This window comes from Chlorocebus sabaeus, chromosome 8, assembly GCF_047675955.1.
Source record: "Chlorocebus sabaeus isolate Y175 chromosome 8, mChlSab1.0.hap1, whole genome shotgun sequence".
NCBI lineage: Eukaryota > Metazoa > Chordata > Mammalia > Primates > Cercopithecidae > Chlorocebus > Chlorocebus sabaeus.
In genome coordinates this window covers 106406793-106478457 of record NC_132911.1, presented here as the reverse complement: position 1 = coordinate 106478457, position 71665 = coordinate 106406793, and the positions used below count along the sequence as shown (strand labels likewise).

At 46.0% G+C, this 71665-nt stretch overlaps 1 protein-coding gene and 1 long non-coding RNA gene across 2 annotated transcripts; one reads left to right on the top strand and one right to left on the bottom strand.

The window, feature by feature from the left end:
* Nucleotides 1–16954: 16954 nt before the first annotated feature.
* On the bottom strand, nt 16955–43721 carry LOC103237241 (uncharacterized). The gene is made up of 6 exons (XR_012093858.1): nt 43185–43721; nt 36889–37025; nt 32887–33015; nt 19696–19870; nt 17620–17737; nt 16955–17275 (listed from the first exon to the last, which is right to left on the bottom strand). It is a non-coding gene; the product is annotated as an uncharacterized lncRNA (long non-coding RNA).
* Nucleotides 43722–44243: 522 nt separating this feature from the next.
* On the top strand, nt 44244–51211 carry KLF10 (KLF transcription factor 10). Its single transcript, XM_008001264.3, has 4 exons — nt 44244–44403; nt 47598–47831; nt 47935–48847; nt 49612–51211. Exons 1-4 carry the CDS (start codon nt 44368–44370, stop codon nt 49869–49871), a joined length of 1443 nt encoding a protein of 480 aa, XP_007999455.1. The 5' UTR covers nt 44244–44367; the 3' UTR covers nt 49872–51211.
* The last annotated feature ends 20454 nt before the right edge of the window (nt 51212–71665 follow it).

Here is a 71665-nt window from a genome sequence, read left to right as displayed (position 1 = left end):
AAACCAACAAGCAATTAAATAGAATTGTTTTGGGGGGCAGAGAAGGCCAGAGGAAACAAAAAACAGCGGAGAAAAATGTGGACAATGATTGAAGCTGAATGTTGGGGTCCATGGGGCTTCATGACCCTTCTCTCTATATTTGTGTATGTTTAAAATGTTCGAAAACAGTCAAATGAATAAAACTAATTTTTAAAATTTGAGAGCTGAACTGCAGAGTTTTCCCAGTTCAGATCAGATGGAAAACAGGTACCTGGTGAGATGCTAAGAGGGTTTCTGGTGCAGCCCTGGGGAGCCCTGATCAGCACTGCAGCCTCTGCAGACAGCTCAGGATGTCTGGTATTCACAAACACGGATCATGAAGGCGCCCGCACGGCGACTGTAAAACTGTCTATTTGACATGCTGCACTGGCTTTGATAACGTCTAACTATCTATGGGGCTAATTAAATTATTAGACTCAAAGCTGTGAGATGGTCCCGTTTACACGTGAAGAGTCCCTCTTCCAAAGCTGCAGCGACTCAGCGAATTCCCTTTGAAGTCATAATTACTCATCTGGAGTTGTTCCCAATCAAGTTGTTCCTCTGATAGTGATTTCCCAATTTACTCCTAACCCTTCCTGAGTGGTGAGATTGTTTATTTGGTTTCAGCACAAACAGATAAAGCTGGGGGCAGATCAGCAGAGAGCCACCCCATGTGGCCTGGAAGGGCTTGTTTGAATCAAGGTGCCTGGTTAGAGGGGCCTCTACTGACCAACAGGACTGAGTTCACTCCTCTGGAAAGGCTCAGATGAGGCCGGTTGACTGTGGCCCAGAAACACCAGTCTCTGAGATGGGGAAACTGTGTTCCCTTGACCCTCTCTGTCAGCACCCAGCAAGGTCAGAAAACGGGGCTCAATGCCCAAGCAGGGGACGGATTCAACCCCTTGAAGAGAAGTGACAAAGATCAACAGCATGGTGGGTGGAGAAGCTACTAAGCAGAGAACCGAAGACCTGGGCTCCAGGCAAGGCCCAAACTCAGCCAGTCTCAGCATCCTCATCTGTGGTATGGGGGCTGAACAAAGTGGTTTCAAAGACTGTAGCTAGAAAATGAACTCATTTCTGGTTTAAGTGGCTTGAGCTTTTCTGGCAAAAGGAACAAAATCTCAAAATGAAATGTTTACAATTTCCATCCTCACCAGAGAGGCAGTATAGCTTAGTGGTCAAGAAAGTATTCTGAAGCCAGATTGCTTGGGTTCAAGCGCTGCTCTGGCACTCCCCAGCACGGTGGCCTAAAGAATGTCATGCATCCTCTTGAGCCTCAGTTTCCCCCTCTATAAAATGAGGATAACAGCAGTACCTTCCTCATCGGTTTTCATGAAGACTAAGGAAACTAATACATGTGGAATATGCAGAACTTAAAGGATAAGTACTATACAAGTGTTGCTATTATTTTTATCCAGAAAAGTAACACTTTACATACCTTTACAGCTCTAGGAATCAAGTATGATGCTGTTGAGGTTTTGTAGATTAATAAGACCACTCTCCATTAATTTTAGAGTTTAGAAGATAGACGTTTCTATTAAAACCCTGGCCTCAACAGTGATAACTATTATGATACTGAGTAGCATTTAGTGCACACCTCATTTTCTGACCTTGTTTTTAAGTCAGAAGGTTGGAAGGACATAGGGCTGGGAAGGGCCCCTAGGATTTTCCAGCTGGAGCCTCAATCACAAGTTCCAGTCCCATCCCTGCCGAGTGACCTTCCATTTTCTGCTTGCATTCCTCCAGAGACGTGGGACCCACTTCCCTCCAACAGAGCTGCTGTTTGAAAACTTCCCCAGCAGAAAATGTCAGAAGAACTGAAGACTTTTAAACTAGAAAACAGAGTTTCATGGCAACATCACAGACATCAGATATTTGCAGAACTGTGATTATAATTATTGTTAACCTTAATAAGATTAACTAGGGATCATCTCTATTTTTTTGTTATTATGGTGATCGTGCATTGATCTCACACTATAAGCCAGACATTGTACAAAATGCTTCACACGCCTTCTCATTTAATCCTTCAATGACCTCATAAGACGGTATTATTATTCTGATTTTACAGTTGAGGAAACTGGAAAACAGTTATGGAAAACTCTGCCCAAGGATAGAGAGTTAATGAGGGGCAGAAATAGGATTCAAACCTAGATTGGTCTGATTTTGGAAGGTAGAATTAAAACAGCTTTGTGGAAGTTATCAGGACTCCAAAACACAGACTGCCTGGGAAGTGGGTTTTGGGTCAACGTGATGAAAACTTTCAAACGAGGCTGGACTCATTTCAGGCAATGGGGTGTTGACAGGGCTTTTAACACACACACACATACACACACACACACACACACACACACACCCTGCCCAGCCTGAAGGGGCAGTGGGTAGATAGGCAGGGGCTGGGTCCCGGGAGGCTGGGAGGAGGAGCCCGGCTGGTAGAATGGGGCATCCATGGTAGTCTCATTGCTGGAGAAAATGCCCAGGCAAGATACCCGGAGCTGCCACCAACATACGGTTTCTAGTAGCAACTGCTTGCTCAGTCCCGTAGACCCCGCCCCAATTCCCTGGGCAATTCACCCTTTCCCTGGCCCAGTCCGTTCAGTGACTGAGCACGCTTCCTACTTCACGGAGAAGAGAGCTTACCAGGCATGAATTGCCTCAACTGTCATCCTCCAGGCCGATGCACAAAGCTGCACCGTGGGCTCTGCATTCCATCCCATTCCATATGGTCTGCTCCAGGTCTTTGCTCTATCGTTGTCCACTCTCTTTCCTGCACCCTTCTCCCCTGGCCTGTCCTGGCTTCTTTCCATCAGGCTGCACCCATGCTAAGACTGGGTTTAAAAAAAAAAAAAAAAAAACAGACAAGGAAAAATAACTCTTTGATTCTGCATCCAACTCCCAGTAAGTGTTGTATGTTTCCTTTTCCAAGCTGACCTTCTCAAAGAGCAGGTGGCACTAGCTCTCTCCTTCCTTCTCCTGGCATTTCCCTTCATACCCCCACCTGGTTTCCTACCACACCATTGCAGGGAAACAGCTCCCACCACAGACGCCACTGACCATACCGTTACTGACATCTGATAAACCCCTGTAGGTCTCTTCTTACATGATCTGATCTGTTATTCACTCTCTCTTTATGAAACTCCCATTTCTCTCGGTTGCTGTATAACACTCTTTCCCAGGTTTTTCCCTTTCAGCTTTCCAGCTCTTTCTGGATCCCCTTTCACTTGGGGCCTCTTATTTGTTTGCCAGGGTTCATCTGAGGCTCTGTTCTCAGTCTGGACCCATCCAGGACCATCCACCCACACAGGGCCTGCCCCACCACCTCCATGCTAACCACTCTCCCAGTCTAGAGGTCCAGCTCCTCTCACGATCTAGGCTTCTGCATGCAGCTGCCACCTGGGTGGTGCTTTGGTTTGAATATGTCACATCCACAACTCAGATGTTGAAACTTAATGGCCAATGTGATGGTATTAAGAGGCGGGGTCTTTAAGAGGTGATTAGGTCATGAGGGCTCCACTCCTCACGAATGGGATTAAAGTCCTTATAAAAGAGGCTTCACACTGCACAGTGTTCAGCTTCCTTTGCTTGCCCTTCCTCCTTCTGCAGGGACACTGCTTTTCCCCTTCCAGAGGGTGCAACAACAAAGGACCATCTCAGAAGCAGAGGGCGGCCCTTACCAGTGAGGAAAATGCTGCTACTTTGACCTTGGACTTCCCAGCTTCCAGAACTGTGAGAAGTAAATTTCTGTTCTTCATAAAGTACTCAGTCTTGGGTATTTTGTTATAGCAGCACAAATGGACTAACATGGTGGTTCTGTACCCTTATCCTAGAAAAACCACAAATTTCCAATACACACAAATCTTCCAACAACTTTTGGGAATTCCTGAAAGATGCTTTAACGCTCCCCAAACATCCTATGTGATCTGTAGTTTTACAGCTTAGAAGGCCCCAGGCTAATGCAAAACTTCCAGGATCCTCTGGCCGGGCTCCCTCAGTGCTTCCTCCTCATCTCAGGAGCATGTTCCAAGGCCTGCTGGTTTTGACTTCGCCTCATCCCACCAAGGCTGCATTGCAGACACATTGTCTTTCTTCCACCGTTTGCTTCACTTTTGTCCCTTCTCTCAACCCCCGATTTTCACACTTTTTCAATAGCTACGTTCCCACACATTGTTTTTTATTATAACCCTCTCCCTTTTCTTCTTCTACACTATTTATAGAACCCAAACCAATTATTGCATATCCGTTATCTTTTCAGCTCACTGAAAGTTCTGGGGAGAAGAGAAATGGCTCACAAAAAGACAATGAAATGTGATAGATCAAGGCCATGAATGAAGATGACACATGGGTGCTCCTCTGCCCTCATCCAGGGGCTGCAGTGGGCCCCAAAGCACAGGCCAGCTGAAGAAGAAAGAAGTGGTCTTTCCCAGCCAGGACTCCCAGGGGATCCAAAGCATCCAGGAACTCATAAAAACAGCACGGAGCCTCATGACAATGCTGAGGGTGGATGAGAGGAGGAGCGAGAGGAGGAACATGCCGGCTGGGAAGGGCTGTGAATATTCTGCTATGAGTCAGCTTTCCAAAGGCAAAAACAGGCTTAATCCCCAAGCCACCCTTTCTGCACCCCTGTGCTCTTTGGCTGCATCTTCCTTCTCCAGGACCAGTGTTTGCCGTGTCAGGAGCAGCTCTTACCCTGTGGATCTCCTTTCTCCTCTTTCTTCTTTGGAGGCCAGAATTCCTGCATGCCCCACCCTACCCTCTCCACCCTTGCCTGTTCAATGTGCCCATGTCAGCCTCCAGCAATGGCCCCTGCACCAGGCTGTCCTGGGTGTGCCCTTTCCATCTAAGGGGACTCAAGACTGTGCCTCCCCCAGGAAGCCCAGGATGCTTTTCATAAGGGATGTTCAATGCCCCTCATGGATTCTCAGAGACACAAGAACAAGCTGTAGAACATAAAGTGATTGCCAACCTTCAAGCTATGCTGGGCCCTTCTCCTGCTTTTTGATAATCAGACACTTAGCTCAGGATGGGGGATAAAAGATCTCCTTACACTGCACTGAAGATTCTTATCGAATCTGTGAACAATAATTTTGTCTAGATACACAGCAATCTTTACCTTAGCTTGGTCCACTCTTAAATTATCAATAGATACAAATAGCCAATGAAGAATGTTAAAAACAAACAAACAAAAACCCAGGAATCCTTTTTTTTTTTTTTTTGAGACAGAGTTTTGCTCTTTTTGCCCAGGCTGGAGTGCAATGGCGCGATCTCGGCTCACTGCAACCTCCGCCTCCTGGATTCAAGTGATTCTCTTGCCTTAGCCTCCCAGGTAGCTGGGATTACAGGAGCCTGCCACCACGCCCCGCTAATTTTTTGTATTTTTAGTAGAGACAGGGTTTCACCATGTTGGCCAGGCTGGTCTTGCTCTCTTGACCTTGTGATCCGCCTGCCTCGGCCTCCCAAAGTGCTGGGATTACAGGCGTGAGCCACTGCGCCCAGCCAAAACCCAGGAATTCTTAATTGAGAATACACAATAAGTTATTTAAAAGAAAGATCACCAGAAAAATATACTAGATATTTCAGTTAGACAACTCACACCCAAAAAGTTCATACTATAAAATTTACGTAGGTCAGATATCTGTTCTACATTGCCTAGATCTCAAAAGCCCAGATCACAAAAATCAGTTAAAACCTATTTTTCCTGAAATAAGAATTTACCAAATGCAACTGCAGTTTAGAGGCTAGGGAAGTGATAAACTCTGTGAACCTGAACTTTGGCACAATAATACCCCTGCCACCGTTCATGGCACTCTCCCTCCCCACCAGGCAGTGTGCTGGGTGCTTCACACGCATGACCTCATTTGGTCCCCGCCGTGGCACTAGGAAGCAGGCGTCATCCCATTTTGCAGGCCTTAGAAAGTTTACTCAGTGTCCAGGGTTTCAACCATGAAATTATTTCAAACTCCAAAGTCTTTATGTTTAACCTCTGCATTCTTTTGCCTCGTGCTATATTTCAAGTCCTTTGCAAACCTATTACAATTCATTCTCATAATCCTTAGCAAAAAAACAAAAAATAAAAATCAGAATTCTTCCCAAATGAAGCAAGGGCAGAAAATAAAACTTAGGGTGTGCTCATCCATTAACATTTTATTATTTATTTATTTTTGAGACAAAGTCTCACTCTGTTGCCCAGGTTGGAGTGCAGTGGCGAGATCTCAGCTCACTGTAACCTCCACCTTTCAGGTTCAAAAGATTCTCGTGCCTCAGCCTCTGGAGTAGCTGGGATTACAGGCAGCCACCACCATGCCCAGCTAATTTTTTTGTATTTTTGGTACAGATGGGCTCTCAACATGTTACCCAGGCTGGTCTTGAACTGTTGGCCTCCAGTGATCCAACTGCCTTGGCCTCCCAAAGTGCTGGGATTATAGGCATGAGCCACTGTGCCTGGCTCCATTAGCATTTTACTTTATTTTAATTAATTAATTAATTAATGTGGAGATTCAGTCTCCCTCTGTCACCCAGGCTGGAGTGCAGTGGCGCAATCTCGGCTCACTGCAACCTCCGCCTCCCAGGTTCAAGCAATTATCCTGCCTCAGCCTCCCGAGTAGCTGGGATTACAGGCGAACGCAACCACACCCAGCTAATTTTTGTATTTTTAGTAGAAACAGGGTTTTACCATGTTGGCCAGGCTGGTCTTAAACTCCTGAACTCAGGTGATCCGCCTGCCTCGGGCTCTCAAAGTGCTGGGATTACAGGCGTGAGCCACCGCACCTGGCCGCCATTAACATTTTAAATGAAATTCCACTCCAGTCTAGATCAGGGTGTCTCAATCTTGACACTACTGATGTTTTGGATGGGATGATTCTTGGTTGTGGGGGTGTCCTGTGCACTGTAGGAAGTTTAGCAGTATCCTTGGCCTTTGCCCGCTAGATGCCAGCAACACCCCTCTCCCACCCCAAGTTGTAATAACCATAAATTTCTCCCGACATTGCCAAATATTCACTCAGTGGGTGGCTGCCTCTAGTGGAGAACCAATCTAGACATCCAGACAATTTGCAGGGACTCTATCTCATTCCAGCTTTACTTTCTATGCCTTGCACACTCCCATCTTAAAGCAACAGATCTGGTCACAGATCACAATAGGCAGGAAGAGCATGGCCATGAAGAATTCAGGAACAGGTGATGACTTAAAAATCAGGTCGGCTGGTAGATGGCATCAGGTTTAGGACTTTTCATTCACATTAGTATTTTATTGACAAAAATGTCAGCTTTGCCCTCCCCATGCCAAGTCTGCTCATTTTACACAAAGTGCATTCGTGTCGTGTTGCTATTAATGGTCATGGTTGTGAAGACCATGAGCAGCATAAAAATGCTCACGCCAACAGGAAAAAAGCAGGTTAAACAATGGCACAAACACTGTGATGGCAACTGAAGTGACAAGAATGATGGAATTATGGTCGTGGGATTATGGCTGACATTTTTCTTCTCTTTCTAAATTCCTGTCATGTGACTTCCATAATGCCTTCATAATTCAGAAAGTACATTTTCAGATGATGCCCTCAGACACTGCCCCACTGTCCCCCAACCTTCAGGTAGTGTCACCAGAGCAGTACCCTCATACGTTACCACCTGTACTCTCCAGATAATCCCCTAGACCCATAGGTGAACCCTCAAAAATGTCATCTGGGTGGTCTGTGTTTTATCCAATGGCACTTAATACATTTATGTAATGACCCTGACTAAAACTCCGAAGTGATTACATTTATTTTTAATAAAAAATTAAGAGTTATTCTCTTATTGCCTCATCCCATTCTGGAATCTTGCAGAAACCCACTGTGTCTCAGACTGCTCTGGGGGTGTCACCCAGGTCCAGCAATTCCCATCTTCTGGAAGCAGCTCCAAGGCATGCGGTGCCTAGCAGCCATGTTGGTCCTTTAGGTCCTGTCCCTCAACACAGCTGGGCCCATCAGTTTCTCTCCATCATCTCTGTTCCTTCTGAAATTTAGTGGATAGACTCATCCTGGGATCCTCCCCCAAATATTATTTTTTTTAAATTTTTTTTCTCTTTTTACGTAAGCTGGCTCCAATTGATTTTTGCTTCTTGCAACCAACAGAATCTTAACTCATAGGGGTCATATCTGAGATCTCCTTGTTATTCACATAAATATTAGGCTGTAAGTATTATTAGGTCGATTCCAACTTCTGGCTCTGCCTCTTTGCCTGAGTTTCCTTACGTAGGCGAGAAGACCTTTAGCCAGGTTTAAATGAGCAGCGTATACAGGGCATGGAGCACAGGATGTTTCTGCACATATCACCCCCTTCCCCTTACATTCTCCCTCAAGCCAGGGGAGATTTGCTCTTCCTCATTAACTCATGATCCAAAAAATCAAATCCTAGTTTGCAATAAAGTCTACATTTCTCTTCAAGCACTTCTCACCACTCCTTTCTCTCCCCTAATCCCAGTGCTTGACTTGAAGCCTGTCCTGAAGGCCTGCAGTCTCCTATCCAGGCTTTCCTGGGCCCTGGAGATGCTTGTCAGGTTTCTTCTGATGTAGCCTTTGGTCCTCACACAAGTGCCTGAACATAAGTAGTAGTTAATGGGCTCGAGGCATCCAGGAATGATAACAATTACTGTTACAATGTGCTCTACTTGAGTTATCTCATTTAATCCTCATGCAGCTCCAGAAGGGGCAGGTAGCATTATTACTCTTGTTTTACAAAAGTGGAAACTAAGGCTCAGAGTGGTTAAGTAGCCTGCCCAATGTCACAGAACAAGTAACTGGGAGAGCTGAGTCCAGAGTCTGTGTGCCTAATGGCTAAAGATGCTAAATTTACCAGCTTTAGTCACCCGTGAATAACCTCCTGGCCTGCCCTCAATGCGTGATGAGCCAAGCACCATGAGACAGCCCTTTATCCTGGACCCTGGACCAAGAGTCCTTCTTGACAGCATCTGGGAGCACAATCCGCAGCTCTTCCCCTAGCAAGTCCCACTTCGTGCTGCCTAGCTCTGTTATTTAGAGTCTGCTCCTTCTTTTCTGTGTCTCATTCACCTACAGACCATCTACATCCTCAGCTTCTTGAACTTTTGTTTATTGAGCACTTACTCTGTGCTGCGTAAGTGTTCAGAATATCCTTCACAATAAACATTAGCTCTTGTTTTCATCATTGAGTCTCTCTCTCACACACACACACACACACACACACACACAGGCCCACATGGCCCTGTGTGGTCTAGCCCTGCCCACTCCCTCACAGGTTCAGCCACAATGGTCTCCTTGCTGTCCCTGGAACACTGTCAGGCATGCTGCTGCCTTGGAGACTTTGCACTCCCCATTCCTTCTGCCTGGCTTGTTCACATACTTCCTTCAGTTCTCTACTCAAATACTCCTTAAAAATTGTCCTAGGAAGCCAGGGGTGGTGGCCTGTAATCCCAGCACTTCAGGAGGCCAGGGCGGGCGGATCACTTGAGGACAGGAGTTCAAGACCAGTCTGGCCAACATAGTAAAACCCCATGCCTACTAAAGAGACAAAAATTAGCAGGGTGTGGTGGTTCACGCCTGTAATCCCAGCTACTCGGGAGGCTGAGGCAAAGAATTGCTTGAACTGGGGAGGCGGAGGTTGCAGCCAAGGTTGCGCCACTGCACTCCAGCCTGGGTGACACAGTGAGACTGTCTCAAAAAACAAACAACAACAACAACAACAAAAACATTGTCCTAGGCCCTTTGTTTTCCTCTCTCTCTCTCTATTTAGAGACAGGCTCTCTTGGCCAGGCACGGTGGCTCACACCTGTAATCTCAGCACTTTGAGAGGCCGAGGTGGGTGGATCATGAGGTCAGGAGATCAAGACCATCCTTGCTAACACGGTGAGACCCCCGTCTCTACTAAAAATACAAAACATTAGCTGGGTGTGGTCGCGGGTGCCTGTAGTCCCAGCTACTTTGGAGGCTAAGACACGAGAATGGTGTGAACCTTGGAGGTGGAGCTTACAGTGAGCCGAGATGGTGCCACTGCACTCCAGCCTGGGCAACAGAGCTAGACTCCGTCTCAAAAAAAAAAAGAGAGACAGGACCTCTCTATGTTACGCAGGCTAGCCTAGAATTCCTGGGCTCAAGCAATCCTCCCACCTCAGCCTCCTGAGTAGCTGGGACTACAGATGCGTGCCACCACTCCTAGCCTGCTATGCCCTTTTTAATAAATGATCTTTCATTCTCAGCAACTGTATGAGGTAGGTACCAACTTATCAGGTTGTACCCGTATGAAGTTGAAAATATTTGGTAATAATTTGAAAATAATTACATAAAAGCCATTTCCTATGGTTCAACCTCATAGTATCGCTAGCTTACAGATGAAAGAATTGAGGCTTAAATAATTTGGCAAAGATCACAGCATTTTAAAGTGGCAGAGCCAGGATTTAGTCTTAGATCTCTTTTATCCTAAAGTCCAGATTCTTAATGTCTACACTGCACTATTTTGATTCTCAGATCTTCACTGTTTCCTTCTTGGATTTTTGTCCTTCCATTTTGTCCACACTCTCTACTAAGCTAGGGTGCAGAGATACTGAAACACGGATACTCCCCACTTGAAAAGTCTGGAGCCCTTCAGTCACGAAGGTCTGCTACCTGGATATCCTGCATCTCTGCCTCCGTGCAGCTCCAAAGGCCCGGTGAGGGAGCTCTGCCAGCAGAAGGCTGTGCCCTAAGACTGGATTTGAAAAGTCTAGTCACTTCCTGAAGAGTGAAGAGGAATTACAAGCTATGAAGTGTTGGGCACCTTGCCTAACAACAGAGAAATGACTCAGAAACCATGGAAGGGAAAAGAAAGCCAGAGAGTTAAAAAACATTTAGAAGATAAAGACTCTGTAATTCTCTCTAATGTAACTCTCTCACCTGTTTAGAAGAAACCTCCTTAAGTGGTAGGCATAGAGCCAAGGGTTTAGGGAAATCTCTGAGAGTCAGTATCAAGAGTGCAATGGTAATAAACACAAACTTGGAGTTTAGGGAACACCAACCATCATCCACATTTCTCCCCTAACCTACTTGCAGTCTAGAGGCTAGATCTGGTCTAGGCTTCACTTTGTTGATGTCATTTTGAATACCACTCCCAGACAATACTGTGCATTACAGAGTTCACCAGTTATGGCAAATCTCCTCAGGAAAAAAAGTGGCTCCCATCCTCTGTTTACCTTTCTGGCTTCCCAGTTTTACTTGGATTTGAACCTATCAGACAACTCTTTATTATCCTGCCAAGTCATTGATACCTTTAAGATTCTGAGTATGTATTGTACAATGGAGGGTTTGTCTGAAGCCTACCCCATCATATTATTGAAAATGGAAGTCCATTAAATGTTTGAAAGCAGAGAAGTCACATAGTATCAGACCTTTTGTTTTGTTTTGTTTTGTTTTGTTTAAAAGATGACTGACAGTTGTATAGAGAATGGGCTGATTAAAGGACAAAATTTAAAAAAGGAAGGTCATTTAAGAGGTCATTCCAGTACTTCGCATGTGGTGGGTGTTTGCTTGACTTGGCCTGGAGAGGTGGCAGTGAGGGAGACAGAAAATAGCCAATTCAATGTGAATTCTTGAGTCATCTGTACAGATGACTGCCGGCAACCTGCCTCTGTGCAGTGCAGGTGCTGCTGTTAGCGAAACACCAGGTGTTTGGTCTAGGTCCTGATGCTTGCTGCACAGAAAGCCAATCACAGAGATAACAATTATTGCCAAGGAAGGTTTTAATCAGGTGCTACAGGTGAGGAGATGGGAGATCAGTCTCAAATCCAACTCCTTGATCCACTAAAACTAGGGTTTTATACAGCAGGAAAGAAATGTAACAAGATATGGGAAAACAGGTACTCAGTAGGAGTAAGGAAGCAATCATGATGAATGAGGGGCCTGGCGTCTCGTTGATGATCTTGTGAGTTTCAGTTCTGCCATATTTTTTGAGAGGCCTGGGGGTCCTTTGCTGAGTGAAGGAACTCAGATAAAACCAATGTAAGCATCAAGCTTTAAGACCAGAAGGGTTAATTTCTATATTTATCAAAAAACAAAAAAACAAAAACAAAAAAAACAAAAACAAACTGTCTACGGGACCACTGGGTCAGTTTCATTGCAAGAAGCCCATCCTATTGCCTCCACTCTGTAACTAGTTGGACCAAATGACCTCTAAGATGCTTCCCAACGTGGTTATTCTCAGATTTGATATGGAATAGCAATTTAATAGTTATGACACATTTCCACCTACATGGTCTTGTTAGATCCTCATTACAGCTCTGGGAGATAATATTATTTTCTCTATTTTATAAATTGAGAAACGCAGACTCAGAGAGTTGGAATGATTAATTCAAATACTAGTTCAAATTAATTCAAATACTAGTTCAAATCCAGGTCTTCTAACTCCAGAACCCATCTGTTTCCTCTGTGATGAGAACTGATCACTTCTGAGCAACAGAGCCAAGGGGACCATAAAGCTGAGGTGCACAAAATCAATGGTGTTATTTTTAAATAAATAAACATTCCATATTATTAAATTGATACAAGTAGAATTATAACAGCCCCTATATGAGTGTTTACTTATATATGATCACATTTCGTCTTCATGAGAACCCAGAAAGGTAGGTACTATTGTCATCTCCATTTTACATATGGAGACCTACAGCACAGAGGCTAAGTATATTGCCCATGTTCACACAGCTAGTCAGCCATGGAGGTGGGATCAACACCCAGGGCATTCTGACATCTAAGTCCACATTTTAATCTTTGGGGCTACGTGGCCTCCCAAGAGAGAACATATACACATACCCTATTACAGCCACAGAAACTCTGGAAACTCCCTTTAGGGAGGAAGACTAGAAGCCAGAGTTGGGGGAGGGATGCCAGCTCTCTGTCCAATCTGTCATATCACTTGAATTTTTACTATAGGGACCACAACTGCTAGTTGGCCACCAATATCCACTCTCTCTTTCTTCCTTTAATTATAGAAATCCTGGGTTTTAGCTGGGCCTGGGGGAGCCAGACTAAAGATTATGTTTCCCAGCTTCCCTTGTACTAGGCCATGTAATTAAGTTCTAGACAGTAGAATGAGAGCAGAAAGGATATGTGTAATCTCTGGGCCATGCCTTTCAAAGGTATAGATAAAGTTTGCCTTTGTCATTTTCCCCTTCTGGATCACTGGGATGCAGACATGATGGTGGGAGCTGGAGCAGCCACCTTAGACCCACAGACAGAAGCAATATATTGAGGAAAATCAAGTTGCCTTCATGATTCTGGGAAGTCTAACTTGGGACCTTTACCTGGGAGAAAAAGAAACTTCTATTTTATTTAAACCACTATATTTTTAGGTCCCTTTTAAACAAAAGTTTATACTGTACTCTATCCAACACACATGTTGCATGTATGGCTTTTTCTATTTAAAAACTAGTTATGTTTTATTTTTATTTTTTCATTTTTTTGAGATGGAGTCTTACTCTGTCACCCAGGCTGGAGGGCAGTGGCGCAATCTCGGCTCACTGAAACCTCCACCTCCCAGATTCAAGCGATTCTCCTGTCTCAGCCTCCGAGTAGCTGGGATTACAGGTGCGCACCACCATGTCCGGCTAATTTTTGGAATTTTTAGTAGAGACAGGGTTTCACCATGTTGGCCAGGCTGGTCCCAAACTCTTGACCTCAAGTGATCTGCCCGCCTTGGCCTCCCAAAGTGCTGGGATTACAGGCATGAACCACCACGACCAGTCACTAGTTAGTTTTCTTTTTCTTTTTCTTTTTTTTGAGACAGAGTCTCACTCTGTTGCCCAGGCTGGAGTGCAGTGGCGCTATCTCGGCTCACTGCAAGCTCCATCCCCCCCGGGTTCACACCATTCTCCTGCCTCAGCCTCCTGAGTAGCTGGGACTACAGGTGCCTGCTACCACGTCCGGCTAATTTTTTTTTTGTATTTTTAGTAGAGACGGGGTTTCACCATGTTAGCCAGGATGGTCTTGATCTCCTGTCCTCGTGATCCACCCACCTCGGCCTCCCAAAGTGCTGGGATAACAGGCATGAGCCACCGAGCCCGGTAGCCACTAGTTAGTTTTTAAAAACATATCATGACATAGGGTACATAACCTACTATTATATGATATTTGAGACAATTGTTTGGCGGACTGGCAGCAAATGTTTAAAAACCAGCATCTCCAGGAAAAAAAAAAAAAAATCCTGATTTGTGGCATTTGCAATTTCTTTGGTGTAAATACTCCACTGGGGCTGATCTCAAACTGTCCATACCTGGTCTCTGGGCGCAGACTCGGGAAGAGAGGCACATGTTGACTCTGGGGAGTTGGTATGAACCACCTCCAGGAAGCTGCTGCAAAGATCCCTGTGACCTTTGGAGAAAAAGCTTTAAATACTAATTGCAACACACTATGGGCTTGATCATATAGGAGTCCCAGTGGCTTCTAGTATAGATGAATTAGATTTTTTTTTAAGTGTTTCTTAGAGAGCTTGCCAACCTTCAGATTGGACCACCACGACCCCTCCCCTCTCCAGCAGCCACCGTCTGCTTGCTGGGCCTGCTCTGCCAGGGTGTCTGAGGCCATGGCCAGTCCTGATATGTGGATGAGCCCCCGATGACAGCTGCCTGCGTTCCTCTGCTCATGGGTCTGAAGAACCCGTGCTGCCTTGGGTGCACTACTAGAAGCTGGATGCTTACCAATATCAGAATGATTCAGAATTAGAACAACACGAAAGGAGAGAAACTACTCCGGGATGGACATAACAACCATGTGCAAAGATAAACTATCAAGTTATGAAGAAAAGATTAAGATGTTTTATGAGGGGTATTTGCACTTGGATGATGAGTTCCGCTACATTAGTTTTTTCTTCCCCACCCACCCCCGCCGCCCTTGCCTTTTTTTTCATTTTTAGAGACAAGGCCTCACTATGTTGCTCAAGCTGGTCTGTAACTCCTGGCCTCAAGGGATCACCTTAGTCTCTCAGGTAGCTGGAATTACAAGGTGAGCCGAGCCACCACACCTCCTGCAGCAGGCACTTTGATGTGAGAGATAAAAGAGTACAAATGGATGGGGATCTTTCTGGAGTAAGGAGACATCATAACTCTCCCCACAGGAATGTATCACTTCTTCTGGAGGAAAAGATCTACATGAAGGCCATGTGGCTGTTTGTGGGAGACCCAGTGTGGACTGTGTACAACCGGCCAGGTGACCTTTTTGACGCCTGGGGAGAATACAGGAAATTTCTGGCACAAACAGCATAGCAGTATTCCCTGGGAATTAACATGTGCCATGTAAAAGTCCTAAACATGATAACTGAGCAGAAAATCAATCATTGTCTCTTTGCTTTTATATGATAGACTTGAGGCTAGGTTATCTTCCCTTTGCAAGATTATTTGACCAGAATATTTTCTAACAAAAGGAGATATAAAACTTATTTTTACAATGGAAGCAACTTGGAAATATAAACATGTTACCTTCATTTTTTCTAACTCAGTCAAGACTAGTGGTTCTATAGCCCCATGTGAGTCTATGCATTCATCTCAAACCAGAATGAAAGTTTCATCTCCCAATGAGCAGTTAGATGCTCATTCTAGAGATGATGTGGTGCTTACTTTATAAGAAAGTGCACTGGGCTCAGTGGCTCACGCCTGTAATCCCAGTACTTTGGAAGGGTGAGGCAGGCAGATCACCTGAGGTCAGGAGTTCGAGACCAGCCTGGTCAACATGGTAAAGCCCTGTCTCTACTAAAAATACAAAAATGAGCCGGGTGTGGTGGCAGGTGCCTGTAATCCCAGCTACTTGGGAGGCTGAGGCAGGAAAATTGCTTAAACCCAGAAGGCGGAGGTTGCAGTGAGCCAAGATCGCACCATTGCACTCCAGCCTGGGTGACAAGAGCTTGACTTTGTCTCAAAAAATTAAAAAAAAATAGAAGGTGCAACAGTAGATAACTAACCAGATAGAAGACAGCTATTTCTCCCAAAATTATTATGCCACTTCCTTGTTCAAAATAAAGTAATTGCCTTAATTTTGTGTTGTTTCTTTACCTGTGAGACATTGCTCAGGCTGGAAAACCTTACAAAAAATGAAGGGTATTTGATTTCATTTTTCCAACTATGGGTTTAGACTCTTTATAACTTATATAATTATTGTTATGATAGTAGTAACATATGATGAAGGCTAGAAATGATGCTGGAAAACTCAGTCATTCAACAAACATCATAGTCTCTAGAATCTCTTGAAACATTGGTGGCTTTAACATACAGTATCTGGAAATGAAGCTCCACTTATGAGCTGGTAAGATTTATGATGGTTATACCAAAAAATATTTCTTTCCCTCCAAAAATACAAATAAAACAAAGTCTTCCTTATTAGCGATTTAACACAATTTTACAAAAATAAAACCCCCAATAAGAAATAATGCCAAACTCTGCCAAGAGCATGCTCCATAGGACAAACTGGAAGGTGGATACCTTGGGGAAGGGATGACCACAGAAAAAAGTTGCAGACTTACAGCATTTTAGAATGGAAAGGATAGTGAGATTATAATAACACATGCTGGAAATCCACATGGCTTCATGAGTTCAGTAACCTTGAGTAACCTTTTCCCTAGGGAAATGGTGGAAGCCGTATTGCCTCACCAAGTCTCACAGATAGATCCCAAAGAATCTGAGTGCACAAACATCAGCTGCTCAGATTTCCACAAACCTTTTCCCAGTGGACCCATATTAAAGCAAAAAAGCATGTCTATGCAAAACAGCTAAAGGAATGTTATGCCCATGGTCTGAATTTTCTTTTACGTATAACAGTCCTCAAAAAGGCCAGGCACTGTGGCTCACACCTGTAATCCCAGCACTTTGGGAGGCTGAGGCGGGCGGATGACTTGAAGCCAAGAGTTGGAGACCAGCCTGGCCAACATGGTGAAACCCCGCCTCTGTTAATAATACAAAAATTAGCAGGTGTGGTGGCGTGCACCTATAATCCCAGCTACTCAGGAGGCTGAGGCAGGAGAATTGCTTGAATCTGGGAGGCGGAGGCTGCAGTAAGCTGAGATCACACCATTACATTCCAGCCTGGGCAACAGAGCAAGACTCTATCTCAAAAAAAAAGCCTTTGACACTGAGAGCTTGCTTTATTTAGGCCAGAACTGAGTATTTTAGTCCATGGCTCTGACAGCAATGTCCAGGTAGGACAACTTTCCAACACCAACTGTGATCCATGTGAACAAATGTTCTTAATGTCATTGCTGCATTTGGAAGGATGGGAGCTAGCTCCACTCTCTAGGAGACCTGTAGAAAGGAAAGGAGAAGCATACTGGATTGCAGGCTTTCTTGCTACTGGTGTCCAGTGTCATGGCAGGGGTCACCAGTGGCCTGGAGCTAGTCCAGCTGGCAGATGTTTGGATAACCTGCAGGGTTCCCCTGGGCTTATCTCCTGCTTGGCTGCAAGCCCCTAGCTCTAGCTCCTGCCCAGGCTTGCATCAGGAGCCGTGGGGCGGTGTCCGAACTGCCGAATTCCACCCACAAGCAGAGGCTGTATGCCACTGGTAACATCCAGCCATCAGCAATGAGCTTCTGGGCAATTCTTTCAAGAGACTAGATTGACACCTGGAGCCAGACTTTATCAGACTTACCAAAGTTTGACCTTAATAAACAGTTCAGTTTTCCAGAGTTTTCTGGCTGCACATAGTTGAAAGCAGGACTCTGCCAAGTTCTGAGTCCAGCTCTGAGCTGTTTATCTTCCACCACCTGCTGCAGAACACAAGGTGAGTAAGTGGCCAAGGCTCATGGCCTGGTGTGCATGGGGCTGCCTGACACCGCCAGGGGCAGCTGACCTCCCAGATGGCCACCAGCTATGCCCTGGACCTTTAGCTCCTGACAGTTTCCACGATGGTTCCCCTGACAGGCTGTGGCTTTGGGTGGTATTAGGGGACTGTGTTTTCTTGTACCTGTTGCCACTAGGAAAACACTACAAATTTTCTGCCTGTGTAACACTGTTCTTCAGAGTTTCTGGGGGTAAAAGTGCAGTCACAATAATAAAAACCAACTTGCAGTACCAATAGTTACCTGAACCCTACTCAACAAAAAAATTACTAAGGCCTTATAAATGCAAGACACTCTCCCAGGAAGTGTGATGTTGGGGAAGAAAATACATGGTCTTGTGTTCAGGGAAGGACCATGCAGTGGAGAAGTCAAGACTGGAAACATTTCCTGTGTCTCCTCTGTGAAGTCTGATTGTCACCTTCAACCCAGTCCAAAGCATGTAGGTTAAACCACATTTTGGGGTGAACCATACAAAATTGCTGTTTTTTCCAGTTAAAAAGGTAGCATGTCAGCAACTTACTTTGGTTCAACCTAATCATCAGGTCTCCCAGAGCACTCTGCCTATCCTCTATTAGGGCCCTGTTTCAACCTGTCTTGTGAATAACTGGGTGTTGACGTGAACTTTTCCTCCATTTGACTGCCAAGCTTCCTGAGAGCAGGAACCTTAGTTCTGTGCATCTCCAGCTAAGTACTGCACTTTACACTGAATAGAGGAATGAATGAATGAAAAAAACAACACAGGCCAGCACAGTGGTTCATGTCGGTAATCTCAGCATATTGGGAGGCCCAGGTGGGTGGATCACTTGAAGCCAGGAGTTCCAGGCCAGCCTAGGCAACATAGTGAGACCCAATCTCTACAAAAAATTTAAAAAACTGGCCGGGCACAGTGGCGCTTGCCTGAAGTCCCAGCTACTCGGAAGGGCTGAGGTGGGAAGATTGCTTGAACCAGGGATGTCAAGGCTGCAGTGAGCCCCGTGATCGTGCCACTGCACTCCAGCTTGGGTGACAGAGCGAGACCTTGTCTCAAAAGAAAAAAAAAAAAGGCCAAGTACAGTGGCTGAAGCCTGTAATCCCAGCATTTTTAGAAGTTGAGGCAGGCAGATTACTTGAGTCCAGGAGTTTGAGACCAGCCTCGGTAACATGACAAAAACCTGTCTCTACAAAAAATACAGAAATTAGCCAGGTGTGGTGGTGCATGCCTGTAGGAGGCTAAAGATAGGAGGATCATGTGAGCCTGGGGAGGTGGAGGTTGTGGTGAGCTATGATCACAACAGTGCACACCAGCCAGGGTGATAGAGTAAGATCCTGTCTCAAAAAAAACCCCACCCAATATCGATATACATAGTTTATATATACATATTCACACGTGTATCTGTGTGTGTGGTTAATAGCAGTGTACTGGGTGCTGGGGACAAAAGGCTGAATCAACCTTGGGTCTTCCCAGGTTGATATGGGTCCTTACTGAGACGCAAAGAGATAACTTCATACCGTCAAGCAGGGCTTCTCAACAGTAGTGCTAATGACATTTTGGATCAGACAGTTTATTGTGGGGATGGCTGTGCTGTGCACTGTAGGATGTTTAGCACCATCCCTGGCCTCTACCCACTAGATGCCAGTGGTACACATTCCATCCCCACCCCCAGTCATGACAATCAAAATTGTCTCCAGACATTGCTAGATGTCCCCAGTGAAACAAGGTCACCCACCCCCAATGGAGATCCACTGCCATAGACATGCCAAGGTGTGCAATGCTTTTTAATCCAGTGAGGTGGTTCAGAGAAACCTCCCGGAAAGGATGATGCCTGGGATAGGTCTTGAAGGATGAGTAAGACTCGCAAGGAGAAGCGAGGCAGAGGCCACTGCACAAGCAAAGAACCACGGCTTACGTGAACCCCATGCTGACTCGGCACAGGAGGGACCACATATAAGTAAAAGACAGTGAATTCAAGCCAAAAGATAAGCGTGCATGTTCCCTTTTAAAAAGCAGATCTTGGTTCCTGGTATAACCTTCTCTCCATGAATTCTTCCACCTTTCAGCAATGTTTGGCCCGAACATAGAACCTTTGTGAATTAAGTGAGATCACTTAGAACTGTTTTAATGGCAGAGCAAAAGCTGTACTCACACTAATAATAGCTTCCTTTGGGAAGGCACTTCACAGGGGTTTTTCTGTCTACTTGTTTGTTTGTTCATTAATTTTTTAAAAAAGCTTTCATTATACATTGAATACATACAAAAAATATTCAACACACAAACACAGAGAGGAACTAGAAAGCATGTAGCATGTAGCCCCCTTCAGTCTCATAATACAATATCTCCTCCACCTGTGAGGCCCCCCTGTGTGCACCTTCCTCACCTCACTTCCCCTTCCACTCCCAGGGGAGCAAGATTTTTGTGTTCACATTTGTTCATTCAACAAACCTTTTACTGAACACCCCACTGTACTATGGGCCAGGCTGTGTGCTATAAAGTAGCAAACAAAACAAAAACTTTCCCCTTTCTTACTTAAAGCACTTTCACATTAGCCTTTTCAGTGTTATATGATATTATCAATATCCCAACGAGATACATACATACAGGCAACTAATAACTACTGCCTCGACTTCCTTTAACAGGTGAGGAAGTGGAAGCTCCCAAATGTTGACTTATCACAGGTAACATGGTTTGTAAGTGGCAGAACTGGGGCGAGAAGCCAAGTGGTTGCCTCCTGTCCCCTCCTTCCATTGTACCACAGTGCTGGCCTCTCCTCTCCTCACCTGACACTCCGGGGGTTCGAGACATTGCTACCGGATGCCAAACTCTGCAGGTAAAGCAAGGCAACTGCAGCGCAGGGAGACAGATGGGATTTGGAGACTCCTACCGGACCTGCATGTGGGGCTGCGGAGGGGGAGAGGAGGTTTCTTTGTAGTAAAGGAGTCCCCAGTGGGGGCAGTCTTGTCCCCAGACATTTGAGTCCATACCAAACTCCCATTTTAAAGTGGCATTGACTGGGTGCAATGCCTTGTGCCTGTAATCCCAGTGCTTTAGGAGGCAGGACCAGGAGGATCACTTCAGACCAGGAGTTTGAGACCAGCCTGGGCAATACAGCAAGATCACATCTCTAAAAATAAAAATGAAATTAGCTGCACATTCCTATAGTCCCAGCTACTCAGGAGGCTGAAGCGGGAGGATCACTTGAGCCCAAGAGCTCAAGGTTACAGTGAGTTATGATCATGCCATTGCACTCTAGCTTGGGCAACAGAGCAAGAGCCTGTCTCTAAAAATAAATAAATACATAAATTAATTAATTAATAAATAAAAGTGACATCATAGCATATAAACAAAGCCATCTTTTTGCCTTTTCCATTTGACTGGGAGAAAAATGTTTTTCTCCCAGTCAAGTGGTTGGTTTATTGGTTGCTTGAGTTGGATAAACTTGGTATCATTTACTTACAACTCAATTTCTACTTCACTTGTTGATATTTTGGTTTGGTATTCATGCCTCCCCATAAACAAAAATAGTGATGCCTCGGATGGCAGGGATGATGGTGAGACAGATCTCAGAGGCTGCCTGAGGGTGAAGAATGGCTTCCATTTATAGCTGCCACTCTGATGACTGGTAGCAGCTGCCTAGGTGTTATCTTGAGAAGGTTCAAGGCCATAATAGATTAGGGAGTGTGGGCTCTGGAGAATGGAGTGGGGGGCTCTTGTGCCACAGGATTATCAACCCTGACGTAGCCTGTGATCAGCCAACATTGGCAAGGCACCACAGGAGGTCACACACCAGTCAGGTCTCTGGTGGCCAGTAGCTGGCCCTTCTACAGCTCCGTCTCCTGGTATGTGGGCCTCATACTCTAAAGGGGGCACAGACCTGGCCCCTGGTTCCAGGCCCTTTCAAATGAGGATATTGCCTGATAGGAAAGTCCCAGCCTCAAAGCAGATGTGACCTCCGCATGGCTCATCACTCACACCACAAATGTTTACTGCATGCTTCTCTGTGCGGGTGCTGTGCTGGACACTGGGGAGCCAAGTGACTGGATGAGAGACACCATCCTAAGAGTCCTTGCCATCAGCCGGGCGCGGTGGCTCATGCCTGTAATCCCAGCACTTTGGGAGGCTGATGCGGGCGGATCATGAGGTCAGGAGATCAAGACCATCCTGGCTACTAACATGGTGAAACCCCATCTCTACTAAAAATACAAAAAATTAGCCGGGCGTGGTGGCAGGTGCCTGTAGTCCCAGCTACTCTGGAGGCTGAGGCAGGAGAATGACGTGAACCTGGGAGGTGGAGCTTGCAGTGAGCTGAGATTGCACCACTGCACTCCAGCCTGGGCGACAGGGCGAGACTCCATCTCAAAAAAAAAAAAAAAAAAAAAAGAGTACTTGCCATCTAGTGCATAACACAGACATCCAGTGAATAGTAGCAGCACAGTATTGTGAAGGCTATGGTAGGGACAATCCAGGATCCTACCAGAGCTTTTTCACATGGGTGGTCAGAAAAGAATGGCTGACCAATGCTCTGGCATTGGAGCAGAGAAAAAATTGTACAACAAGCCAAAGAATGCCTATCCTTTCATGGAGCATTTTGGTGGGGCCATTCTGTGACCTGTCTATACTTAATGATTCTAGGAATGGACTCTGTTACAGGCTGGACTCAGGGCTTCTTTGCAGTAAATGACAAGCTACCACATACATACCATATATGCACGCTGTGGTCTGAACAAGGACACCAGCTTAAAAGGAAAGGCAGGAGGAAAAGGAAAGGGTGACTTGTACTGCTTTTGCCCAAGGTACTGTATTTGCCAGTAGAGAACGTGGGGAAATCACATTTTTCAATTACCCTATAATCATGGAACGTAAGACCAATGGGTGAGCTTTTAGCTGCCTTCACGGTGTTTACACATCTTTACATCCCATGGACATTCCTTTGGATCTAAATGGAAGTCCTAATTCCCAGGTCTTGATTTATTTCAGACATGGGAAGTACTTCTTTACTGAACAGTCAGGGTTAAGTCAGGGAAGGGAACCCCTTGGAGTTATGGGATAAGGGACACACTTATTATAGGAATTGGATCTTACACAACTTTGGGAGGAACTGGAGAGGCGAAGGCCCTGGAGGAATGGGAGGATCAGAGAAGGAGCTGCCAAGCAGTGCCTTGGACAAGCTAAGCACATCCTGTCGCTGTGGAGGGGCGGAAAAGAGAAGCCTGTGGTCCCTCCTCCGTGGAAATGCCATCTGAGGGAGGGGCTGGCGCTGCTGCCGGTCCTGGAATCAGCAGTCAGGAAGAGGACTGGATGTGCAGTGCAGGACAGCAAGCACAAGCTGGAACCCGCTGGCCTGTGTCTGTCACCACATTTAACCCTGACGACCTTCTGAGAGTAATGGCTGCTGCTTCACATCTTCCAAACCTGGTACAAATTCTTCTTCTGGCCAAATTTAACTCAGAACTGTACAGGGAAGGGGATCTCGAAAAGGTAGTTCCATCTTGGCCAAGTGGACAGAGCACAAACCATCACATTTGAAGAAAAGGCTGAGGGTGGAGGCAGAATACCCTGCCTTAATTAAGAAACAAATACTTGGCCGGGTGTGGTAGCTCATGCCTGTAATCTCAGTGTTGGGAGGCTGAGGCCGGCAGATTGTTGGAGTTCACAAGTTTGAAACCAACCTGGGCAACATGGCAAAACCCTGTCTCTACAAAAAATACAAAAATTAGCCAAGTGTGGTGGCGTGTGCCTGTAGTATCACCTACTCTGGAGGCTGAAGCAGGATGACTGGAGCCTGGGAGACAGAAGTTGCAGTGAGCTAAGATTGCGCCACTGTACTCCAGGCTGGGCAATAGAGCCAGATCTTGTCTCAAAAAGGAAAAAAAAAAAAGAAATAAAGAAAAAAACACTGCAGAACTTCCTAGTTCCAAGAACCAGAGATAAGCTCGTGGTGTGTGTGTGTGTGTGTGTGTGTGTGTGTGTGTGTGTGTGTGTGTGTGAAGTGCTTGGGGAGTTTTGTTGAAAGGATAAATTTCCAGGCCTCAGCTCTTAAGAGTCTGGGGTGGGGCACCTGTTTAACAAGCTTAATAGGTGATAGTGATACACATAAAAGCTTCAAAACCACTGTCCTCAACCTTACAAGCAAATAATAGGTTATTAATTAATTCAACTTTAATGACCTGCTGTTGGAAGCCTTATGTCAATAATTTGTCATTTAGGGACACTTGGATGGTTACCCAGATGCCAACACTGTCCCAAATTGCCTCCTGAGCTGAACTTTATGTCCTCCATCTCCCTGCCTGAATCCTTTTAAGAACAAGCTAAAATGCAGATTTGAGACTCACTCCTGAACTCTTCTATGAGGGAGCTGGGTGTGGTTGGACAGCAAGAGGAATCTCATGGTGATACCGCCAAGGGCCTAATGGATTGGGAAAGCCAAAGGTGTGCTCCACCCTGCAAACTGGGTTTACTGGTAACTCACACAAGTGATTTCTCTCATCCAGATAATTACCATTAAACAATATGTATCTGTCACCCCAAAGTGTGTGGGCATTGATGCAGCATACCATGTGAAGCACGTAAAAATGATAGCTACCCGTCTTAGAAGTCAGAGATGAACTTACAGACCTTCCCACGTGCCTTGTTTGCCCTGCCACACTCATGCCCATCCCCCAGCCAGCCATCAACCCACCTGCCTCTACCCCACACCAGAGAAACTTTTGGCACAGCTGCCAAAGCAGCTGACAGTGTCAGCCTCTAGCTCCTTGGGCAGGCAGTGTGGGCAACTCAAAAAGAGTCAAAGGGCCTGGCGCAGTGGCTCATGTCTGTAATCCCAACACCTTGGGAGGCTGAGGCAGGTGGATCACCTGAGGTCAGGAGTACAAGACCAGCCTGGCCGACATGGTGAAACCTCATCTCAGCTAAAAATACAAAATATTAGCAAGGGGTTGTGGCATGTGCCTATAGTCCCAGCTACTTGGAAGGCTGAGAATTGGTTGAACCTGGGAGCCAGAGGTTGCAGTGAGCCGAGATCATGCCACTAACACTCCAGCCTAGGTGACAGAGGGAGACACTGTCTCAAAAAAAAAAAAAGAAAGAAAGAAAAAGAGGAAGAAGAGGAGGAAGAGGAGGAGGAAGAGGAAGAGGAAGAGGAAGAAGAAGAAGAAGAAGAAGGAGGAGGAGGAGGAGGAGGGGAGGAGGAGGCAGGGCCCAGAGTGGCCCAGCTAAAGTGCAAGGGTGAGCTGACCAAGATCTTCCTATAGAGCATATAGGGCAGAGTCCAGGCCAGCATGTACACCTCTAGACTGCCTTCTTCCCTTGCCTTCCTTTTCTGTCTTTGTAAACAGAATCCAAAGGCACTGATGCATATTAAATACCTCTGTTCCCCTGTCTTCTCCCTGTGTTCTTCTAGTATTGTTCAGCATTAATCCTACTGACTGAACAAACCAGTGAGCCAGGGGTCCTCAATGTGCCTCAGCCACTCAGGGAGCTTGTCAGTGATGCATATTCCTCAGTGTCACCTTCAAGGAACCTGACTCAATAGGTGGGACTTGGAAAACTGAATTTTATCTTCTTATTATTTTTTTACTTTTTATTTTTGAGACAGAGTTTCATTCTTGTTGCCCAGGCTAGAGTGCAATGGCACGATCTTGACTCACTGCAACCTCCATCTCCCAGGTTCAAGCAATTCTCCTGCCTCAGCCTCCCCAGTAGCTGGGATTACAGGCGTATGCCACCATACCTGGCTAATTTTTTTGCATTTTTAGTAGAGACGGGTTTTCACCATGTTGGCCAGGCTGGTCTCAAACTCCTAACGACAAGTGATCCACCGGCCTTGGCCTCCCAAAGTGCTGGGATTGCAGGCGTGAGCCACCATGCCTGGCCTGGAAAATTGAATTTTAAACAAGGGCTACCAGGGATTCCCAGGCAGATGATCGGGGACAAGATTCTAGAAAACACCGTATGAGGTAGGAGGTAGTGCAGGAAGAGGAGGAAGAGACAAACCAGAATAAGGCCTCACAATCTGGTTGAAAAGGCAGAGCACACACAAATGAAAAAGACTTAGGACAGGCAACATGCATATCCCTGCAAAGAGCCAGGGCACCTAGGGCACAACATTTAAGGAGGTCCTCAGGCTCAGGTGCACTTGCATGATCCTAGAGTAAGTGTCTTCTTAAATTATGCACCCTAAGTACCTTGCTTGCTTCACTCTCATCATTGTCCTGGTACCAACAACGATGCCTGGCACATGGTAGGCACTCTAAATCTTTGATGAATGAATAAACGCATTTATTTAACAAATATTTACTGAGTGCAAACTATTACACTAGGTATAGGTGACTGGGTGTAGGGGTGAGTCCAGGAGAAAATGATAGTCTAGAAATGAATTGGACACAGATTCCACTTTGAAAGGAGAAGTTTATGGGCCAGGTGCAGTAGCTCAGGCCTGTAATCCCAATTCTTTGGGAGGCTGAGGCAGGAGGATCACTTGAGCCCAGGAAGTCAAGGCTGCAGTGAGCTATGACTGCACAACTGCACTCCAACCTGGGCAACAGAGTGAGACCCTGTCTCAAAAAAATTTTTTTTAATAAAAATGTTTATGATCTCATAAGGTCTGAAGACCAGGAAAATAAAAAAGATGCAAGGAGGTAAAGGTGGTGGAAAGAAAGGTGCTGGAGTGGAAGCAAAGGGTTTTTGTATATCTCTGCTAGACTACATGCTCCATGAGAGCAGTAGCCCTGCCTCTTCTGGTATATCCCCATTCCTGAAACAGCACAGGTACAAGATGGGTATTTCATGTACACTAGTCAAGTGACTAAATGGCCAGAGCCAGACTTAGAGTTCCAGAGATATACACTAGTGTGTTTTGCAGCCTTATAATTGAGTCTAAGTCCAGGAAAGCAGGTGCCTGGAATTAGATGATGTTCATTACAAAGGCCCCACTAATGATCTAACCCAATGGTTCCTGCACTTGGTTGATTATCAAAACCACTTGAGGAGGGCTTGGAAATTACTGACTCCCAGGCCCTATGCCAGAGGTATGAAGTCAGGGAAGGGACTCAGGATTCTGTATTTGGACTTCCTAATGGACAGCTCACGATCACCCAGGCTTGGGAACCGTTCCAGTAACCAGGAGTAAGGACTCCAGGTTTTAGAGAACACTTGGTGGGCCCAGCCTGGCAGAATGGCCATGGTCCCCAGGCACACACCACACCAGGACAGGGAAGCAATGAGCAGTCTGCCTGGGCTCCTGTCCACCCACCAGCGATGTGACTTGTTTTTAGACTTCTCTCTGTGCACCTCTGTTCCTTCCTCTGTGGAGAAGGGCATGTTGGCAGCTTATAGTAAGGTCAAGGGAGATAACTTCACAGAGATGTAGCCCAGCACCCAGTGCAGTTGTGTTTGGTCCTTATCACACTCATCTTTCTAGCAACATACCCAGCTTCTCAGTTTCCTTTTCTGGACTCTACCAAAGTCAGACCTGGCATCAAAGGATTGGATGGCTATGGTGGAAGCTTTACACATGCTCAGAAAACTCTGAGGGAGTGGTGAAGACCAGAGAGGAAGCTTCCATCAAGGACCCAACAGTTGGGTTGAAACCCTGATTTTAGGGTTTAGTGCCAGTCTTACCGCTGTTTTCTCTCAAAGGCAGCCATGCCTCCTGCCCTGTCTTCTCTAGATCCAGCACCCTCACTCTTCTTGCCCTTACCCATAGCTGGGCTGCCAGCTGGGCCATCAGATGGACAGGCATGTGCCTGTGGGGAGGACTGATGCTGTAGGCCACAGAGGAGCCTTCAGCAGGTCTCGAGTCCCCTCACGAGGACAGGAGGGTGCCATCCTTCACATTGCTCCTTTAGGCCAATTCTCTCCCCAGGTAAATGATGAGAGACCGCTGAACAGAGAAAAGCCCCTGAACTCCCAAACCCAGAAACATTCTTCAACATAGGAAAGGAGAAAGCAGGCCAGGAGCAGTGGCTCACACCTGTAATCCTAGCACTTTGGGAAAATGAGGTGGGCGGATCACTTGAAGTCAGGAGTTCGAGATCAGCTTGACCAACATGGCGAAACCCTGTCTCTACTAAGAATACAAAAATTAGATGGGTTTGGCAGCGGGTGCCTGTAGTCCCAGCTACTCAGGAGGCTGAGGCAGGAGAATCTCTTGAACTCCGGGGGCGGAGGATGCAGTGAGCCAAGATCACACCACTGCACTCCAGCCTGGGTGACAGAGCGAGACACCGTCTCAAAAAACATAAGAAAAGGAGGAAACTAAAAATGGCCTCCTCCCTTCTGTACACAGTCCACCTGCCTTCCTCATCTGAGCCCAGCGAAATAGAACTGCGAGGCTGCTTCTTCTCCTGCACCAAGCTTGTCATCCTTCTGAAAGGGAGGAGCCAGCCAGATGGTGGCCACTGAGACTCCAGGGCCATCTCTGAGAACACCTCTGCTTCAGAAAGAGGTCAGCTGTCAAAACAAACTGATGCAGAGGCACTTCCCTGAGGGAATCTCAAACTGTAGGCAGGCAGGCCCCAGAGGTGGGTATTAACCTCATGACCCTTTATCACATTCTCCTTAATAGCTTCAGGCACCTTCTACACGGTGTCTGGGGGAAAAACCCACCCTTTGTTTTGGAGGATGAGGCAAACATTTTACAAGTAATTTATTGGCCTGTGTTTAACGTTTATTCAATGGGTCCTAATTTATTTCACTAGTTGACTGCTCAATTCCAGTAAAATCTCTGGTTCTAGGTTTACAGCCTGCTGAACAAGTGCTTCAGAGGTGTATACCCACGGCATGGAGTATCTCGCCACAGTTCAGGTGACCCTGCCTTCCGCTCCTTGAAGAATATCCCCACGGAAAAGGAATTCTAGGCCAGATGCAGTGGCTCATGCTGGTAATCCCAACGCTTTGGGAGACAGGGATGGGAGGATCTCTTGAGGCCAGGAGTTCGAAATCAGCCTGGGCCACATAATGAGATCTCTTCTTTACAAAAGTAAAAAAATTAGTCAGGTGTGATGGTGTGCACTTGCAGTCCTAGTTACTCGGGAGGATCTTTTAAGCCCAAGAGTTTGAGGTTGCTGTGAGTTGTGTTTGAGCCACTAGGCTCCAGCCTGGGCAACAGAGTGAGCCTTTGCCTATAAAAAAAAAAAAAGAAGAAAGAAAAGGAATTCTATTGGTTTGGGGTAGTAATTCCCCAACAGCGGAACTGGGATTGGTGGGGTGGGTGGAAAAATCTTGGCACAAGGAAAAACTTTTGAACAATTACAATTGTTTAAAAAGAAAAAGAAAACAAGGTGCCTCGGGAGGTGGTGGACATCTGAGCACTGGGGTGTAGAAGCGGGGCTAAGGGGCTGTACTGGGAGGGGTCTGAACTGCTGCCAGAGGAGTCCAACCCAGCTCAGGGTTCTGAGATGAATGTTCAGGCCAGAAAGCCATATATACAGAGCTATCTTCCTGTCCAGGGCCAAGGAAATGCTTTTTCAGGCTGGACTAAGGAGAGAGGCTTTCTACAGGTGAAGACCAGTTGCAGAATGCTTCCAGTTATTTCAAGAGGCATTAGCAACATAGAGCATCCATGTGAACTCATTTACAACCTGGATGTACCTAATGCCACCATGCCCAGCATTATTCATATTGGTCAGAGAGCTAGTGTAAATACGGTAATAGGCTTGGAGCAGAGCCTTAGCTCAATAAGTATTAGAGATTATTATGATTACTATATAGAAAAACTAGCAGTCACTTCCTTTGTGAAGACACACTGACTAAAACTCAGTTAATATGCCTATTCCTTCAGGTACAGGAAATAGTAACATTGTCTGAAATGCCACATTTACGTACAAAGTACAATAATCTGTGTTAACTAGTATATACTTTACAGTGCACAGTTACCTTTTTGTGTATATATGGGTCAATATGCAATAAGTATATGTCTATTTATCATTACTCAGGTGTTCATTATCCAATTCCTTGAAGTTAGGAAGTTCAGTAGTGAAAATATTCACTAATACATATATTAGTTAATATACAGTGAATATATTATATTCACAATACATGTATTAGTGAATATATTATATACATTATATACACAATACATATATTAGTGAATATAATATATTCATAATACACATATTAGTGAATATATTAGTCACTTTTAAAACTGGTCCCTATTAAAACATCACTTCAGCTAACACTACTACCCCACCGATTAGGTTAAAACATCACTTCAGTTAACACTACTGCCCCACTGATTAGGTTTCTGTGGGTCAGTCTCTTGCCATTGTAAAAATTCAGCAAATGTAATGTAAATATTATGCAAATTGCCTTCAGAGTGAAGCTGCAAAACTTGCAAAAGATACAGGATTTCATGAAAGTGACAAAAGTAATATTGGCAAATTGACAAATACTTGTCAAGACATTGACAAATGAAGATTTGGCATGTTTAGACCAGTTCACAATTGAAGAGCAGAGTGCTGAGAAAGACGGTGCCACTTGGCCCTTCAAAAGAAAATAATTTAAATATCAAAGAATAAAAAAAGGCTTTTAGGAAAACTAATAAACTTTTTTTTATATTTTTTCTTTTCTTTGGGACAGGGTCTTGTTCTGTTGCCCAGGCTGGAGTGCAGTGGCATGATCTTGGCTCACTGCAACCTCCACCTCCTGGGCTCAAGCGATCCTCTGACCTCAGCCTCCCAAGTAGCTGGGATCACAGGCACCACCATGCCCAGCTGATTGCTGTTGTACTTTTTCATACAGATGGGGTTTTGCCATGTTGCCCACGCTGATAAACTCTTATTTTGCAAAACAAACAAAACCAAAAAACTCCACCTCTTCTACGATAGGGTTTAAAAGTCCAAGTGAAACATGTCATCATATAGAATTCTGTTAGGAAATGAATACTGAGAAAAGTGACTAACATATAATTCATTTTGTAACAATTAATGAATAGTTGCAATTATAATTTAGATTTGTTAAACTAAGAAAATATATTTTAATATCTTTTAATTTCACTTCTCAGTAGGAAGTTCCAATCAAACATTTTTCACATTGATTACAAAATCATGATTCTCTTTTTAAGTGGATTCATACTAAATGTCCTTGCCTGATAGCAATTATCGTCAGATGTGGTAAGACACAGAGTGTGCACAAGCACCAGCGATCGTTTGGACAATTGTCTAATTCTTCAGCTAACCAGCAGAAAGAAACAAACAGAGCCACCGTCCTTTCCTTAATGTCTTGTCTGAATCTGGAGCAACGGTTCTCGACCTTAGCAGCACATTAGAATCTCTTTGGAGAGCTCTAAAAACTACACACGTCTTGAGTCTCACCTTCATTGGTATTGGATGTGGCTGAAGTGGGGATTTTTTTTTTTTTTTTTTTTTTTTTTTTTTGGAGATGGAATCTCACTCTGTCACCAAGGCTGGAATACAGTGGTGCGATGTTGGCTCCCTGCAACCTCCGCCTTCCAGGTTCAAAGGGTGCTCCAGCCTCATCCTCCCAAGTAGCTGGGATTACAGGTGTGGGCCACCATGCCCAGCTCATTTTCGTATTTTTAGTACAGACAGGGTTTTGCCATGTTGGCCAGGCTAGCCTCAAACTCCTGAACTCAAGTGATCAACCTGCCTCAGCCTCCCAAAGTCCTAGCATTATGGGCATGAGCCACCGTGCCTAGCCTGAAGTGGTGATTTTTAAGACCTCCTCAAGTGATTCTAACATGCAGCCAAGGTTGAGATACACTAATCTTTCCTAATTTTTGCTGTTGCTAAAGGACCTATATTACCTTCCACTACGGCCCTTTTCCTCATCTTTCCACTTTTTCCTCCCAGTTAATCCTATTCCTTTTCTAGTGTTGCTATATCCCAAGAATTATTAAAGCCCACTGCCCCAAAGGGTGAAGGGAGTTTTGTGAACTCAGGCCACAGGCAGTGGGCGGAGGAGGGTGGGAGGGCTGGGGACTGGGTGGGGATGGGGTTGGGGAGAGATGGGAGGGAACCTGGAGACCCAGGAAAGTGGGAGGAGCATCAGAGGGGAGGGAAGGCCAGGGACAGGGAAGGGAGTGGAGGAGGGTAGAGGGACTGGGGACCCAGGAGTCGGGGAGGAGGAGGGGTGGGGTGGGGACCCGGGATTGGGGGAGGAAGGGAGGAGAGGGAGGGTTGGAGACTCAGGAGTGGGGAACAGGGGAGGTAAACAACCTCTGAGCAGCACGTTCCTAGTCCTTCCAGCCTGCTTACAGCTGGACAGACGGCAGCTTTCAAACCTGAATGCACCAGGGAACAAACACCACTTCCGCAGCAGCCGTATACCCAAATTTAAGTTGAAACGTTCTGCATTATGCTTGGAGTTTGGATTCTATCCTGGAGCAGCAGGCAGCAGAAGCCAACCACCCGGAGTCCCAGCAGACCACAAATGACTTCTGGAACTGAACACCGCTGCTGCTGTGCTGCTGGGACCTTAGAGGCAGGCCCTAGCTGAACCCGTTTCACCACCTACTTGCTCTCCCTTGGGCTGTGAGGGTCTTTTCATTCCACTTAGCTGGGTGTGAAACAATGTCCTGTCCTTTAAAATGTGCTTTTTCACCACTGCCTTTCACCTTGTCCGACAAAGGCAGTCATGAAAAAGCACATTTTAAAATTAATATTTCCTTTTGAGAAAGTGATCAGTACAAGAAAAGCCAGTTCCAGAGACCCAAGGCATTGTACTGGGCACTGCATCCACATTGGTTATGACAGCCTGCGACCTCTACCCACAGGCATGACAGCCTGCTCCTCCCCACTCCCAGGCCATACTCCCTCCAGATCTCAAGAGGCTCTGATCACCTCCTGGAGAATGTGCCAATCAGGACGGGTGCACCTGTAGTCCGAGCTAGGCCGGAGATTCCCAGGATGCTGAGTCATGTGCTGTACAGTTTGGCTGGAGGTGGGTGTGGCCGCTGCTGCGTGTATCTATCACTCCAATAGTGGAAAAAATGCAGACTTTCCCATAAGCAGCCAACCAGGCACATATCCAACCCTGCTGGTAATGGGCACGCCAGATCTGACTGCACAGAAGACAGGTTTGATTTTTCTGAAAGAGGCAAGGTGCCAGTGATGTATAACCACTATTTTCCTGCACGGGCACTCACCTACAGTCCAGTTCTGCTTCCCATCCCAAACCGTAGGAATCCAAGAGTCGAACACTTTAATGATATCCAGACTCTCTTTTTTGTTTCATCCAGTCATTGCCTGGAGCACACATACATTCTCTCAGCGTCCTGAAGGAAAGGGAAATATGGACATGGTACTTTATGCCAGGACTTCAGAACTAGGACAACACTCTCCTTGTTATTGCATATTTTTTATGTGGCATACTCTAGGACCATTACACAAGTACTTTGAAACTACAACCAATTAAAGTTTTGAATTAGATGTGTAAGTTAGTTAGAGGCCACATTGTTCCATCATCTGATTCAGGGGACTGGGGAATCCATTCATTTCTCAAACATTATTAGAGACAGGCTTCTTATGTGATTAGTTCTGGGCAGTGGACATCAGTAACTAAGGTTCTGATCCTCCATGAACTTACGGTCTAACGGAGAACAGAGACACCTGAATTACAGATGATCATGCTGTGTGGAATGTGCTACAGGGGAGAGAAGCACAATGAAGGGAATTCCTAAGGTTCTATGTCAAATCAGTGGTGTCACCAAACCCACAGAAGACAAGTCCCTGATCTAACACATCTTAACTTTTTTTTTTTTTTTTCCAGACAGGGTCTCGCTGTGTCACTCAGACTGGAATGCAGTGGCAAGATCTTGGTTCACTGCAACTTCTGCCTCCCGGGCTCAAGTAATCCTCCCACTTCAGCCTCCCAAGTAGTTGGGACTACAGGCACATCCCACCACACCTGGATAATTTTTGTGGTTTTTGTAGAGATGGAGTTTCACCATGTTTCCCAGGCTGGTCTTGAACTCCTGGACTCAAGCAACCCCCCTGCCTTGGCCTCCCGAAGTGCTGGGATCACAGTCATGAGCCACCGCACCTGGCCCTAATACATCTTTATCTGAAGTTGTCCACATCACACCGGGACTCAGCCCTGTCTGCTAGGGACATATTGAAGGTGGATGTAGCAAGAAGCTAAGATGAAAAGAAGTTGATTCTAGACAAAAAATGTCAAAGAGGAAGAGTTAAAGACCTGTTGTGAGGTGATGGTGAGGAAGATGGCACCCAAGATGGAGAACTAGCTTTGGTTTAGGTCATTCAGGGATGGACTGTGAAGACCCTTACACATTGTGGTAGAAGAGGGTTTGGGGAGTGAGGAGTGATTTTGCTCTAATATTTTTCTACCGCAGGTGAAGAAATTTGAATTAAAAGCTCAGTTTTTAAGTACTTCATCATTAATCCAAATGAAGTTCTTCCCTTATTTTACTTTTTATTTTTCCTTTATACCTCTAAACCCTAATTATATTTCCTTCAACTCATAGCACCTACTTTAATATGTTTAATATATCTTTAGATATGCATGGATGCCTTCTTACAAAAGTTATATTATTTTAGGTGAGATGTCTTTAAAAATGATAACGTACTATATATATCCTTTCCTATTTCCTATGTTTTTCCCTTACCCCTCGGTATTCTTTTGTTTGTTTTTTGAGACAGGGTCTCACTCTGTCACCCAGGTTGGAGTGCAGTGATGCGATCTTGGCTCACTACAGCCTCAATCTCCAAGCTTCAAGTGATCCTCCCACTTCAGTCTCCCACATATATGGGACTACAGGCATCTGTAACCACACCCAACTATTTTTTTAGTTTTTTAGTTTTTGTAGAGACAGGGTCTCACTATGTTGCCTAGACTGATCTGAAAACTCCTGGGCTCATACAATCCTCCCATCCAAGCCTCTCAAAGTGCTGTAATTACAGGCATGGGCCACTGTTCCTGGCTGCCCCTGGATTTTAAAGATCTAAAGTGCTGCAGTATAATTCCAGTTGGTTATTTCTTACTGTTACTTAGTATTCAGCAGTCCACATCTGCCATATTTTATTAATCCCTTTTTCTAGTGATAAGCACCTAAGCTGCCTTCAACATCCAGCTACCCCAGCATCCTTATGAACTTGTGGGAGAACTTCCTTGGAAAAAATATATATTCCAGAGTTTTTCACAGATCATAGGATATGTGCATGCTTCATCTCAACATCTCAAGTCAGTAGAAACTAGTCAAACATAGTCAAACATTTACTCTAAGCTTCTGTCTAAAGCCAGATTGCTTTCCTAAGTGGTGGTACTGGTTCCAGTTGACACTCCCTCCAACAGTGCCCAAGAGTTCTATAATATCTTCCACATTCTCAGCTTCACTGACCTTTCTGCTCCTGGTCATTCTTAGACAGAAGCTTAGAGTAAATGTAACCAACAGGAGCTATCAAAGGCTCTTCACTTCATGAGAGCCATGAGAAAGGGGATGCTTTCGAAGAATTGTGCAGGAATGATTGATCTTACTTAAAAAACCAGAAGATGAAACATATGTTGTATTCTCTGGGAATTTTGTGAGATATTCTGCATTACAAATGCAAAATATTTTCTGCATACATTTCTTTTTTTTGCACAAATATCCCATTCAGTCTTTGCCCCCACCCCCCATATTTGACTAGTTTCTACTGACTTGGCTTGAAGCATTCTTTGAGTTGGCTGTGGCCCGTCTTCATCATGACCTGGTGGTGGTAGGCAGCAAAGGGGAGGTGGAGTTGCAAGACCAGAGTGTCCTGCTGAGCAGAAGACTGGCCTCATGAGATGAGCTGGGTCTACCTCCCTATCTTCAGCTATCATTCTCCTTGGGTCAGAGGGTAGAATATTAAAATGGCAATAATAGGGCCACACATGGTGGCTCAAGACTGTAATCCTAGCACTTTGGGAGGCTGAGGTGGATGGATCACCTGAGGTCGGGAGTTTGAGACCAGCCTGGCCAATATGGCAAAACCCCGTCTCTACTAAAAACACAAAAATTACCTGGGTGTGACACATGCCTGTAATCCAGCTACTCAGGAGGCTGAGGCAGGAGAATCACTTGAACCTGGGAGGTGGAGGTTGCCCTGAGCCAAGACTGTGCCACTGCACTCCCGCCTGGGCAACAGAGTGAAATTCCGTCCCAAAAAAAAAAAAAAAAAAAAAAAAGGCAATAATAATAAGGCACATTTGTAGAGTAGTTTAGACCCCGCTACTTGAAGCATGGTCCTCAGAGTAGCATCTTAGGTACCACCTGGGATGCTGCTTGGTAGAAATGCAGAATGTTGGGGCCCAACCCAGAATCACTGAAGCAGAACCTGCTTTGAGCAAGATCCCCAAGGGATTCTATGCACATTACAGTTTGAATAGCACTAATTCAGTCTTTGCCAAACATGTTCACATTGATTATCTCACTTAAACTCTTCTCAGTACCCCTGATTTCCTTGGGTATAGTTATGTAAATCTTACGTTGCAGTTGAGGAAACTGAAGCGAGCAGGTTAAAATAACTGGCCCAAGAATATTCAGAAGAACCCCATGAAAACAGACTTTTTAACCCCCAAGGCCATACTTTGTTTATATCCCTTTCACCCCATGCCTTGTTTTTCCTCACTCCAGCTGCCCACTGGAGGCGAGGTCTGCAAGTCTTGCGGCCCTCAGGATCTTTCTCTGTTGGGCTCCAGACCTGAAATATGGCAAATTTGGCTTGGGACCAAAAATGCTCACTGCTTTTTGGCCTCAGTCCTTCTTCTCTACCTTCACTGCAAGTCTCAGTTAGGAGTCCAGAGCACGCTATGGTCTGAGTGCTTATGTCCTCCAAAATTTATGATTCAAATCCTAGTTCCCAAGATGACGGTACTTGGACCTGGGGCCTTTTGGGAGGTCATTAGGTCATGCGGGCCTTGGATTAGTGCCCTCAGGAAATAGGCCCAAGGGAACCTCTTTGTCCCTTCCACTGTCTGAGGACACAGTGAGAAAGCTCTATCTATGAGAAACAGTGCCCTGACAAAACACTGAATCTGCTGGCACCTTAATCTCAAATATTCTAGCCTCCAGAACTGTGAGAAATAAATGTCTGTTGTTTATAAGTCACCCACTTATAGCATTTTGTTACAGCAGCCTGAACAGATGAAGAAAGAGGGACAGCCAGACCTTCACTGGGTGTGAGGTAGGTGGAGGTATTAGTGGCTCTCTCCTTTGAGTGAAGTTTACCAAGTTCCATTTTTTTCTTCTTAAAAGCAGGTTAAGCAGGGGTGCTGAATCTGGGGTTCCTCAGACTCTCAAGGCATCTGTGGATAGAATTCAAGGAGTCTGTGATCTTGACTAAGAAAAATATTTCACATTTTTATTTGCACTAACCTCTTACCACACCTAGCGTTTTCTTTACTATAACTACAGGAAACAAACCACACTAGACTCAGCAGGACCTGTGACCTGTGACTTTGTCACTATGAGAAATCACAGATATTTCCATATTGCATAACACCTACTGCAGACCTTGAAATCTCATTTATGCTCATGATAACTTCATTATTACTTCAGTTGTTAGACCCACACTAGATCTTGTTATTAAACATGTTAATAGGTGGAGCGCAGTGTGGCCCCCGCCTGTAATCCCAGCAATTTGGGAGGCTGAGGATGGCGGCTCACCTGAGGTCAGGAGTTCGAGACCAGTCTGGTCAACATGGTGAAATCCCATCTCTACTAAAAATACAAATATTAGCTGGGTGTGGTGGCACGCACCTGTAGTCCCAGCTACTCAGGAGGCTGAGGCAGGAGAATCGCTTGAACACAGGAGGCAGAAGTTGCAGTGAGCTGAGATCACACCACTGTACTCCAGCCTGGGTGACAGAGCGAGACTCTGTCTCAAAAATAATAATAATAATAATTAATAAATGTATTAAAGCAGCACTATAATGCCAAAATACCACAATATATGTGTATACATATGTAATCTTTTTTATTTTTTAGAGACAAAGTCTCTCTCTGTCACCTACACTGCAGTGTGGTGGCACCATCATGGCTCACTGCAGCCTTGACCTCCCAGGCTCAAGCAGTCCTCCCAACTCAGCCTCTTGAGCAGCTGGGACTACAGGCATGTGCCACCATGCCTGGTTAATTATTTTTTTTATTATTTATAGAGATGAAGTCTTCCTATGTTGCCCAGACTGGTCTTGAACTCCTGGGCTCAAGAGATCCTTCTGCCTCAGTCTCCCAAAGTGCTGGGATCACAAACGTGCACCACCTCATCCAGCCTATCTTTTTATATTTGGATAAATGTGTTATCAATATAATGGCTTCATTTGTAATCTTATGAACTTCATTTTATGAGCTTAAAAGTCCACCACAACCCTTCCTGTCCTGTGTAACCTTTCTACTGTGACTCCGCCATTTCTGCATCAAGAGGTAAAGTCTGTTACCCTACCCCTTGATTCTGGGCCGGCCCTGCCTATGACTTGCTTTGACCAGGAGAATCTGGGGCAGTGCTGTGGGACTTCCATGCCTAGATCTTAAGAAGACTTTGAAATGTCTGTGTTTATCCTCTTGGAAACTAGCCACAAGGCAGAGGAGCCCAGGCTAAACTGAATAATGAGAAAACATGTGAAACGAGAAGGGCCACATGGAGAAAACCAAGGCACCCCGATGAACAGCCAGGACCAACACTCCAGTCACATGACCAGGGCCACCTGGGACCTGCCAGCCCCAGTCACGCAGGCCCAGCTGACACCACATGGAGCAGAGATGAGCCATCCCCAAGCCCTGACCCACAGAATCATGAACAATAAATAGAAGCGCAGCCCAGGCTGCCTCCCCTCCACTCCATGGTCCCGCTTCTGTCCGCAGGAGTGTCACTGGGTTTTGGGGTGGTTTGCTGTACTGCAAGAGATAACTGAAACAGTCCATGTGTGTTTCTTTCAGCTCTGCAGTGACAGCTACAGTTTTCAACATACTCATTTTATACTCAGCTCACTGCAGCCTCGACCTCCTGGGTTCAAGCAATGAATGCCTCAGCATCCCAAGTAACTGGGACTACAGGCACGCACCACCATACCTGGTTAATTTTCTGATATTTTGTAGAGACAGAGGTCTCCCTATGTTGCCCAGGCTGGTCTCAAACTTTTGAGTTTGAGCAATCCTCCTGCCTCAGCCTCCCAAACTGCTTGGATTAATGGCATAAGCCATTACACCCTGCTAAAATTTTAATCTCCAGCCTAGATCTTTCTCTGTTGGGCTCCAGACCTGAAATATGGCATTTTCTTCCTTTCCACCAAAGCCCACTACGTCTCTGTGGTCCCTTCTATTTCATACAGTGAATCAAGCCAGAAACCTGGCAGTTCTCGCTACTACCCTCTTCCTTATGTCTACATCCAACTGATTACCAAATCCTGCTTGCTCTTGGCATCTCTATTCCATCCTCTCCAGACCAGCCACCATTTCTTAGTTTAGGCCAGCATCATCTTTGCTGCCTGCAAAAGCCTTCTCAATGGTGACAGACCCTCACTCCTCTGGTCCATTCTCCACACTGGGCCAGAATGAGCTTCCTACACCATCATCCCTGTTACAACCTGTCAGCAGGTCCCCCTTGTCCTTAGGATAAAAGCTCCACTTATACATTCCTTAGTATGGCATGCAAAGGCACTTCATGTTCTGGGCTGCTTTCCTTAACAGCCTAAGTTCCCCACCTGGTCCCCCACTCGACGAGTGGGAATTATGGGGATTACAGTTCAAGGTGGGATTTGGGTGGGGACAGAGCCAAGCCATATCCACCATATATATGCCCAAGATGACAGTTTTCCATGTCTGACCCTACAATGACACAAGCTAAGGGAAAGGCATAGAAGGACCCACACTTCCACCTAGGTGTTTGCACATATCCTGTCTATAACTCCAGTGGGTCTTCAGACAATCTACAATTACTTTCTCCATTAAAAAAACAAACCAACCAACCAAAAAACCAAAAAACTTGAGTGCTTTGTATAGAACAGATACTGGATCAAAAAGATGATTATAGGCTGGGTGTGGTGGCTGATGCCTATAATCTAAGCACTTTGGGAGGCCAACAAAGGAGGACAGATTGAGCCTAGGAGTTCAAGACCAGCCTGGGCAACACAGTGAGACCTAAGCTCCACAAATAGTAAAAAAAAAAAAAAAAAAATCAGCCAAGGCTGGGTGCAGCAGCTCACGCCTATAATACCAACACTTTGGGAGGCCAAGGCAGGTGGGTCACTTGAGGTCAGGCGTTCAAGAACAGCCTGGTCAATATGTGAAACCCTGTCTCTACTAAAAATACAAAAATTAGCTAGGCGTGGTGGCAGGTGCCTATAATCCCAGCTACTCAGAGACTGAGGCAGGAGAATCACTTGAAACCAGGAGGCGAAGGTTGTGGTGAGCTGAGACTGTACTACTGCACTCCAGCCTGGGCAACAGAGTAAGACTCCGTCTCAAAAAAAAAAAAGAAAAAAAATTAGCCAAGTGCTTGCTTGAACCTGGGAGGTGGGGGTTTCAGTGAGCCAAGATCGCGCTACTGCACTCCAGCCTGGTGAAAGAGCAAGACACCGTCTGTAAAAAAAAAAAAAAAAAAGAAAGAAAATCCCCATTTCAAACCAGACACCCATAGTCTCAACTACTCAGAAGGCTGAGGTGGGAGGATCATTTGAACAGAGGAGGCTGAGGGTTCAGTGAACTGTGATTACCCCACTGCACTCCAGCCTGGGTGACAGTGCAAGACCCTGGCTAAAAAAAAATAGACGATTATACATGATCACCATCTCAGGAGTTCAGATCTGGGTGGAGCATAGGCAGGATTCAGTATTGTAAAAAATGTTTCTTGCAAAATGACTGCTCCACTCCCAGCATGAAGGTGTGGACAATGTACCCTGGGAGCAAAGGAGAACCATCAATTCATCCTGGTGTTATCAAGGACGACTTCAACCAGCTGACAGTGGTACAAAGATCTTGAAAGCCAAGAAGGCAAAGGAGGCCTTCAGGGATGCAAATGTACATTTCTTGTACATGGCCTCCCCTTGTACTTAGAAAATCCCCATTTCAGCCGGGCGCAGTAGCTCACGCCTGTAATCCCAGCACTTTGGGAGGTCAAGGAGGGCAGATCACGAGGTCAAGAGATTGAGACTCTCCTGGCCAACATGGTGAAACCCCGTCTCTACTAAAAATACAAAACTTAGCTGGGCATGGTGGCGTGTGCCTGTAATCCCAGCTACTCAGGAGGCTGAGGCAGGAGAATTGCTTGAACCTGGGAGGCAGAGGTTTCAGTGAGCCGAGATCGCGCCACTGCACTCCAGCCTAGTGAAAGAGCAAGACTCTGTCTGAAAAAAAAAAAAGAAAGAAAAAAAATCCCCATTTCAAACCATGACCTATAACTTCCTCAGTAGCCTAGCTCCTCCTGCCTTACTTTCCAACCTCATCCCCTCCCACTCTCCCTGACACCCTCTGCACCTCCAGCCACACTGCATCCCACGGGGCCAGCTCTTTCCTGCTATAAGACTGCCTTAGCTGCTCCCTCTACTTAGGTGCACTTGCCTGGGATCCTTCTATCCTCTCATGAGGTTTTCAGCTTAAACATCTCCTTGGAGCAAGCTTCTCCTATATTTCATACCAAACCAGTTGCCCAGTCACACTCTTATCACCCTGTTATAATTTGGTGCACTGCAGTGAACTTACCTTCATGGTACTTGTGTGTGTGTGTGTCTGTATGTATATTTGACGTGTACTTATCTTTGTCTCCCCTGGCCTGCCTTGTTCACTGCTGCTGTGCCTGGAACAGTGCCTAGAACACAGTAGATGCTCAGCAAATAGTTGTCGAATGGAGTGGATAAACGAACAAAGGCATGCACAACACAGTGTTTCCTGAATGAGGATGTGGCACCGAGACATGAAAAGGCACCATATGTTTGAGGAACAGCAAGCAGTTTGCTGTGGCTGTGGGCAAGGGTAAGTCTGGGTGGGAGATGAGGTGGAGAGGGTTGTGAAAGTCCTATAGTTGGAGGCGGACTGGATAGCTCAGACTGAATGGCCTTTCATCTCCTGGCAACAGGAGCCACAGATCATTTTTAAGGAGAGAATGTTATGATTGGATAATGACTTTTAAAAAGCCGTTCCAGTCACAGTGTGGAGCTTGGGCAGTGGAAAATAAGCTGGAGTGTGGGTGGAGGTTGGGTGGGGGGATTGCAGATTGTTTAATCCGAGCAAGACTTGATGACAGATTGATCCAGTGCAACATTTCCAGGGTAGAAATGGAAAATGAGAACAGAGACATTTCTGAGGCAAAACTGCTGGGTCCTGGGGACCAATCAGATCCAGGGCTTTGAGAGAGAAGGTGAAGGCTGGAAGGAGGCAAGGCTTGCATCCGGGAAGGAGTAGAAACAGCAATTTTAGTTTTGGATATGTTGAATCTGAGGAGCCCGGGAAACATCTTTCTCTGAATCTCTAGGAATTGTGCCACCACCACACTGTTCCTCCTACCCCTTTTCTCTTTTCTTTCCTGTTTTGAATCACTCTCACAAGTCAAGACCGCTCCCTGCTTCTCAGCCCGCTGGGGAGCCAGGCCAGCAGGCCCCACATTCGTAAGGAAGGGTCAGGGTTCTCGCCTGGAGGGTCTGGCAGAAGCCACCCCAGGGGAGGGCCCCGACAGGAAGGAAGGTAGGCCTGCGGAGGGGCACACAGGAGCTTCCTCTCCCGCCGCAGTGTCCAGGGCCAGCTGCTCCAGCCCTCAGGTTGGGTCAACAGGATGGGACAGCCCAGGCGGAAGGAAGCCTGTGGGGAGGGACACCCCGCAGACAGAAGCAGGGACATGGGGTGGGGAGAGGCAGGAAGAGCTGCCGGGCTGCTGAGCTGGCGCCTTTCCAGCAGACTCAGGAGGGGCGGTGACAGGAGGCCATTCCGTCCTCATCCCCGCAGCCCTGGGCCTCTCTGGTCCTGGCCAACAGTATTATCATTATTATTGCTGTTGTTCGCTAGCCTGGGTCTTAGATATATTAGAAAAAAAAACATCGGAAGATACGCATAGCATTGGCAATTTATAAAACAATTAATTCCCTTTCTAGGCTCATTCTGTGATTATTGGGATAGAAATGCTATTTGCATTACCAGCCTTTCAGTTACAGAGACGTGAGTGCTCGCAGGAGGGACAGTGAATTTTGCCTTAAATTCAGCCTGTCTAAATCGGAGATCTTATCTCCGATTTGCTTTAAGCCCCGTTATCACTGCTCTCCTCTCCAACAACAGCTGCTGTGATCGCGCACAAACGGCCAAAAGGGGGCAAATCCGTGCCAAAGCAGAGCCATGGGCTTTCCTGATCAGAAAGCCCAGCCCCAGCCCCGGGCGCAGCACGCGAGCGGCTTCCTTTCAGAAACCCAGCCTGCCTCCCACCGGCTGGAGCGGGTGGGTGGGGCGGTAGTGGTGGCGGATTCTGGGGACGGCCGACAAACCACCTCCAGGCGTGCTCCAGCGGGAGCCTGGACACCCTAGGAGAGCCCTCCCCACAAGCGGCTTCCAGGCAGGACGCTTCCAGAGGTCTTGGTTGGGGTTGGGGGTGAGATGGGGTCTACCTTTGAAACAGCTACAATTTAAACTTCAGCTACACCGAGCTCAAACTCGATTCCGCAGCCGAGTGTCGGCGCCAGAGGACGATAAAAACTCGGGTCTACGGCTCCCTACCACGCCCCTGGTCCCGTCCTGGGGCTTCCAGGAGTCCTCACGCCATCCTCTGGGTTGCCCAGGAGGAAGGATGGGCGGGGCGGGCAGGCGCTGCGGGCACTGCAGATGGGGAGGGCGAGCCCGCGGCACGGCGTGAGCGGGGGAGGGGCTCGCGAGCAGGTGTCGGCTCCGTGACAGGGTCCCCCATCCCGCGCCCCAGTGCTCCCCGAGGCTCAGCGAGGCAAAACCCAGCAAATGCTTCAGAAATGCAGCTCAGTCGGTCACCGGGTTCTGCTTCCTCATCAGACGCGCAAGAGGATGGCGCTTCCAATGCAAATCTCTTGGCTCCGGCCCCTTGGCTGGCAGCCGCCGCGTCCCCCGCCTGCCTGGCGTCCCGCCCACTCCGTGGCGGGCTGAGACGAGGCCCGGCGCTGAGGGGACTGGGCGGAGCGGGCATCCCTCCCCACCCCCCACGTGGGGCCGGCCCTCCGCAGTGCCTGGGCGCGCTGCCGTCGCCGCGCCTCCCCGCCCGCTGCACCGCCTCTCTAGGCAGGGGCGGGGGACGAGGGGCGAGGAGTGGGCGAGGGGTGGGCAAGGGGCGGGGGGCGTCACTGAATCAGGTGGCCTCTGGAGTTCCCCCGGGCAGGGCCGAGGGAACACGCTGCCGGGGATTGTGTACACGCTCCACTGACACCAGCTTCACGCTGCCGGGCAGTCGCTGATCACGCGTGGCCCCGCGAGTCCATTGGCCGGCGCCTCACACACCTTTGCCGCTGATTGGCCGGCCTCAGGCTCCGCCCCCGCCCCCGCCCGCAGCGCGGGGCAGGCTGAGCGGCTACCTGAATGGGGAGGGGGCAGACGGCGCTGAGCGCGGCGGCGGCGGGAGCGACGTCGAGTGTCTCCGGGCGCCCGTCTGTGGCCAAGCAGCCAGCAGCCTAGCAGCCAGTCAGCTTGCCGCCGGCGGCCAAGCAGCCAACCATGCTCAACTTCGGTGCCTCTCTCCAGCAGACTGCGGTAAGTCATTTGGGGATGCCCCTGTGCTTCCTCGCCTGGTCATGTCTGGGGGGGTCAAAGGGGGCGCGAACCCCGAGCCCCTGACATCAGCCACGCCTGAGAATCCGGGCTGCAGCGGAGTCGTGGGGAAGGAAAGGGCTTCCTGCCTGCAGACTATGGGCATTAGTGAGGGCGTGTGTGTTGGGGAGGGGGTCGAAGCCGGGGGCTCGGATCTTGAAACGGGGACAGGGGTCTTGCTGTAGATGTACTGAGGAGGGGAAGGGGCAACTCCGCATGGAGACCCGAGAGGGCTGGTGAGGAGGAGGATGACTGTGGAGCGGGGGAGGAGTGAGGAGGGGGCTGTTGCCCTGCAGCGAGGTTGGGGTACGGCATGGAAGGGGAGTCGTGGGAGGGACAAGGGGGCTACCCTGCACCTGGCACCAAGGAGAGATGCCCGGTCTGGCTCGGGAACGCGAGCCAGGGTAGGAGTGGGCTGCTCGCAAGCACTCGGGAGGCGGGGTGACCACAGGAGAGGCTAGTGGGCTACCCATCCTGGGGGTCTGAACCCACGCTTGGAAGACTGGGGCTGCTCAGCAGATAGCCGGGGGCTGGGGGAAGGGGCGCCTGGCGTCGGCGCAGGGGATGACACGAGGGCCCGCCGACCGCCCTGGGGGACGAGTTGCTCCTCCAGACGTCTGGAGGGGGACTCTTACCCCAGGGGCAGGTGGCCGCCTTCTGACGACCCCTTGGAAGAGGCGGGGAGCCGCCTCGGGGGCGGGAGGGTGGGAAGCGGGACCTAGCAGCTGGGGCGGGATGGTGGGCGGGGGGAGCTGGGCCGCGAGACGCGGGGGCCGCTCGTCTGGAGCCGGGGCCTGTGGGGGCTGCACGTCTGGGAACCCGTGGAGACGCACGGCGGGAGGGGCCTGGAGCTGCCGGAAGCCACGGGGAGGGGGCGCCGCGTCTGCAGGGAGAGACGGGGTGGTCTGAGGTCCCGTGGGCCGCGTGGGCGGGAAGTGCCGAGGGCTCGGCCGGGTTCCCGGGGGCTGCTGGCGGGAGGAGGGCGGCGGCCGGGTTTCCGCGGGGACTTGGCTCCTCCTCCCGCATCTGAGGCGGAGGCCGGGGTGGGTCGGGAGCGGGTGCGCCCGGGGAGCTTCTCGTCCCCGAGTGACCCAGCCCCGGCCTCCGCCAGGGGCGGGAGCGAGGCCCGGCCCCGCTGTCGGTTCCTAAGGGAACGGCGGCTCGCGGGGAGCTGGAAGGGGCGGGCGCCTCCCGGAGCTTGGCGCCCGCAGCCCCGCCCCTCCCCGAGGGCCCGGCGCGCACGGCCGGGCGGTTGGCGGCGGCGCCCGCGGCCCCTCCCCCGGGTCGGGCGCGGGCGGGGGCCCGCAGGCTCAGGAAGTAGGGGAAAGGTGACGGCGCGGCAATTCCCAGTTCACGTTTCCTGCGCCTCCCGGAGCAGCCGCTGATCACGCTTTGTTCACATGCCTCGCCCCCTCCTCGCCCACGCCCCCGCCCCGGGCCGCACAGCCAATCCGGGCCCGGGCCGCCGAGCCGGCCGGCCAATGGCGGGGGCAGGGACGCGGGGACGTGCGAGCGGCGAGGAATGTTCCCAGTGACTCACCCGCGAGCCTCATTGAGGTTAGGGCGGCCCCATCCGCCGGTCCCGGCCAGCGAGGATCTCCCCCGCCGTCCGCCCCCGCCCCTCGTCTGCCTCCCCCGCCAGCGCCTCCGCCCGCGCTTCCCTTTCCTGCCTCGCGCCCCACTCCCTTTCCTCCCCTCCCTGTTTCCCTTCCTGTCTTTCCCAGCTCACGCTCTCCTTCCCTGCCGCCTGCCTTTCTTTTTTCCTTTCTTTGCATTGGCGTCTTGGGGCTGTTACACACACGCGCGCTGTCCATTGCAGCTTACATAAAGGCGGGCGCGATTATGCAATTGCATTGTTAGCGATATTTCAAGAGCAGTGGCTCGTTGTCAGGATTTCAACACGAAAGTATCATGCATTTTTGAAAAACTAGTATTGAGGATAATCCCTTGCAACGTAAAGAAGGGTTTTTTTTTTTTTTTTTTTTTTTTTTTGGTATTTTTACACAATCTCTGCTTTGACCAAACAAGTCTGAACAGTTTTTTTTTTTTTAATGAAAAATAGAAATAGTGGGTAGTACCTTTTTTTATAGTGTAGTTCAAAGAAGTTTACTATAAAACATTAGGTAGGAGGTCTACACATAAGTGCAAAACATGTGCTGTTGTTTTGTCATCAAGCAGTTCTTTAAGGAATTAAAATATATTCTACTCTGATTATGCTCACTCTTTAAAGTCGGTTTTCGCAAATTCCAAGTAGAATGTTACATTTTTTGATTATCCAGTTTTTAGTAATTTTGCATTAGCTAAGTTGTAGTTATGCATGGCAAACCATTGTGTCAAATAGATTCAGTAAAAGGGAGCACAAATATGAATAGGTTGAAAGTTAATTAAAATAAGCGTTGGAATTTTTTTCTATATATTTCACTTGATTTTTCTTCACCATAATCAAGTTACCAAATAACTTTAGATCTTAAATAGTACAATTTTAACTTGAAAGATACCCTGAGGATCCCTTATCTTTTGATTTTTATCCCAAAGTGCAAAGTGACTTTCCAAAGTTCAGACCCAGAGCAACAGGCCAGAGCTCTACTAAATTTTGTCTTTATTAGAAGGTTTTGGCTTTCTTTTTTTCTATCAGGAATTTGTACCTCAAAAGACCTCATACCATACCTGTAATATTTTAAAAAGATAAATTTTTCGCAGCACTCTCCCTTATTTTGTCTGACTCTAGTTGCAGGTAGCTACTCTGGAAAGTCTTTATAAAACACTTTTTTTTCTTCTTAGCCAAATACTTCTCTTTTTGGATCACAAATGCATTGATAATTTTCGTTTTAGTCCCCTTAATGGGACTAGGTGTGCCTCTCTCCCATGAAAGGATATCAGTGTTAAAGTCTAAGTGTTAGAGAAAGAATGAGGAAGGTTTTATTGCCACTACTGTGAGGTTTGGGTTACCTACCTAACAAGCGTAGCTGAACTTCCTAAGTATCATAGTAGGTGTGAGAGGAAAATTATTTCTGATTTTAACTTGGAAAGTTGTGTGAGTTGTTTAAAAAAAAAAAAAAAACAGTATTTGTTCATATCTCTGTGTGTCATTTGGATGACAAAAAATATGCTTATAAACTTTCATCTTGTTTTTATAGGAAGAAAGAATGAAAATGATTTCTGAACGGCCAAAAGAGAGTATGTATTCCTGGAACAAAACTGCAGAGAAAAGTGATTTTGAAGCTGTAGAAGCACTTATGTCAATGAGCTGCAGTTGGAAGTCTGACTTTAAGAAATACGTTGAAAACAGACCGGTTACACCAGTATCTGATTTGTCAGAGGAAGAGAATCTGCTTCCTGGAACACCTGATTTTCATACAATCCCAGCATTTGTAAGTATTATTGTTTTTAAGATAGATGTACATTACAGAATTTCTTAAAATTTACATAATAAACTGTAGATTTCTCATGCTTACATATTTCCCCTTTCTTTAGTGTTTGACTCCACCTTACAGTCCTTCTGACTTTGAACCCTCTCAAGTGTCAAATCTGATGGCACCAGCGCCATCTACTGTACACTTCAAGTCACTCTCAGATACTGCCAGACCTCACATTGCTGCACCTTTCAAAGAGGAAGAAAAGAGCCCAGTATCTGCCCCCAAACTCCCCAAAGCTCAGGCAACAAGTGTGATTCGTCATACAGCTGATGCCCAACTGTGTAACCACCAGTCCTGCCCAGTGAAAGCAGCCAGCATCCTCAACTATCAGGACAATTCTTTTAGAAGAAGAACCCACCTAACTGTTGAGGCTGCAAGAAAGAACATACCATGTGCCGCTGTGTCACCAAACAGATCCAAATGTGAGAGAAACACAGTGGCAGATGTTGATGAGAAAGCAAGTGCTGCACTTTATGACTTTTCCGTGCCTTCCTCAGAGACGGTCATCTGCAGGTCTCAGCCAGCCGCCGTGTCCCCACAGCAGAAGTCAGTGTTGGTCTCTCCACCTGCAGTATCTGCAGGGGGAGTGCCACCTATGCCAGTCATCTGCCAGATGGTTCCCCTTCCTGCCAGCAACCCTGTTGTGACAACAGTCGTTCCCAGCACTCCTCCCAGCCAGCCACCAGCCGTTTGCCCCCCTGTTGTGTTCATGGGCACACAAGTCCCCAAAGGCGCCGTCATGTTTGTGGTACCCCAGCCCGTTGTGCAAAGTTCAAAGCCTCCAGTGGTGAGCCCGAATGGCACCAGACTCTCTCCCATTGCCCCTGCTCCTGGGTTTTCCCCTTCAGCAGCAAAAGTCACTCCTCAGATTGACTCATCAAGGATAAGAAGTCACATCTGTAGCCACCCAGGATGTGGCAAGACATACTTTAAAAGTTCCCATCTGAAGGCCCACACGAGGACGCACACAGGTACCAGCCACTTCTTACTTATGTCTTTAGTGTTTAAATGAAGAGGTTTTGGCTGTGATCACACATTTAAACCCAGGATGATAAGGAAGAACTTGCCTTAGCTAGTTTAGAGGATGGTATTTACCAGTGCAAGGTCCTCCAAAAGGCTTTATTGGAGGCCGCTCACAAGTGCCATAATCCCTGCACTTTAGGAGACCAATGTGGGAGGATTGTTTGAGCGCAGGAGTTCAAGAGCAGCCTGTGCAACATAGTGAGACCTCATCTCTACAAATAATTTAAAAATAAATAAGTGTGTAAATAAAGACTTGATTGATGTGCTTTTGTTTCAGTCTCTCAAATGATGATTCTGTAGATGTCTGAGTAGTTACTTTAATAAGGTATCTTTAAAGCTTTTGAATCATAGTTGAAGTCAGGAAGTCTTTTCATTTTTGGCTTTTTAAAGGGATGAGGTCTTGCTCTGTTGCCTAAACTGGTCTCAAACTTCTGGGCTCAAGCTATCCTCCTGCCCCAGCCTTCTGAGTAGTTGGGACTACAGATGCATACCACCCCACCCGGCTGCCTTATTTCATGAGGAGAAGAGTTTTGTAAATGTGATCGAGTGACAAGTTGAAATTGGAGCAATACCTATCTCGTATTCATTTGATGGTTTGATTTATTAGCTTTTATTATTTAAAATATATCTTCTCATATACTTTTAGATAGAATTGAACATATAATTTACCGCAATCTTATGCATAACAATGATTTGTATTTCTTTGTTTTAGGAGAAAAACCTTTCAGCTGTAGCTGGAAAGGTTGTGAGAGGAGGTTTGCCCGTTCTGATGAACTGTCCAGACACAGGCGAACCCACACGGGTGAGAAGAAATTTGCGTGCCCCATGTGTGACCGGCGGTTCATGAGGAGTGACCATTTGACCAAGCATGCACGGCGCCATCTGTCAGCCAAGAAACTACCAAACTGGCAGATGGAAGTGAGCAAGTTAAACGACATTGCTCTACCTCCAACCCCTGCTCCCACACAGTGACAGACTGGAAAGTGAAGAGTCAGAACTAACTTTGGTCTCCGCGGGAGCCAGTGGTGATGTAAAAATGCTTCCACTGCAAGTCTGTGGCCCCACAACATGGGCTTAAAGCAGAAGCCCCATAGCCTGGCGCGAAGGCCCCTCCTGGGTTAGGTGACAAAAAGGGCTTTGGCCACAGGCAGGTCACAGAATGGCAGGTTTCATTTCTTATCACATAAGAGAGATGAGAAAGCTTTTATTCCTTTGAATATTTTTTTGAAGGTTTCAGATGAGGTCAACACAGGTAGCACAGATTTTGAATCTGTGTGCATATTTGTTACTTTACTTTTGCTGTTTATACTTGAGACCAACTTTTCAATGTGATTCTTCTAAAGCACTGGTTTCAAGAATATGGAGGCTGGAAATAAACATTACGGTACAGAGATGGAGATGTAAAATCAGTTTGTATTATTACAAATACTGTCATCTTTTTCTAGAGTTATCTTCTTTATTCCTAGTCTTTCCAGTCAACATCGTGGATGTAGTGATTAAATATATCTAGAACTGTCATTTTTACACTATTGTGAATATTTGGAATTGAACGGCTGTATATTGCTAAGAGGGCCCAAAGAATTGGAATCCTCCTTAATTTAATTGCTTTGAAGCACAGCTACAATTTGTTTTTGTATTTTTGTTTTGAAAGTTTAACAAATGACTGTATCTAGGCATTTCATTATGCTTTGAACTTTAGTTTGCCTGCAGTTTCTTGTGTAGATTTGAAAATTGTATACCAATGTGTTTTCTGTAGACTCTAAGATACACTGCACTTTGTTTAGAAAAAAAATCTGAAGATGAAAATATATATTGTAAAGAAGGGATATTAAGAATCTTAGATAACTTCTTGAAAAAGATGGCTTATGTCATCAGTAAAGTACCTTTATGTTATGAGGATATAATGTGTGCTTTATGGAATTAGAAAATTAGTGACCATTATTCACAGTTGGACAAATGTTGTCCTGTTAATTTATAGGAGTTTTTTGGGGATGTGGAGGTAGTTGGGTAGAAAAATTATTATTAGAACATTCACTTTTGTTAACAGTATTTCTCTTTTATTCTGTTATATAGTGGATGATATACACAGTGGCAAAACAAAAGTAAATTGCTTAAAATATATAGTGAAAAATGACACTATATCTTCCCATTTAACGTTTTTGTATATTGGGTGTAGATTTCTGACATCAAAACTTGGACCCTTGGAAAACAAAAGTTTTAATTAAAAAAAATCCTTGTGACTTACAATTTGCACAATATTTCTTTTGTTGTACTTTATATCTTGTTTACAATAAAGAATTTCCTTTGGTATATAGAATGGTCATTGCATTTCTTAAAAATCATTCTCAACTCTCACCTTGACATTGATCACTTCTATTATCCAAGGACTTAGTGTCTGAATTTCTCTAAGGGTCTCATTCAAATTTGGAACTGTAGGAGTATGTCTTTAACATGAATTGATTTAGAGAGTATACAAAGTGAGGCCAAGTATCTATCTATCTGGTGAGGTAATATGTGAACCAGCCAGTTCTAAGAAACCACATTTAATTTTTAAACATTGTTTTTTATTTTTCAAGACACAGTTTCACTCTGTCACCCAGGCTGGAGTGCAAATGGCATGATCTCAGCTCACTGCAACCTCTGCCTCCCAGATTCAAGTGATTCTCCTGCCTCAGCCTCCAGAGTAGCTGGGATTACAGGCGTGCGCCACCACGCCTGGCTAATTTTTATGTTAGTAGAGATGGGGTTTCGCCATGTTGACCAGGCTGGTCTCGAACTCCTGACCTCAAGTGATCTGCCCATCTTAGCCTCCCAAAGTGCTACTTTTTAAGCATTTTTGAATATTTTGGTGATTTGGGGTTGAAATACAGCCCCGACTCTCAATAAAATCTTGTTAAGTAGTATTCAAGTTGAAGGGAACACCACAGTGAATAATTACAAGCAATGAAACTGCTTTGGCAAATGAAAAGAAGGCTGATTTATTAAACAGCGAGTACATTGCTCATCTCTAGAAGTCAACTCAGACAATTAAGTGATACCTTAAATGCAATAAACATATTGGTACTTAAGCTGCATGAAAAGTAATCCACTTCTGAAGAGAAACACTTGTTAGTCACTCATCAGTAGAAAGAACTAAGGGCTGTAAATGCTACTTGGTGCATAGAGTATAATTTTGTAGATTACTATTTTAGCTTGCACTGAAATCCCCCTGTGGTCAGGAGAACATCTTCCACAATGCCCAACTTAACCAGTGACCTAGAGTCTGCCTTACTGTTGAACAAACACCATGGTAAGGGGCCGTGTACTGACTTGGCACCAGTTGTAGGACAAGTGTCTTGGGACATCTGTACACCTGTTGCTACTTTTCTTGGAAACTTAATACCACATGAGTATGACACAGCTGCTGGAGAGAGGCTTTGCCATTCTGGCCTCTTGTGTAGCTTTGGTGTTGGGCGCCTGGAAGATCCTCTTCCTTTAGAGCTTTTCATGGTGGCAGGTCTCCAGAAGGGGGAATGGAGGAAGATGGCTGAAATATTCTCTGCCTCCCCTAATGCCCAGTCCTTTGTAATGATGTGGCCAGTGAAACTGTGCCACCCGTTGGCTGTGTTCTTTGCAGTCCTAGTTGGTATCTGAGATCTTTCCTTAAGAATCTTGTAAATAAAGGGCCGGGCGCGGTGGCTCAGGCCTGTAATCCCAGCACTTTGGGAGGCAGAGGCGGGCGGATCACGAGGTCAGGAGATCGAGACCATCCTGGCTAACACGGTGAAACCCCGTCTCTACTAAAAAATACAAAAACCTAGCCGGGCGAGGTGGCGGGCGTTTGTAGTCCCAGCTATTCGGGAGGCTGAGGCAGGAGAATGGCGTAAACCCAGGAGGCGGAGCTTGCAGTGAGCTGAGATCTGGCCACTGCACTCCAGCCTGGGCGACAGAGCCAGACTCCGTCTCAAAAAAAAAAAAAAAAAAAGAATCTTGTAAATAGAGTTATTGTTTTTTGAGTTGAATGTTGAAGCAGGATCTATTTTTTTTTTTTTTTTTTAGATGGAGTCTTACTCTGTTGCCCAGGCTGGAGTGCAGTGGCATGATCTCAGCTCTCTGTAACCTCCACCACCTCCTGGGTTCAAGTGATTATCCTGCCTCAGCCTTCTGGAGTAGCTGGGACTACAGGCGCCCAAAACTAATAAGTTAAACTTAGTACAATACTATTAAGTTTTCATGAGGATACTAAAATGGAGAAAAGTTGAAGCAGAAACACCTTTTTACTAGCTTAATTTTTTACTAGCTTTTCTGCTTTTTTCTATTACAGGACCTAATCCAGGATCTCAAACTGCATTTAGCTGTCATGTCTCTGTAGCCTCCTCCAATCTGTAGTAGTTTCTGAGTCCTGTCATTTGAATATTACTTGTCAGTTACTTTGCAGAATGTCCCTTAATGTGAGTTTGTCTGATGTTTATTCATGATTAGATTGAGGCTATGGGGTATGTGGGAAAGATGCCCCAGAGTGATAATGCGCTTCTCAACACATCTTACCTACGAACACATGGTGTCCATGTGCATTACTAGTGATGCTAACCTCACTCACTTTGGCTAGGGTAATATCTGCTGGAATTTTCCACTGTAAATTTACCATGTTTCTCTTTATAATTATTAAATATGCAGAGAGACATACTTTAAGATTATGCAAATAACCTGTTTCTGCTTACACTTTTCCCCATTTATTTTAGTATCCTTAAGGAAATCTTGCCTGGGGCAATTATTACTGTGATATGCTAATTCCCTCATTATTTATTAAGTTGGAATTCTGTAAGAGTTGTTTCTTCTCCTCCATTTATTCAGTTTTTTTAAATGTCAGCATGGACTTGAATATCTCATTCTTTGAGTTCTAACGCTATACTTAATTATTCTGTGACTCAGTTGTTCCATCTTCAGCCCTTATTAGCTCTTTCAGTATTCAACCATTTTTAATAACTGAAGATGAAAATTTTATATGGTTCAACCTATCATTTCTCACTGGAACGAGACTTGTTTGGTATTAGTAACTACTTTTTAAAAGTGTTTTCTACCTGCATTGCTGCCACCCTGTCTAATCCAGCATCTCTCACTCAAGCCAGTGCAGCCACCCCTAACTGGCCTCCCCGCCTCTGTCCTGTCTTCTTACTATCCAGTCTCCTCACAACAGAGTCTTTTGAAAATGCAAACCTGATCATGTCACTTTTTCTGTTTAAAACACTTCAGAAATCTCCCAGTGCCCTCAGAGTCAAGTTTAGGTTTTATAACATGGTCTAGAACAGTGCTGTCTAATAGAAATATAATGTGAGCCATATGTAATTTGAAATTTTCTAGTAGCCACATCAAAAAAGTAAAAAAAAAAAAAAAAAAAGTTTATATTTAAATTTAAAATTTTTATTTAAAAAACATTTAATTTAATGTTAGTAGTTATCTTTGCAATCTAGTCTAGTCTCAGTAGGGACTAGCCTCATTCCAAGTGCTCTGTAGCCACAGGTGGCTGGCGGCTGCTGCAGTGGACTAAACAGGTCTAGAAGACCCTGCACCTTTTGGCTTCTACCAACCTTCCACCACACCACTTTCCATCTTATACTGTACGTTGTGTCTAAGCTCCGAGCCTTCCTATGTGCTATGTCTTCTGGGAATGTTTTCCCTGCCCCCCGACCCCTTTTCTCCCCCACCCACCGAGGTGTAGTCTCACTGTTGCCTAGCCTAGAGTGCAATGATGTGATCTCGGCTCACTGCAACCTCTGCCTCCCAGGTTCAAGTGATTCTCCTGCTTCAGACTCCCAAGTATCTGGGATTACAGGTGCCCACCACCACAACCAGCTTATTTTTGTATTTTTAGTAGAGAGGGGGTTTCATCATGTTGGCCAGGCTAGTCTTGAACTCCTGACCTTAGGCGATCCACCAGCCTTGGCCTCCCAAAGTGTTGGGATTACAGGCGTGAGCCACGCGCCCGGCCTTCCCTGCCCTTTTACTTTGACATTTTCACTATCATAATAATCATTATTACCCTTTACTTCATGTCTTTTTTTCCTTGACTGTAAAACTTCATGAGGACAAGCATCCTGTGGGTCTAGCTCACTGCTACATCACCAGCATCTAGCACAGTCCCTAACACGTAGCAGAGGCTTAACGATTTTACCAAACTGAAAGTTCAGCCACGAAGAGGCCTGTGCAATTTTCCGGAGGGAGAACAACTAGGAAGTTGTTACACGACGTGCAGGATACAGAAAAAGGAGGCGAGAAGCTGAAGATTGCCTTTTTCTTGTTCCCATCATTCTTTGATCATGCTAGAAGGACCATTTATTCCATCTTCCAAAGAGTCTCACGGCATTTGAATTCTCTTCATTGCATTTTTAAGGGGGCAGGGAAGAAATCTGATCAAGACAGACATACACTAGGCTCACTAAGGCCCTTCGTGTGAGTCTAATGCTTCAGCCTGGAAGGGCCGAGAAGTGTTGCCTTGGCTCTTACCCTACCCCTTCTGTTTAGAAGACTTTCAGAATAAGGCGGAGACACAAATGGAGACTTCCGTCAAGCGCACTGGACATCAGCAAAGCCCTGGAACTAGACAAGATCTTCTGGGCCACACCTTAAGGGAATTTTATTCTGATGCCTTAATCCAGTCCTGGCATTTTGTTGACCAGCTTAAGCAAAGCATGAGAAATGATAAAGCTGGTTTTCAAAGAGCACTGCCTCTAATTTTTTACACAGGTAACTGTGCCCTGCTGGAGGTGTCAGTATCAGGGAAAGAGTACCGATCAAATTAAAAGACCTGGTTAAGGAATCGGATCATGTGATTATGGGGACTGAGACGTCCCGAGATCAGCAGTCAGCCAGCTAGAGACCCAGGAGAACCGATAGTGTAGTTCCAGTCCAAATGCCAGCAGGTTCAAGAACCAGGAAGACACTGTGTTTCAATCTGAGTACAAAGGCTGGAAAAAAAAGACAAAGTCCCAGCTCGAAGGCAGTCAGGCAGCAAGGGTTCCTCTTACTTAGCCTTTTGCTCCATTCAGGCCTTCAACTGGTAGGATGAGGCCCATCTCCATTGGGGAGGGCAATCTACTGTATCCAGTCTACCAATCCACATGTTCATGTCCTCCAGAAACACCCTCACACACACCCCCACAATGTTTGACCACATATATGAGCATCCTGTGGCCCAATCGAGTTGTCACATACAATTACCCACCATGGGCCAGGTGTGGTGGCTCACACTTGTAATCCCAACACTTTGGGAGACCAAGGCAGGAGGATTGCTTGAGCCCAAGGAGCTTGAGACCAGCCTGGGCAACATAGGGACATCCCCTCTGGACGAAAAAAAAAAAAAAAAGGAAAAGTTAGCCAGGTGTTACCATCACATTGGGGATTAAGTAAAAATAAATAAATACATACATAAAAATAAAAATAAAAAATAAAAAATTAGCCAGGCATGGTGGTGCACACCTGTAGTCCTAGCTACTTAGAGGCTGAGGTACGGGATCACTTGAGCCTGGGAGGCTGCCGAGCTGTGACTGCGCCATTGCACTCCAGCCTGGGCGACAGCATGTGAGACCCTGTCTCGAACAAAAACAAACAAAACACCACACCTGGGTTCCAGTCCTGGTTACACTGATAACTAGTTTATTCCTTAAGAAGCTTGCTTTATCATTCTGGGTCTGGGTCTGCCTTTAAAAATGAGACTAAATGCACCTGCCCTATTCAGCTCATCAAGCTACTGATGAGTTCAAATAAAGTTTTGTACACAAAAGCCCCTGGGAAGTATAATGCATTCGATGTTTGCTGGCACCATTACAGCACCGGTGTCTGGGAACAAACGCATGGCAGCAGATGCTTTAGAATGCCCACTGAGGGTGGCTGCCAATTCTAAAAAAGGGAAGCCACCTAGAACTGGATAATTAGAGAATTTTGATACCCAGGGTGCCCACATTTCTACCTACGTATGGTAATTATTTGGGTGCCCTATTTACAGTAAATCTCATTGCAGCGAGGCCAACCTAATGGGAAGGAAAGCACAAAGCATGAAACCATGGCCATTTGCTGAGGAAAGCTAGAGCATGAGGACTCATCATTTAATTAGAAAGCACACATTTGGGTAGAGTTACCATAGAAGCCTCCAATGTATGAACTGAGTTCGTCAATTTACCGAAATCCCTTTGTTCTCTTTATAATGATCGCAGCTTGAGGGAATTCTCCAAGTCTGAATTTAGTTCATTCATGATGAAGTGCCCAATCTCAGATGTCCATCAAGCATGGGCTAAAAATGATATAAAGTTATGCCCAGAGCTCTAGGAATTCACAATCCCAAGGGAATGAGGATCAGCATGAGTGACAAAAACATCCCTGCCCCAAGGAAATCATCAGGCCATACCTGTGCCAGGTCTGCCCACATAATGCGGCCTCAAATTGACAGACACAGAATTCCAAGGAAGCACAACTCTCTCATCTTTGGCTTGTTCTAACGGAAGGAATAAAACTAAATGGAGCCTTCTGTTGTTTTAAGCTTCCCCTGCCAGTTGGCATCCTGATCTTGACAGAGATTAGAAATTCATGGCTCTCTACCATGGATGCCAACAATCCCTGCATGACCTTGATTGACCAGCTTGGCAGCCAGATGCTGAAAGGGAGAAAATGCCCCCAAAATATAAAAAGGTGACACTTTATCTTTCTTTTATTTTCTTGGAAGCTATTTACTTTTTAATTCTAAATTTTAATTCTAAATTGGAGGCACAGTCTGGGTTTAGAAAAATCTATATAAAATTCTGAGAAGAAAAGTTAAGAAATAACGTGAAATGAAGAAAGGATGACCCAGGCTGTGGTAGAAGCAGTTTCCTATTTCTCTGATTAAGTTGTGTGAAGCTTGAATATCAGTTTCAAAAAGGCACCCTTTTAGTTTGCACAATCTCATCAAAAAGATAAATACTAGCACTGAGTGTTTATTACCACTAGACAAAGTAAAACAGTGTGGCCTTGTGAAAGGAATCTTCTCCTGGGGTCATGGGACCATCATGCTGGTATCACTTCTATGCTGGCTACAAATGTAAGCTAAGTAAGCAATTTAACTATTTCACAGCTTTGTTTCAGTATCTATACAATGAGGTTATAATGCTCATCTAACCTGTTTCTCAAGATACAATTAGGCTTGAAAACTCTGTGTGTGTGTGTGTGTGTGTGTGTGTGTGTGCTGGGGGGGTGTTGGCAGTGGAGGGAAGGGGGTCAAACACTAAGAGGGCTGCCCAAATGTCAGTGGTGGGTATTGTACTGTCACAACTCAGATCAATTATTAAGACAGAAAAAGGCCCCTATAGGTGGGGCAGCAATCCGATGTCAGTATAGAAATTGTCATGTTGTGCTCCCTGTTAGGGAGGAAGGTCAAATTCCTAATGTTCACAAAATTGGGATGAAGCAATGAAGCAGCTCATTTCCAAGATGGCACCCAGTAATTTTTGCTCTTGGATATTCACGTCCTCATGTAGTGTCCGCTCATTTTGACTAGAGTTGATCTATACAACCAGTAGGATGGTGTAGAAATGACGGTATGTAATTTCCAAGACTCCTCATAAAAGATATTATTGTTTCCAGCATGATCCTCTTGGATCACTCACTCTGAGGGAAGCCCGTTGCCATGTTGTGAGGACGCACAAGCAGGTCTATGCGGAGGTCTACATGCTGAGAACTACACCTTTTGCCAACGGTTAGCACCATGATGCCAACCAAGCGAGAGAGCTACTTGGAAGTAGATCTTCCAGTCTCAAACAAGCCTTCAGATGACGGCAACCCTAGCTGATATTTTGACTGTAACCTCTGACAACTCTGAGCCAGAACAATGTAGCTAAGTCATCCCTGATTCTTGACCTACAGAAACTGTGATAGATAATAAATTATATAATTATCTTAAGCCACTACATTTTGGGATAATTTGCTAACACAGATTTAGCAATGGATATTGCAAGCAGTAAAATATTTCTACAGGGTAGGCAGTAAGACCCCAAAGTCCTGAAATAAAGACAACGTTCAGTTTAGTCCAATTTCCATGCTGATTTTAGCTCTTTAATTGGACAATATATTTGGGAAGTGGCAAGACAGAGGAACAATGAACATATAGATTCTAGAGATTTCTGCTAATTGGGACAATAGTATTGAAACTTCTAAGCTTTGACTACCTTTTTTAAAAATAGAAGAGTGTCTGCTATAGTGGTTGTATTAGTTTGTATTAGTTGTATCCATTTGTATTAGTTTGCTAGGGTTGTATTAGTTTGCTAGGGCTGCCATAACAAAGAACCACTGACTGGGTAGGTTAAGCAACAGAAATTTATTTCCTCACAGTTCCAGAAGCTAGAAGGCCAAGATCAAGGTGTCAGCAGGATTGGTTTCTCCTGAGGCTTCTCTCCTTGGCTTGTGGGTGGCTGTCTTCTCCCTGTGTCTTCACATGATTATCCTCCTGTGTCTGTGCCGTAATCTCTTCTTTTAACAATACCAGTCATATTGAATTAGAGCCTGTTCCAGTGAACTCATTTACCCTTAATTAACTCTTTTGAAACCTATTTCTAAATACAGTCGCATTCTGAGGTACTGGAGTTAGGACTTTAACACATGAATTTTGGGAAGGATCATAGCATTGGTCAACATGTCAGTCTATATTATACCATCATAATACACCAATAGCAGTATTTTTTTCCTTCCTTTCCTTCCTTCCCTCCTTCCTTTCCCTTCCTTCCTTCCTTCCTCCTTCCTTCCTTCTTTCCCTTCCTCCCTTCCTCTCTTCCCTTCCTTCCTCCCTCCCTTCCCTTCCTCTTTCCTTCTTTTCCTTCCTTCCTTCCTTCCTTCTTCCTTCCTTCCTTCCTTCCTTCTTCCTTCCTTCCTTCCTTCTTCCCTCCCTTCCTTCCCTCCCCCTTTCCTTCTTTCCTCCCTTCCTTCCCTCCATCCCTCCTTCCTTCCCTCTTCCCTTCCCTCCTTCCTTCCTTCTTTCCTTCCTCACTCCCTTCCTTCCCTCCCCCTTTCTCTCATTCCTTCCTTCCGTCTCCTTCCTTCCTTCTCTTCCTTCCTTCCTTCTCTTCCTTCCTTCTTTCCTTCCTCCCTCCCTCCCTTCCTTCCCTGCCTCCCTTCCCCCTCCCTCCTTCCTTCCTTCCTTTCTCCCTCCCTCCTTCCCTCCTTCCTCCCTTTCCTTCCCTCCTTCCTTTCTCCCTTTCTTTCCTTCGTTCCTCCCTCCCTCCATTTCTCCTTCCTTCCTGCCTGCCTTTTCCTTTTCTTTTCTTGTTTTTTGAGGTAGGATCTCAATCTATCACCCAGGCCGGAGTGCAGTGGTGCCATCAGGGCTCATTGCAGCCTCAGCCTCCACAAGTTCAGGTGATCCTCCCACCTCAACCTCTGAGTAGCTGGGACCCTAGATGCATGCCACCAAGCCAGGCTAATTTTTTAATTTTTGGTAGAGATGGGTTTTCACCATGTTGCCCAGGCTGGTCTTGAATTCCTGAGCTCAAACAGTCTGCCTACCTCAGCCTCCCAAAGTGCTGGGATTAAAAGCATGCACCACCACACCTGCCCACCAACAACAGTGTTTTTTAAACTGGTCTGAAGTTCCTATTTCTAGCGTCTGGTAAATCTAGAGAGCTGCTCCCACACCCTTAGCCCATGTCACAAAGGGACGTTATGCCCAGTGCAAAGTGCAACTCCCAGCCAATAGGCAGACTCATTTTTCAACTATGCACTGAGGTATTTCTTGGTCATGGAATATTCTTTATCCTCAACAAAGTTTTCCTTCATTACATGTTTAAAAGCATTATTTGTGACAATTCTTTTTTTTCTCTCATTATCCCCAAAGTAAGCTTGTCCTTCTTTGGACATAATCAGATTCAGAATCCTCTCTCTATTCCCAACAATATCATTAAATATCATTAATCATGATGGTCTTTTTTTAAATCCATATTTAGATTTGTTCACTTTGATTTTTTTAAGAGATTATATATCTTCTTCTCAAATTTAAATTTAGTTCAACCAGGAACATTCAGTCAAGGTTTTAGTCAGCTTTGCTGGTTGGAGTTATGGCCCGGCCATGATGCCTTCTGATACCATTCATCACATCCATTCTATTCTTTGCCAGTGTAGTTCTAATAACAACAATTTTCATACAGAAAGGGGGCCTAAGTCCCCATCTCTATAGAGGTCATAAGACTGAATTCATCAAATATTTCAGACTCTTTAGCCAGGCATGGTGGTGCATGCCTGTAATCTCAGTTGCTTGGGAGGCTGAGGCAGGGAAATTGCTTGAACCTGGGAGGTGGAGGTTGCAGTGAGCTGAGATCGTGCCATTGCATTCCAGCCTGGGTGACGACAGTGAAACTGTCTCAAACAAACAAACAAAACAAATATAAATATATATATATATGTATGTATATATATATATATATATATATATATATATTTCAGACTCTGTTTTTCAGACACATGGTAGCATTGCGCTTCCCCCTTGTGTCTGGGAGGTCTGGCCAATGGGCTGTGAACGGAAATAATGACTTTCTCTCTACTATGGTGACCAGCATTATTGGGGCTAGTCAGCCTTAGTTCTGCAGCAACTATGACAAGGAATCATGGGTGAGAATTAAACCTTGCTGGTTTAATTGTGATTGTGATTGGAGGGATTATTTGTTACCACAGCAGAACTTTGGCTTATATCTTATATAATGTATCCTGACTGACACAATCCCTTTTGTCTCATGAGACTGCCTCCGAGTGAACTTATTCCCTCCTTCCAGGGAGGGAGCAGTGGATTATATAGATTTAGAAAAATGTGAGCCATATGTAATTTGAAATTTTCTAGTAGCCACATGAAAAAAGTAAAAAAAAAAAAAAAAAAGTTTATATTTAAATTTAAAATTTTTATTTAAAAAAACATTTAATTTAATGTTCGTGGTAATCTTTGCAATCTAGTCTAGTCTCCGTAGGGACTAGCCTCATTCCAAGTGCTCTGTAGCCACAGGTGGCTGGCAGCTGCAGCCACCATTTGATATGGCACTTCTGCATTTCAAAATGTATTAAAAGGGGTGACTTTAAAGGACAGAAAAACCTCTAAACTCTTCCTCCTTGACAGTAAGTACCTTATATTTGCATAATTAAGAGGGGCCAAATCCAAGCTCACTGGACCTTGAACAAAGAAGCACTGATGCAAGGTGGCTGGTAGTGTCTACCTGGTCTATCCAGACACAGGAGCAAGCTATATCTGCCTCCCCCTTCACACACCACTAGAGTCATGGTTGAGCTGGAGGAGACAAAGTAAAAGTTATGAACCACTGTTTTAATGGTTCCAATGACACCATCTAGATAACTCATGAGGCCTTCTGGAATTAAGGCCTTAACTTTGGGATTCACAAATATTTCATGGTGATAATCTACTCCTCTCACCTGAAACATCTTATGTGTAGGAAGGACAACGGGAGGGTGAAACCCTCTGGGAGGTGCTGCAGGGAGCAGGGAAGCAAGCAGCCCCCAGAGTTTTGTCCTTAGCAGCTTTGCAGACTAGAGAAGAAAGAACATAGGACTGCCAATTGCTGCCTGGTTCCTAGTTTCAATGGTGAGGATATTATACATGCTAAAGGAGTAAAATGTATTCTCTTTCCCCCAGTTTTGTTTGTTTGTTTGTTTTTTGTTTATTTGTTTTTTTGAGACAGAGTCTCACTCTTGTCATCCAGGCTGGAGTGCAGTGGCACAGTCTTGGCTCACTGCAACCTCCACCTCCTGGTTCAAGTGATTCTCCTGCCTCAGCCTCCTGAGAAGCTGGGATTACAGGCAAGTACCACCACGCCCGGCTAATTATATTTTTACTAGAGATGAGGTTTCACCATGTTGGCCAGGCTGGCCTCGAACTCCTGACCTCAGGTGATCTGTCTGCCTTGGCCTCCCAAAGTGCTGGGATTACAGGCATGAGCCACCGCGCCTGGCTCTACTTCCCCAAATATTTTAAGAAAGGTAGTGTAGGCTGGGCGTGGTGGCTCATGCCTGTAATCCCAGCACTTTGGGAGGCCAAGGTGGGTGGATCACCTGAGGTCAGGAGTTCAAGACCAGCCTGGCCAGCACAGTGAAACCCCGTCTCTACAAAAAATACAAAATTAGCCAGGCGTGGTGGCGGGCCTCCATAGTCCCAGCTACTAGGGAGGCTGAGGTAGGAGAATTGCTTGAACCCAGGAGGTGGAGGTCGCCATGAGCCAAGATGGTGCCATTGCACTCCAGCCTGGGCAACAGAGAAAGACCTTGTCTCAAAAAAAAAACAAAAACAAAACAAAACAAAAGAAAAGGAAAGGTAGTGTAGTGTGGTGATTAAAAGCACAAGTTCTGGACTGTTGGCTTTGAAATCCTAATTCCAACAATAGCTGGCTAAGCGACTTTGGGCAAGTGAGGATGAAGTATGAGGTTGGAATGAACGAGCACATAGGAGCATAGGAATGCCTGGCACAGAGCGAATGCCACGTTGACGTGCTTATGAGAATGACGATGTCTGTGTGTCAACAGCCACAAGGATCCTGTCTGCGTGTAAGGCTGACCTATTTGGGACCTTTGTCTTTAGGGGCAAAAAGGGAGTTCTCATAGATGACTTCATAGGCACGGTTCTTGGAGTGACACATGTGCTATTTGATAATAAAGATTCCAGAGTTAGGCAAGACAGCTGAGTCCCTGACTGCCTGTTTGTAGGAGCTGAAACTGGAGCTACAAACTGGCTCCTTCTCCTCGGGCTGTTTCTTAAGTGAAGAGGCTTTCAGCCTTTTTTTCGGAATCTGAACATTTTGGGGGATTGTTTGGTTTTGTTTTCAGGCTTTCTTTAGCGGCTGTGTAGAAAATCTTCTTTAATGGGAGTACATATGGCCGTGCCTAAACCGCCCTGCATCTCTTGGTCAGTGCACAGGCACCCTGGGTGGTCTCTGCAGTGGCCAGCTGCCACCATGGAAGAGGACTGGAGCAGGAACTTGGCACCGGCCCTGACTCCTCTGCTCTGGTTTGGCTGGTTTAGCCCCGGACCTGCCCAGTGGCCGTGTCTGGGATGGAGGTTAACGGCAAGAACAACTTCAGGTTAGGCTAATCCTAGGAGGCTCAACTCAGGCCCAGGCTAAACCCCCAAGGGAAGATCAGGGTGAGCTTTAAAGCACAAATTCTATTCTATGCTTGGAAACTTGAAAACAAACCATTGTGGTCCTGGGTTCAACCCATGGGCTTCCCCACTTATCTAATCTTGAATATAACGTTTAACTTTCCCAAACCATTATTCTCATGTGTAGATAGAATGGACATGATAGTAAGACTCACCTCCAAAGAATTGTTTCAGGTGTGAGCAGACATACTGCAGTGGAATTAGCATGTATAGGAGTTGCTCGATAAATGTTAATCAGCACTGTTATCCTAACTCCCACCTCCCATCTCCACTGCAAGAGTATTCTGTCAACGCCTGTTTCTGCTGTTATTACTTCTCTTGTCTAGCAATGTCTTCTTCCGCTCCATGGCACACACACAACTCCTGTTCATGATTAACGCCCATGGCAGGGCAGGGGAGGGAAAGGGCCCATCCCAGAGCCACCTGGAAAGAGTTTGTATCTGTTTGCTCAGGCTGCCATAGCAAAGAACCACGAACTGGCTCCTCAGGCTGGAAAAGAGAAGGAAGAGAAGGGAATAAGAGATGGAAAGAAAAAGCAAAACTGGATTCCAGGGAAACCTTGGCCTGAAATCTTCTGCACATCAGCTGCTAGGCAGAGCTGCCTGCCGACTGAGCGCCGGCTGCCATCCTTGCTGAAAGACCTGTGCTTATGCTCACGGAGGAAACTGAGGATGCTGAGACATTCCTGGGGGGCTGAAGTAGCCTTTTTTTCTTTCTTTTCTTTCCTTTTTTGAGATGGAGTCTCACTCTGTCACCCAGGCTGGAGTGCAGTGGCGTGATCTTGGCTCACTGCAACCTCCACCTCTTGGGCTCAAGTGATTCTCCTGCCTCAGCCTCTCTAGTAGCTGGGATTACAGGAACACACTACCACACCCAGCTAGTTTTTGTATTTTTGGTAGAGACTGGGTTTCACCATGTTGCCCAGGCTGGTCTCTGAACTCCTGAGTTCAAGCAATCTGCCCACCTCAGCCTTCCAAAAGTGCTGGGATTACAGGCATGAGCCACCGCACCCTGCTGAAGTAGCCTTTTTTCTGACATCAGATGTGGCACTTCCAACCCTCACTTTCAGGGACCTCTGTCTTCATTGGCCAGGCCTCAGGCAGCAGAGCACTGCATTCAGACTGCAGTCTGGGGAGACCACAGTGCGAACCCAGAAAATCTGAGACAGATCTCTGTTAACTTAGACAGTTTATTTTGCCAAGGTTGAGGATGTGTCCCTGACCCAGCCTCAGAAAGTCTTGATGACATGTGCCCAAGGTGGTCGGGGCACAGCTTAGTTTTAAATATTTTAGGGAGACATAAGACATCAATCAATGTATGTAAGAAGTACATTGGTTTGGTCTAGAAGGGCAGGACAACTTGAAGCAAAGGCAGGAAGACTTGAAGGGGTGGGTCGGGGCTTCCAAGTCACAGAGAGATGACAGAAAAATGGTTGCATCTTCTGAGTTTCTCATTAACCCTTCCAAAGGATGCAATCAGATATGCATCTGTGTCAGCGAGGAGAGGGGTAACTTTGAATAGAATGGGGGGCAGGTTGGTCCCAAGCAGTTCCCAGCTTGACTTTTCCCTTTAGCTTAGTGACCCCAAGATTTATTTTCCTTTCACAGTGAGAAACCAGCCATTCACATGATATCCATGCTTTTGGAATATGTGGGGTGTGTGTGTGTGTGTGTGTGTGTGTGTGTGTAAGGGATAGAAACTGAAAAATGTTATGTGATGAGCGTTAATACTGACTTTTGCTTTCAGTTACACAAATATTTATGGTGGTCTTGCTCTGTACAGGCCATGCTTCCAGAATTAGCAGTCTAAAATACAGAATTTTCCCTCTGATTTGTCCCTTTTGTTGGTTTTTACTGGGGGGCTGGCTGAACCAAGAGGTCAGAAATTCTGCCCTTCGCCCCCACCACTTGGCGTTCTGGTTTTGGCTGATGCATCGCTTTGAGTTTTTCCATGCTGGCTGTGTTGAGATTAAGCCCCTGGTTAGTGCACACCTTTGGCTGTTCTGTCTTGCCCCAGTTTCAGGTTTGTCCTGTGCTGTAGTGTGAGCAGCTGCTGCAGGGCAAGTACTTCCTCATGTCAGTTGCCTGAGTGCCTCTTCTTGTGCTGAACAACGAGGTATTATAAATCCATATCCTCTTGGGGTAAAATACAGAATGTAAAGACTCCTCCTGAGAGTCACTCCATTACCCATAGAGTGGGGTCCAAACCTCTCACAGCATTCAGGAGATTTTCATGATCTGACCATAGCCTCCTAGTCATCACCCACCACCACTGCCTCCCATGAACTACAAATGCCAGGGGCATCACATTCCTGCCTTTCAGGAGCTCAGAGCTGGTGTGGAGAGGCCCAGAAGGCCTTTACAGATCCAGTAACAATGGCAGGCTCCCCTAAAAGGGCCACTTATGCACTCAGAGACACGTGTGGAGGTGGCGGGAATGCTGGGCAATGCAGCCCCGCTTGCAGGTTGGATGCTGTAGCTCCATGCCCATCCTTCTTGGCCTCGTTGTCATCTTCTTCCTTTCTCGAAAAGGGCCTGCCCCTCTGCCCTGCTCTCCTGGCCTGTGCTGCAGCACGCACAGGTCTACTTTTGGAGGCGAAGATGTCTCTCAGTGACACACCACACAGTGTTTCCACATAGCACGGGTACTCGTGTCCCCTGAGCCCACTGATCACACACTCCTGCCCTCCACAGGCCTCTGCTGGTGCAGACTGGCCAGATTTAGGTGGAGTGGGAGAGATAGCCCACAAATGGGGATACCCACAAGATGCAGGCTGAGTGCGACGGGGCCCCTGGCCTCCAGTTTTGTTTTGTATATTTTTTGGAGGGGAAGACTGTTATTCTCAGCTTCCCAGTTCTGACCAGAGGACTTTTTCCATGTATTCACAGAGGGTCCGTCTCTCAGCAACAGACTAAAATTACAAATTCCACAAGACTGCTGTCTGAGCCAGAATGACATTTAAAATTTTTTTTTAAATTTCTTATCTTTTTATTTAAATTTTTGTTCGTAAATTTCCCCCATACTATGCTAATATAGAGAATGACAGTTTATTACTTTATGCTGGATATTAGTTATGGGGGACATTAGTTAGGGTATTTGGCCACTGTAACAAATGATCCAGAAATTTTTTTTTCCCTTTTTTTCCTGTGTACTGTAGTTAATGTTGCTTCTGCCCTGTGGGCAGGTGTTCCTGCTCCCTCCGAGCAGTGACTCGGGAATCCACACACATTCCATCTTGCGGCTCCCCAGCCTCTGCCTGTGGTTTCCAACATCACCCCGGGACTGTTACCAGGCCAGCCGGCCAGAGGGGAAAAAGCAGGAGAGAGTGCAGAGAGGGTTTTAGGCGCCCTATCAGTTGCTAGGGCTGCTTTACCAAACTGCCGCTACAGCACTTGGGTGGCTTAAAATAACAAAAATGTACTCGCTCGCAGTTCTGAAAGCCAGAAGTCCAAGTTGATTCCTTCTAGAGGCTCTAAGAGGAGCCCATTCCATGCCTGGGGGCCCCTGGCCGTCCTTGCCATGCCTTGGCTCTTGCCTCTGCCTTGGTCTTAGCAAGGCCCTCTCTCCCGTGTCTCTCTGTGTCTTCTTCTCCTTTGCTATCTAAGGACACCTGTCATTGGCTTTAGGGCCCACCCAAATCCAGGAAGTCATCTCAAGATCCTTACCTTAATTACACCTACAAAGGCCTGTATTCCAAATGAGGTCACCTTCTGAGGCTCTGGTGGACATGAATTTTGGAGGGAACACGATTCAACCTGCTGCATGGGACACATCTGGAGATAGTACAGCTCTTGTGCCTACTTTCCATGGGCCATAAATGAGTCACATGGCCATACCTAACTCCAGGAGACCCTGAAAGATGTCACCCAGCTGTGCCCAGAAGGATGAGGAAGCCAATTTGGGGAAGAGCTGCCTGGCTCTGCCACATGGGAGAGGGTCCTTGTCCAGGCCAGGAAGCTCAGGCATCCAGGGGGAGGAGTGATTCTTCCGGAGGCAGAACTGGATGTAAACTGACAACATCTGATTATCTGTTCCCCTTTGTTGATGGCAAGCGCTGGCTGCTCTGCCTGCAGACATTTTCTATGAGATACAGAACTTCAAGGTCGGTTCCGCGTGCTTGATGTGTGCTGAGGTAGCTGGTTCCACCACTTGTCCTTTGGGTGAAATTGGGAAGCCTTCCTCACCCCTGCTAGGCAGTCCCCTCCCCAACTTGTTATACCTCATTCCTGATGCTCCCTTCCAGGTGTCAGTAGCTCCACTGACTATAAGCTCCCGGTGACCTCTCCTGCCACCTTACTCCCTTGGAATGGGGTGAGACCCTGCCAGGTTGGTGATTTTGGAAGACAGACCACAACTTCTTCCTCTTTGCTCTCCCTTAGGTTCTAGTTTCCAACAAGGAGTGCAAGTTATGTTCTACTCCTCCAGCTGGGTGGGCAAGTCTGTCTGATTTGGGGGTTCAAAATTAGAAAGCTCATTTACCTGCAAATATAAGCCAGATTTATTTTCCAATATCAACATAATAAAGGTAATAGTTTTGACCCCAAATGCTGTACTATTTTGTCTTATTGCTCATTTAGTTTAGCTGAGAAGAGATGTGCTATTTGTTGAGAGTTAAAAGTCCCTAACTCCTCTGCTATAGTCATTTTAACTTTCTCCGACACTTAATGAAATACATACTTATTTTTAAGGGCCTTGCACAGTGCCTGAAACGTAGTAAGTGTTTGTGTTTGTTGAATGAAAGAATGAAAACTAGGAAAATTTTATATATATGTATATAAAATTATATATATATGTAATTATATATATATTTATAGAGGTTATACATATAACATCTAGAGGTTATGCGTAGAGGTTATACATATAACCTCTACAAAACCTGCAAAAAAATGACATTATAAACTCCTAATTTTCTGGAATATGATTTGGCAATATTTATCAAGAGCCTGAAAAATGCTTATATTTCAATTCAGGAATTTTACTTCTAGGAATTTATACTAAGTAAATACAATAGATACGTGAGAAGAGTTATGTTCAGGATCTTGGCCACAGTATTATTTAAAATAACAAATATTGAAATGACCTAAGCATTTTTTATCAATCATATTTCATTGTTACAAACAACAGAAACTAAGTCTGGGTATTTTAAGTTAAAAAGAGAAAGGGAGAATTTATTACAGGACACTAGATAGCTCACAGAAACTCCAGGAAAACCAGGAAATTGGTCCTGAAGGCTAGAATCAATACTCAGGTTCAAACTGCAGCATATCTAATGAAGGTACCCCTGCTGCTGCTCCAGGAGCAGACACTACAGTTGATTCCGCCAACATTACAGCAGCTGAATGGTGGGTTCTGGAATCTGATGGAGTGGCCAACTCTCCCCCATCCTCACAGGACTGGAAGTTTTTAGACCTTGCTTCTTCACACTATCTTCTCATTCAAATTTGGGTAGAGTCATTGCATTGGTAAAGACTAGGCTATGTGACCACACTTTAGCTGCAAGGGAGCCAGGGAAAGTGAATCTTACTGCCATCTTTCTTCATTTCTGTTTCATTGGGTGAGGGAGTCTCCAAATATAGGAAAAGGATTCAGATACAGAGTGTACCAAGTTGCCTACAAGAATGACAAATATCCACTACAGTATCCAACCCTCAGAAGATTACTAAGTATATGACACAGATGGCACATCCAAATGATGCAATACTATGGGAGTCTACAGAATTCATGCTTTAGAAGAATAATGTCCTGAGGAAATAATCATGATATACTAAATTTTTAAAAATCAAATTATAAAATAGTATGATCCCAGATACATATATTTTGAGATGGAGTCTCGCTGTGTCACCCAGGCTGGAGTGCAATGGCTCACTGCAACCTCTGCTTTCCGGGTTCAAGCAATTCTTGGACCACAGTAGCTGGGATTACAGGTGTGCACCACCATGCCCAGCTAATTTTTGTATTTTTAGTAGACAGGGTTTTACCATGTTGGCCAGGCTGGTCTTGAACTCCTGACCTCAGGTGATTCACCTGCCTTGGCCTCCCAAAGTGCTGGAATTACAGGCATGAGCCACTGCGCTTGGCCCTAGATCTCTTAAAAAATTCTGTGTATATAAAAAATTGAATTATAGTAGACGGCACAATGTTAATAGAAGGACTCTGGGTGGAGGGAGCATTAGTCATGTTTTTCTACTGTGTACTTTTCTAGGATTTCCAAATTTTCTAAATGTACATGTGTTTTTATAATTAGAAAGCAAGTATGCAAAGATTTTTAAGAGACTAGAAGTGAGCAAAACAGAAACATTAAGTGAAATGTCTTAATAACAAGCTCTTCAGGAACACATCCGCACTACACTTGATCGAGGAAATTAATAGCAGCTGTCTCCAGATCTGTGAGAGCTTAGGTGACATGGTCAGAGCCAACTCAGATTTTCCTTCATTTTCCATAACTATTGTCTTGTCACCTCACTCGGGGTGTATCTTACATAGGAATAGGTCTGAGGGACAGGACAGGCTTGGAGGCACCATTATGCACCTTCTCCACCTCGGGAAGCATGAAGGCAGGGGACACAGTGAATATAGTCTACATCGCTTTGGTGGGGTGGACAGCAGGGCTGGATTTAGTGCCAGGGTTTGGCTGTGGAATGGTGGCACCATCCAAGTGAAATGCAGGTAGAAATAAACTAACTGGTCCAAGGTATTTTTCAACTAGGGAGACTTTGGTGTGAGAAAGAAAAAGTCAAGCCTCCAGGAGCTTAAAAGACAGGGGGAAAAATGTGACAACTAAAAGCTTTTTAAAAAAACAACTAAAGCAAAAATGGGGCAAAACTCAAAACTAGGATAAGAATATGCAGCCAAAGGTTATCAGCATTGAAGAGAAAGATCAAAGAAGACGCTTGTTGAGAATCACCAACCTGCCAGGCAGTGAGCTTAGGGTTTTAGGGCACATTTATTTCTTTTCAGCAGGTTAATCACTCTGAAGGGGGCCCCAGTACAGCTGAGGTCAAGGGCCTGAGGGATTCAGGCACAATTTTCCTTTCTAAGGACTTCCAAATTCTCAACAACAAAATTACTCATTTTTGCAAACCACCATAAAGGGGTGAGATCTCCAGAAGTAAGTTAAAACATTCTTTCACTTCAATCAGAGGTGCTTATTAAAATGCAGATTCCCAGGCACACTGAATCTACAGAATGCCTCGGGAGGGTCTGGGGACCTGCTTTGTAAAAACGCACTTCTAGGTGAGCGGTAAACACAATCAAGTTTGAAAGCCATGTAGCCTGCTGCCTTCCCCCAGGTCTGTCCAAGGTCTGAGCAAAGGTGCCAGCTCAGACTTTGGTCCTGGGGCTGGCTCTGCCACTCAGAGATGTGACCTTGAGCCCTGGCTCTGCTTCTTTGTACCATCAGATGGGGTAATAATACCCTGTCCTTTCCTGCAAGGCGGCCAGGAGAACAAAATGAGATAATAGAGATAACGGAAATGAAGGCGTGTTGAAAGTAAACTGATCTCTGCAAATGCGAGGCAGTGGGGCGACGTTGGATAACTTCATCAGCTTGGAAGGCTCTGAAGTCAATGCTCTGGGGGCAGGTCAGGTAAAACTGTGGGAGAAGTAGGAAAGGCCTGCAAGT

Bases quoted from the DNA above. Each gene is read 5' to 3' on its own strand.
- KLF10 (XM_008001264.3), top strand. From the start codon at position 44,368: ATGCTCAACTTCGGTGCCTCTCTCCAGCAGACTGCG. The intron at 44,404-47,597 runs GTAAGTCATTTG...TTGTTTTTATAG, and splicing joins CCTCTCTCCAGCAGACTGCG to GAAGAAAGAATGAAAATGAT. The intron at 47,832-47,934 runs GTAAGTATTATT...CCCTTTCTTTAG, and splicing joins TTCATACAATCCCAGCATTT to TGTTTGACTCCACCTTACAG.